This window comes from Telopea speciosissima, chromosome 1 (assembly GCF_018873765.1).
Source record: "Telopea speciosissima isolate NSW1024214 ecotype Mountain lineage chromosome 1, Tspe_v1, whole genome shotgun sequence".
In the NCBI taxonomy this organism is placed as follows: Eukaryota; Viridiplantae; Streptophyta; class Magnoliopsida; order Proteales; family Proteaceae; genus Telopea; species Telopea speciosissima.
This window is the reverse complement of record NC_057916.1, coordinates 82,872,274-82,925,257: the sequence shown is the minus strand read 5'-3', so window position 1 is coordinate 82,925,257 and position 52,984 is coordinate 82,872,274. Positions and strand designations below refer to the sequence as shown.

Here is a 52,984-nt window from a genome sequence, read left to right as displayed (position 1 = left end):
ATACCTGGTCGCGTGGCTCCTGCACCTAGACACAAAATTGCCCCACCCCCATGGAAAGGTGAAAATCCTACCTAGGTTGATGCTTATGCATGCACTCCCATTGGTCAGCGGTCATGTGCAAGCTCTAGAGTCCCAAGCAGCAATCTCTTGCCCTAACTTTATTTTCTACAATTGAAGTGGAATGCTAGCGCTTTCCAACTGATCAACCAGTTGGTAGCTGCAACTTTCTATTTGTAAACTAGATTAATCAAGTGGGCTAAATCTATTAAGGATGATATCATTTTTCAACCCCTCATTGGTGCATGGTACAGATTCATTCTTACACTGCCCTTGTAGTATTCCCCACCGGCCACCCCCATTTACTAATTTACTCGTCATTAGTATTTCACGCGTTCTTACTATTAGAATATGAGGAGATAGATAGAAGTGATAAATGAAGTAAGGTGAAGTTATTACCTATTGAGAGAACTTTAAAGGAGAGAAGTGTTGGAGATGACTTAGGGAGAGAAGGCCTAAAGTTCAGATTCGACACGAGAGTAGGGGTATTACCGCTATCCAGCTTTCTCTCAATTTGGATCCTTTACTGCCGAGCTGCCCGGCACGAATGTGCTGCTCAGACACGGTGCTGCACGCAATGTCCGCCTTACCCCTGCCCAAATTCCTTGCCCGAGTGGAGGTAAAGTGGTCATTGCGCACAACACCGTGTCTGGGCAGCACGGTCCTGCCGGGCAGCTCGGCAGTAGAAAACCCAATTGTGTAGATGTTTTTTCCAAGCAAAAAAACCGGAGAAGAATCCCCATCAACGTAAGAGGACTGTTATTTATAGATTATAGAAGAAGCGAGTACATTAATGAAGCTACCTTGGTATTTGGAAATGGTACTAATGAGTCTACCATATCGTGCTTGAGTGGTTTACAAGCTATGATTTTTTAGGTTTTTTTATGACCTTTACAAGCTAAGCTATGGGACTTCTTCTGTGTAATGTTGTTTGCGAAGTGGGCAATTGAGGATTCTTATTCTTCTGTTCATCTGAACATCACTGCATGACATAATATTGCTTATCAAATACATTCAAGGGAGCATGGTTTATGTATCGGGAATCGGGATCATATATATTGGTTGTGATCGATACGGTACAGGTGGTGTATGGGAATAGAGGAGGGCCAAAATGGTTCAGAAAATCTGGTATTGTTATTTTGAGGCCTGATACCTAAACTGAAAATTTTAAATTGAAAAGTTAAAATTTTCTTACGTGGCTGAGAGCACTTCAATCGTTGGGTTGGATATGAAAACGATGCTCTTATTATTCATGGAAAATTTTCAATCACTCTCGTATGCTTGGCCCATATTTTCTTGTACGTAAAACTAATTGTAATTTTACCTTTTTTGCTCTTTTAGTGTAATATACAATTCTTTCCAACAAGAGCAAGTGTCATTTCACATATATGAGTCTGTTTAATTGGCACCCTTTTTTTTTTGTCTTGTAATATATTTCAAAACCTAAATGGGCAGCTGATCCACATGGGGTTCGTACGCCTTATGTTCCTCCTCTATTATTAATCTTTATGAATCTATTCCACAATCCCCTCCTGAATCCTTTTACCAATTTGAAAAGATTTGGTTCTTATCGTTTTCAATCATTTTTGTAATGCTAAAATGGATGTAATATATTGACTCTTAAGATGAATATGTATTTTCAGTAAATCGTAGGCTAGCACATACGGTTAGAAGAGATCGGAATTCTTGTATTTTGATTTTGATTTATTTTTTTTGGGGGGCGGGGGGCCCCCGGTGGGGGGGGGGGGAATATATTGTAGAACTTTTTTCTGTAAAGGTTGGTATAATAATGGTATACGATCGTATTACTATGTGTCTATCTCTGTCTTTTCCCTTTGAAGGGTAAGGGAGTATTTTCAAGAGGGAATGTATTGTGGAAGATGATGTTGATACTTCTCTTTTTTTTAATGAATTCTTCTGATTTTTGTAGAAGAAAAAAAAGGTCTCCACATGATCAGATTCTAGACCTTCCTAGACCTCATTCCTTTCTCCCTAGGAATAATTAAACAAAACCGTGAGTGACTCCCCTCTTTTAAGTAAGCTGCGTTTGATTCGTCGTGCTTAACAGTCAAAATCTTGTTTAATAATCAATCCATCAAATAATAAACAATGAAATATAGAGAAGGGGAGGGGGTACACCGTACACTTCTCTACAAAAAAGACCTTTTTTGTTTTTTTTTTTTTTAAACAATGAAGAAGAATAAGATGACGATTAATTAAATCATACTAGGATTCGTGGAAGATTGAAGAATTGTAATAAAAATTACAGAAAAGAAAAGAAAAAAAATAGAAGAAAGAGACAAAGTTAAAACAATTAAGAACCCACCACATGATCCTTCTTCCTGCGGTCCTCTGCCTTCCTCCCCCCACCCCCACCCCCCCCCTCTCGCAGCGTCCTCGTCATCCTGCTTCCTATTTTTCTTTTACACTTTGTTAGGTCTCCTCCTCTGTTTTTTCGTTCCCATTTCATTCTTTTTTTTTTTTTTTTCTCATATTTGACTAATCTCACCAGCCTTACATACACCCACATGAATCGAAACGCTACCACTACCAACACCGCTCTCGGAAGCCAAAATCCTGCAACAGCTCCTTCTCGGAGACTGCCCATCACAACACAAACACACAATCAGACAAGTTTTAGACTTTTAAGTGCTCTACATATCACATCCCCCAATTAATATAAACAATGAATCACCACAGCCAACTCTTTAAAAGTCTTAACAGAGATATACATTCCAATTATAAAATTAAACTTAGGAACAAGACTAGTATGGTCTTGTGGACTTTGGGCAGAAGAACGCTTCCACTACCACCAATGAGGGAGTGGGTGCCCACACACACACACACACACACACACACACACACACATTGTCAAAATAAGAAAGAAACATAACATGGCGATGGTGGGGCACCATTTCAGCGCCCAGTCCACACCGGTCCAGATCCTCACTCCCCCCCCACTACCACCCAAGTGTCAAATGCCCACTTTCCCCCGTCCCAAGTCCCAACCCAAACCCAACCCAGACACTCTCATTGGAGGCACGTCGTACTTGGACCATGATGGGACCCACCCACGACCCAAGATCCACCCCAGAGAGCATAATGACCATTCATTTCAATGCAATCTTTTACAACCTACCTACCCTCTTTTTACTGTTGGGCATTAACCAGTTGAACCGGATAAATCTGTGCGGGCTAGCATTCCACATTTCCACACCCCTTAATCAGTGCAAGGGAAAGAGACAAGATTAAGTGGGCACCAAACCCATGAACCACCCCTTCAAGAACAGTGAACCGCTCACCGTCCAGAGTCCTTAGTCCTTGGTCTTTGCCATCAATGTTCAACCACTATTCTACTTACTACCACTCTTCCAACAATAATGATGAGGAGGCAAAAACCAAAAAGGCAATAATATTTAATTACCTTATCCCAGAGGTGCGGGTCAGGTCTCTTGTAAACCACAATTCTATCGACTTTCGAAGGATTCGGCATCTTCCACTTGCAATCGGGGTGAGGGACCCTGTGCCGCACGTATTCCGTCACCGTCCGCTGCGTGTCGGTATCAAATCTTGAGTTGTTGGAGAGATAGAAAACGAAGGGTTTCTGGCATGGGTTGCGGCTGACGGGTCGGGTGTTGAAGGCGTAAGCAGTGTAGTCCGCCCTGCGGTACCAGTTGAGAAATGTTCTTGACGGCATCTCCATTTCCCTCGGAGAAAAAACTCCCCTGAATATCTGAACGGCGAATCCCCACGACACCGACACTGTCCACGTCTTCTCCTTGTCGTAACAGATAGATTGCTGCATCAGCCCAGCCGAGTCCAGCTTCATGGGCTCCATCAGACGCTGCAACGCCTGCACCCGTGTCACATTCGGGAAAATGGGCTCCACCACATCCAGATGGTGCACCGACACCAATGGCGCCACTGGATGCGCTGCCAACAACCCGAACAGGTTTCCATACACATCGTACTGCCATTATAACATCAATTTCATCAGTCAATAAAAAAAGGAAGAACAGTTTTAACATTTTGACCATACTAAAGAAAATAGTGGGTCCCCCCTACCCCAAGACCCGACACGATTATGGCACGTGTGAGTTAAAATCAATCTCAAGCGATCCGCTTTCGTGACCAGCCAGTAGTCACAGGTAAGTCGGTTTCCTACAGTTGTACCGTGACGACCAGTGTTTGGTTTTTCAGATTTCAAAAAGTAGAGAGTCGGGCAGTGGGGCCAGTACAGAACGTGAACAGCTTTATAATTCATTAAGCACGGACATATACATTGGGGACCAGTGAGGCCCCAACTCATTGGATACGGACATCTTCGGGCCAAATGAGGCCATCCCAGCTACAGACTACAGTCTTGGAGTGTGATAGCTAGCAAAAGAAACCCTCTCGGATAGACCTCAGATATGGTCCATGAGAATTAGGACCATCTATAATCGCCATCGTAGGACAAAGGGCTTATGGGTTAAAAACTGAGAAAGTTTTTTTTTTTTTTTTTGATAAAAGTGAGAAAGTTCTGTGTTCATCGTCAATTTACACAAGAGAGGAACTGATTAATGATAACGATGATGAATTAACTAAAGTTAATGGAAGTTCTTTGAAATTAATGGAAGCGGAAAAGTCGGATTAATTATATTAAATATAATTATGACTAGCCTTAAGCCATATCGCCCGAAACATGGCGACATTTGAGGAGGAGGAGGAGGAGGAACACATCAACAGTGACTGTCCGCCTGCACTGGCGGAGCCGCCGGAGAAGAAACAGCATCCAAACAGACGAACATATCACAGCATCTCAAATTAACCTTAAAAAGGTTAGGGAAAGAGCGAAGAGTAACGGAAAAATCAAGATAAACTTTTTTTTCCCCTTAAAAGAAATTAAAAGAAGCACAAACCTGATGAAATCCGAGCTCCTTGGTCAGGGGAACGCCGAGCTCGGCCATGCAAGCTTGCATCCGATCATCGGAACCGTACAATCCTGGGTATCTTTGAATACATCTGTCTTGCATTCCCTCCAGAGCCTTCGCTAATGGGTAACTAATGGCAAACCCTCCACCGCCGTAAGCCATGCCATATGAGAAGTAGATGTTTTGCAGATGGCTCTCTGACAAGCTCCCAATGTAATAGAATTGATTGTGGTCGTATTTCGATAAAACCCTAACCAGATTCTCTGCGATAAAAACCGTATCATCATCTCCCATCACGAACCACTTCACGTCCTCCATTCCCAATCTCACCGTCTCCGACACGATCCGCGAGATCCTAATCGCCGAGCGGTGACCCTGCCGATTTTTATAAGTGAACCGCGACGTATCGCCTGAGATCTTCAGAGGCGGGAGCGCTTCGTCCTGCTGCGTCTTTACAGGCTTATCCAACCACACAATCCCCCTCATTTCGTTTGGTTTCCACCAGAGCTTGATGTAGTTCTTCCTCTGTTCCCACAGCCTCGCCGAAGCTGCAATGCCAAAGACAATGTCCTGTAGCCCCAATTTTTGGGAGATTTTGGGGTTCTCGGCGTGGCCGACAGATTGAACCGTCCTATTCTGATTCGACTCTGCAGTGGAAGCTCTAAGGTTGGACACTCGAGATGAAGTGGATAGAAGGTGGAGAGGACCCAAAGAATCTTCGTTACAGTTGCATGAACTGGAGACGAGTTTCAATGTGTAAACGACGTAGGTAAGAGAAATGAAAATGATGAGCCAGACCATGAGCTTCGAGAGAGTCCGGGAAGGACCGGAGGAAACGGAAATGGGGTTACCAGAGTTGCTCCTCATCTGATCCCAGAGTAGCTTCTCTGAATCCTTAGGTGTTCCCTTCATGGTCTAGGGTTTGTGGGGTTTTCTGGGTTTCAGTTGCCCCAAAATAAAACCCCGAAAACGATTGAAAGCAACAAAAGGAATAAGTAAAAAAACCAAAAGCTTCACCTACAGAAGAAAATAATTAAGACAGTAGAACAAAATGCTTTGATCAAACGATTCCACTAATCACAGAAAACTCCATACTCAGATCTGTGTCACTCCTCAGTGGAGTTATTTCAAAGAAAATCGGAAAAGAGAATGTGAAAAACCCGGAAGGGTTTCAGAGAAGAGAGACGCCGACATGCACTGCGGACAAGTTTCGCAACCTCTCGGTCTGGGGCCGCCCTTCCCTTTCTGCTTAATGGCTATTGCAGAAACTTGTGAGAATTGAGAACCTTGAAAAGCACAACCCATTCAAGATGCACCGATTTGATAATTTCAAGGAATGTAAAAATTTTGCTATTGACCATTTCGTTTCCCTGAAATTTCCCATTCCTTTTATCTGATGTTATTATTTTCAAATTACGGAAATAGCCAAACCCCAAAGGAGCAGTATAAGAGAAAAATCCAGAAAATCGTCACCACTGATTACGGTTTTTCCTTTTTCTTTTTCATTTTTTTCCTGCCTATGATTACGTGTTTTGGTTGGGTAAGATCATGATTTTGGCTCTCTATTTTTGGAACTTAAATAGTAGAACTAATGTATAACGAGAACAAATTGCAGTCAAAATAGAAACTCCGAACTCCGGTTTCCAGTCTCCACTCTCCACTGGTACTAATTGTGGGTCCCGTAAAATGATGTCGGAGCCTATGCATGCGTGCCACGTTAGCGAACAAACATCTGGTTGTCGTAGCTGTCGGTCACACACTCATACGCTGTGTAAATCAAATTAACGAAACTCCTCTCTTTTCTTTTAGCGAACAAACATCTGGTTGTCGTAGCTGTCGGTCACACACTCATACGCTGTGTAAATCAAATTAACGAAACTCCGCTGATCCTCTCTTTGTCTTTGATTTTTCTGGTAGGCGGAGACGCGGAACTCCTCTCAAATTGAATATGAAAGAATACATTTATATTTTCCAAGCGAAAATTATCCACGTGGCAGTGTGGATGGGTTGGTATTAACATTACCATGTGGCAGAGCGGTGTCAATCTTTGGGTTTGATCTTAAGATGAACCAGTTTTGGTTTTAATTCGATTTGGCTTTTTACTGGTCCATTATTGGGTTGTCACTGTTTTGGTTTTTCTTCTGCATCCGGATTCTATACTGCACGTTGCCCCAACTGTGTTGTGCCTCCACCTAGACAAGGCGCTCGGGCAAGAGTAAAGCGATCATTGTGCATGGTCCTATGTCTACGTAGCAGGGCCGTTGGGAGCAGCCCGTACAGTAGAGGGATCCAATCCTTTTCTTATATGTGAAAGTATATATCATCACTTACATCACCTTGATAACAATGAGTTCATGCTAATCGAGCTAGTTGGTGGGTAATGTAAACAACATGTCTAGGGTTTTTTAAAGATACAAACATCATCAAACTTACATAATGTAATATTTCTATAATAGAATTTTTTCACTTTCATCCAAAAAAAAAAAAAAAAAGTATTTCATGCTCGATAGTAGAAGCTATGTGAATAGAAGAGAGCTAATTAAGGCTCTCTCTATCAGTTCAGCAAAATCATAAGAGGACAGAGAAATCATTTCATGCGAGAGGATAAAGAAAGAAGGAAGGGATTTTGTGAAGAGGAAACATTCTCCCTTCATTTAAATCATTAAAAGTAAGTGGAACATATTTTCTTTATGAGCAAGAGATGAAAGATCTCTATTTGGTCACATGATTTCTACACAAGCATCTAAAACAATGGGGGGAGCACATTTGGGTGTCTACCCAGGCATCATTTCATGGTGCCTTGTGAGAGGGCATAGGAAACACCACCAAATAAAGATCTTTTTCCCTTTTTTTAATAATATATTTCGATTTTATTGGTTTTTTTTTTTTTTTGGTCAATCGATCAATTGAATTGGTCTGGTTCGATTTTTACTAGTTTCACCAAAGTCCAAATCAAAACCAAACTATTAAAGAAAAGGGGTTCGGTTTAATTTGATTTTTAATCGGTTTCAATTGATCCAACTTGTTCGCATTGTAAGTTAACACTCTTACCATGTAGGTCCTATTGACAAAATAATTTTTCCATACCATGATTGATGGAACAAGGTAAGATTTTCTCCAACATTGGTGGCATGTGAAGGCATGGTAATCCCTCTACCATTTTTTTATCACCAAATTAGATTATACTAATAGTGGTCTGTGATTTGAGCTTGAGATCCTTTCCTTACATGAGTTGAGTCCCAATCAACTCAAAGATTAAAAATTGTCCTCAACAACAACAACAACAACTGTATTTCTCTCTGTTCTTATAAATGTCAAATGTAGGAGAAACAATAAGATACTGATTGACCACCACATCTTACTCCTTTCCTTGAGAGTTGTACCGTTAAATTTTGATGAAAAAAGTTCTTTTGGTATTAGGTGGAAACCTTTTTAGTGGGAGGGCCACGCAATGAATTGACCAGCCAATCATCTTGAAATGTGTCACTTGAGGAATGGGGCTATTGTTGGGCCTTCCTGATCTGGAGTGGAGCCAACTAACTCATTTCCCTATTTCCTCTACCATTCTTACCAACTAGACTATATGGAGTTATGGACTAGATCCACTCATTTTTGGCTCAAATTACCAATTCCAATATGGAGGACACAATGGTGGTTTTGGCCTTATGTGGGTAAAGCAGGAAGTAAAGAAGCAAAAGAGATTATGACATCAGCATGTCAAAGTTTTTTTACTTTACATGTTCTATTCTTTCTTCTTCTTTTTGGGGAGGTTGGTGAGCATATATAGTGAAAATAGAAAACTCAATGATTGATCAAGTTACCTCAAGTTATTTTTTTTTATTTTTTTTTTGTATGGAGGGTGGGGGGGGGGGGGTGTGGGGAAGATTGGCCCAATGTTAGTTTAATTTTAAACTTGCATGTAGGTCGGCATCCTCATCAGACTCAGATTGTTGTAGCATCACACCCTGTAACTATACAAGTGCAGAGAATATTTACGTATGTGAACAACTCATAGTCGTTTAGATGGAATCTATTTTGTGGGAATGTTCCATTTGAACGGTTGTGATTGTCGTTCACGTACATGAACATTCACTTCCTTGTAAACTAGTAAATATATCCCCATATTTTTAATATTTTCCCATAATACCTCTCCTCCAAGGCATGAAACTGCACATTGTCCGTGTAGAAAAATGTCTTTCTTTTTTTGTTATTATTATTAAATAATTCAATTTAAAAACTTAAGCTATATTAGGTAGAAATTGGTCTTAACTACAATGAGATTATTCCCAATATTACACTTCGTGCGTTGCTCCTCTATTCTGATCTCAAATAAAGTGTTCAATCTAAAAACTTAAACTATTAGTTACAGAAACCCAATTGGTATATGAAATCATCCAAAATCCCACAATTAGCTGAAATATTATTATTCCCAACACGCCTCCATCACTCTTTGAATCAAGTAGAGACAAGAAATTTTTGAGAGTGCCTTGGAATTTTTATAAGAAAAAATCAAAGCCTTTGGGCTAAAAAATCCTTATAAGAGAAATGGGATCCCTTTTAAATGGACCCCAACTAAGAGATAGATGATCAGCCCAAGACAATTAGATCAGATATAGTTGGTGACTCATGAGTCAATAAATCCATGTCATAATCACTAAAGTTGAATGTGTTACCTTTTAAAAGGTCTATCTCAAAATTCCTTATCAGATATTTACATACATATGGTTAGAATAGCTTACTATGCCCATGCAGGTACTGATTTAATGGAAATCAAAAGCTTCGTAAATAGAGGGTGGGTTTTGGTATTTTAAGGGGAGTTTTATCTCCATTGAAGGGTTTCAAGAACGACCGTGCACCATGTACGATCATACATGAAACTTTTTACCTTTTCTTATTATGAAAATTTATTACAGGTTTACTGTCGTCAGTAATATATATTGAAATCCACATGATGCAAGTCCAAGGGTAAAATACATTTTGCAACTCCATACTTTATTAAATCAGCTTTTAAGTTTTAAGAAGAATACTAAAAAAAAAAAAAAAGGGAAAAAGATATCTACTCGGTGGTGTTTCCTACGCCCTCTCATAGGGTAGCGTGAAATGACATCTCTGCCCCCTGGGTAGATACTCAAGCATGCTCCCCATTGGCCCAAACTCTTGTGTGCAGATCCTGCGACCAAGTAGAGATCTCTTGCCTTGTTACACCCCCCCCCCCCAAAAAAAAAAAAAGAGAAGAAAAAGGAGATCTCTTGCCCCCAAAAAAAAAAAATTTCTTATTCTAATTTTGTAACCTTAATTTTTTGCTACTTATTTTCTTCCCAAAATTATTTGATATAGTATTTAATGTAGGGGTTAAAAAGGGTTTTCAAAAAATTAAAAATCATTTAATGTTGTTCCTATGTGAAATGACATATTTACCTTCATTAAATATATTAAAAAAAATATTATATTAAATGCTTTGAGAATAAAGCAAAAGGCAATTAAACGAAGGTGTCAACTTCCAAAGAACACGGATCGTGTCCTTATACAAGTACCGTCCAAGGCCCTCGAGTGCACGATCCAATCTTAGTTCCAAATACACCAATAGATGTGTCATTAAGACACTCCCAACAAAAAAAACAATTTGGACCCTCTACTGCCGAGCTGCCCGGTAGGACCATGCTGCCTAGCTGCCCGCGCAAGGTCCGCCTTACCCTTGCCCAAATGCCTTGCCTAAGTGGGGGTAAGGTGGTCATTGCACGCAACACTGTGTCTGGACAGCACGGTCCTGCCGGGCAGCTCGGCAGTAGAGGATCTGGATCCACAAAACAAATAAAGAGAAAATCGACTGTTTACTAAGCATAAATGGATCGTGGTTGATCTCCACAAAAAATAAAAATAAAAACTTAAATCTACTAAAATATTTAACCAATTGATATTCATTAGGGTTAAGGAAGTTCAATGAAACTTTTATAAATGTTTCTTTTTAACAACTTCTTAAATTAACAAAATTACAAAAAAAACTATAAAGAATGGGTTACACGTTGAAAATAAGCATAGTTTTAAAATTTAACACGAAAAGGTAAGAGTTGAAGTATCATTATGTCAACAATCCTCATGACAATGGAAACACATTCTAAAGTTTACCTATATAAAAAATGAGAAAAGTTTGGAAGATTTTTTTGTTAAAAACATCAAATCTCCTTAAAGATCATCAAACAAGGTTTGTTTCACTACAAGAGTGATGGAATACCACTATAATTACTGGCTTACTGCAATTGCTTAAGAGCAATTACAATGATTATATCATATTAGATCTTCTCCTAAATCAAAATTAGCACAATTCATTTAAGACCAAACCGATTCTTATATGATTAATTTAAAAACTGTCTGGTGGATTCTTATATGATTTGTTTTTTCTGTCTTGTGGATTCTTTTTATCAGTTTATGATTTTTTTATATGTCCAGTGGATTTGATAAGAGAGTCAAATAAAAATTAACAAGATTTATTCCACGTTTAGGTCTAATGGGAATTCTAACGTTTTTGTCCTTTTTTATAATGAGACTATGAGAGTTGGATACAAATTAAAGTATTAAACATAATAAGGAGTAGCCCCACGTCGTCAACACACATGGGTTTCTTTTGAGCTCAAAAAACCCTAGTCTCACTCATTATAAATTTCAAGTAATCTCAATTCCCCCCCCCCCATTGGTTCTATTAATAAAAGAGAAAATTTGTCATTGATGAAACTAATTCTCATGTCAAGTGGTCGAAAACCATTCTTACCCATTAGGGAAAACGAAAGCTGTTTGGTCACCAAACCCCTGTTTTGGTGTGGGGCCAATGGAAACATGCACACATGCATTCAACAGGGGGTTGGGGTGGTCATTTCACCCTCTTTGTATTTGGCCGCATGAGCCACACAAGCTAACAGCAATCTACCACCCAATTCATTGTTATCCTTATTTTCCAAATAAAGAAGGGTTTCACTAGGATCATGAGACTCTTAGTCTCATGATGGATCATTATAACTCTTAACACCAACTTATTTTGGGACATCATCACTATGGATAAATAGGGAGGCAAAGAAAAATTTTCAGATAGCTAATTGGTAGTTGTAATGGTTATTTTGCTATATTCTCTTAATGTTTGAAGGGAAAACTACTTTAATTTTTTGGTAAACAATTCAAAGGGAAAACTACACTATACTCTCTCTTGTGCCATGTGAAAACCTCTTTTTATTAGAATATTGATAGTTGTGAAACCCTTCTTCATGGATTAGCCATATGTCAAATTTCACCTTTCATCTCTATTTCTGATCCATCAAGACTTTTATTCTTATACGGTTAGGAGTGAGATTCAAAGGAACCATTTTTTGTTTTTGTGTATCCCATCTAATTGTTCAGTGAGACTTTAACTACTACAAGAGATTTTTAAGTATAATTACAAAGGAGGGTGGGAGAGGGGAGAGGGGGGAGGGGGGAGAGAGATGTGAAACAGGAGAGTCGATCCCGTGAACTCCTAAGGACATGCACTCTATTGACCACCAACCAAGTGAACAAGCAGTTGGTAAAGTTCAATTTCCATATAGGTACTTTTCCTTTTTATCTCTCATATCCATTTACTTTTTAGATACTTTTGATACTCTTTTGATTCATATCCCAATTTTCCAATAAATGCCAAACCAAAAGGAAGAGCTCCATTTTGTTGATAAACTCTTTTTAACATGAAAAAACAACAAAAAAAGGAGAATTGATCTTCCATCCAAAAGAGCCCAAGATCAATGGTTTCAGGTAAAAGCCCAAAAGGCTCAAAGTTATTCATTCCACCATTTTTGTCTCCAATTCCTTCTGCTTTCAATTGGTAACTTCTCTATATGCAAGGGGAAGGGTTCTCTGAAACTAAAGTATTTCCTACACCTTTTCACAAGCTGATTAGTCATTTTTTAGGAGAGAGAATAAAACAATTAAAAAATCATGTGAGATGACATAGAAAACACCTTAGACTCAGAGAACCTTTTCCGGTTTTCTCTATATAAACTAGAGGTCTTAAAGCCTAATCTGATTGAAATCCAAATAAATCATCCCGATTGTTTATTGGTCCAGGTTTGGTTTGGGTTATTAAAGAACCAGTTGAAAATCAGACTGGATCAGGCAGACTGAAAAACTACGTTGAACGTGGAAAACTGAACCAAAAATGATATGAAAGCCATAAAAGCAGGGTTTTTCCCATAATTATGTATATATAGTTATATACATGATAAGCTGAACCAATATCAACTTGATAAGAGAAAACCAAAATAAACCAAACCCAAACTTGGACCAAAGTTTGGATTAGGATTCACTTATTCTAACATTGAAACTAATTCAGCTCGATTGAAAAAGGACCAAATCCACAAATTGACACCCTTATACGGAGTCATCATTAAGTATTGGTGCAACAATAAGGTTGCTCCATTGGGACAAAGTGGTCACAGGTTCGATTCTAGAAATAACCTTTTTGTGAAAAGCAAGGGTAAGGTTACGTACATTATGACCCTCCCTAGACCTTGTAGTGGCGGGAGCCTCGTACACTGGGTATGTTCTTTTTTATACACGAGAAAATTTTCTTTATATATAAAAGATGATTGACGAAGTGATATGAATACAATTATTTTGAGACTTTTTTTAACTAGTTTTACTTCACCGATGATCAAATGAGAATCCATTGACGAGGGCCTTGGATGACTTGGAAAGGGTGTATCAAAGAATAGTGGGGGTATTATTGACTTAATATCATAGATGTGAAGTATTACTAACTATTACTTATTAATTTTACCAACAAAATAAAAAAAACTATTACTTAGGGGAAAATAACGCTAATCGGTGTTGTGTGTCAGTGTGTGGGCGTGTACATGCATCTAGAGTCCAGACACAATCCAATGTGAAAAGACCGCTGCACCCCTAGACCTTTCCACCTTTGCAGGGGATGTGGCGGTCTTTTCGTGCTGGGCTGTGTCTGGGCGCAGGTACATACCCACACGCAGCACCCCGTAGTGTTCTTCTAAAAACTATTACTTATTAGTTAGGAGGCATGATTGGCACCCCAATCCCTCTCAAGTCTAGAATCGATTCGTTTATAACTATGAAGCCAAAATTCTTTAAGATGGATCCCGTCATTCAAAGCGTGTTTCTATCTCTGCAAGATTCCATTTAGCTCAGCCTCCAATTTATCCGTTGAACATGAAAATCCTGCAGATTTTAAAACACAAATAGAACCCCATTTCCCCCTTTTTGTATGATGTACTGACTTTCCTTAATCTTTAATCTTTATATATTTTAACTCTCTGATAAAATAAAAAAAAATAACGCTGTTAAACCAGTCTCAAAATATGAGCAGTGTTCGTGGAATCCTCTACAAAATTCGATCATGAGTCATCCTTACTCAAGGGGAAAGGTATGCTCGAACTTGAATAGTTGAACAGTTGAAGCCTTGAAGGGGTCCAAGACTCTAAGGCCTCCTGAGTCCAGAGTTTGGGCTTCAATTCGCTTCTCTCCAACCGGGTACTACTTGTATTTTCTCATGTGGTTTAATGTTTTGGAGTAATTACGCAGAGATTAATGGTTTCCTGTTCCCTCAAGAAGTTGCTTGCGCAGTTTGATTTCACATTTTGAAGTCAATTAATAGTTCTGTTCTTCGTCTACCTTCGAACATGCGATCGTTGCAGTCATACCGGTCCTTGGCGCGATTCACCATAGCCACCCAAGGGACCCTTCGAAGCTCATCATTTGTTAGTGCACAGCGTTGTCCGGGCAATATAGCAGTTGCCCAGTTTAGATCATCGCCATTTCGATCTATTTTGAATAATGGGTCATCCAATTTACACCCTCAGAGAACCCTTTCTCCTGGTTTTCTAGGCAACATCTCAAGCTATCGAGCATATTCATCATTTTTTGGTGGCAAAAGGGATGGTTCACAAAACCCAGAAGTCTCTGCTGCGAGTGATTCGAATGTTGACACGAGTAATGTGGTTGCAAACGACTGGATTGATAATGTTAAGCATGCTCTGCAGTCAGCAACGGAGGTTGCGGCTCAAACGGGGCAAAAGGTTAAAGAGGCATCAGATGAACTTACTCCTCATGTTCAACAATTGCTCGATTCGAATCCATACCTAAGAAATATATTAATTCCGATTGGTGGGACTTTGACTGCTACCATGTTGGCTTGGCTGGTCATGCCGAGGCTGTTGAGGAAATTTCACAAATACTCAATGCAAGGAACTGCTGCATTGCTATCCGGGAACCTATCTGAGGCACATCCCTATGAGAAAAGCTTTTGGGGTGCTTTAGAAGACCCTGTGCGATATCTCTTCACCTTCATGGCATTCTCTCAGTTGTGAGTTGTTTCTTAGTTCGTTAAGCTCTCAGCCTAATTGGGCAAAACTTCATTTCCATGGCCTTTCTGTTTGCAATCCTCCACTATAAACTGGATAAGTTGATATGATCTTCTTGTCATTTCCATGTGCAGAGGTGTGATCGTTGCTCCGACCACAATTGCATCTCACTACATTGCTCAAGCTTGGAGGGGTGCAGTTATAATCTCCTTTGTATGGTTTCTCCATAGGTGGAAAGCAAATGTATTTTCTCGTGCTCTGACTGCCCAGAATGTGGTAGGGATTGATCGAGAAAAGTTGCTAACTCTAGACAGACTCTCATCTGTGGGTCTATTTGTCTTGGGATTGATGGCTTTTGCAGAGGCATGTGGGGTGGCTGTGCAATCTATTGTGACTGTTGGAGGAATAGGAGGTGAGTTTTAGATGTTGTTACTTGTGTTAATTTCTTTTCTGCTCCACATATGATCAGAAGATTCAGAGTAAATATTTAATGGCAAACTTACTTTATCTTGGTTTTGCAAACTTCTTTTGGGAAGTACGCCACAGATTGGTGGGTAATTGGGAACAGTAGACAGTTCTGCAAAAGTAGCTAAGCTGATAATCGTCCCCTCCCCCCCTTTTTGTAAAACATGCTGCAAGTATTTTATTATGTAATTTTGTGTGTATATTGGGCTTGCAACCTGTACTAATCAAGAAAAGTAGCAAGACATAACAATAAGCACAATGATTTCTAACCTTTTGACTTCATACTAGGTGGTTACATTTTGACTTTGAACTGTATGGTATGCTAGCAGATGGGAGGTGTCTCCCACATAACCCTATTGCTTCTAAATTGAATTTTTGTTTATACGTGATATTGGTTCAACGAGTTGTCCCTTCTCATTATTTACAACTCCCTAATCACCCAAACAATGAATGGGATGCCTATTCCTAGATGTACCAGTTGAGGGGAAAGAGATAGGGAAGCTCACCAGCTGGGAAGAATATAAGTTAAAATCCCAATTGCCAATTCCCTGTTTACCAATCTCTTCAACATGCCCAGGGCCACTCTCACTCCAATCAGTTTCAGGAACAGGAACAGCATGCACCCAAACAAGGACAAGGTCTCTACTCAACTTGTGCATTTTGGCGGGAATATGGTCTCGCTGTATGCCTTGTTCCGCCCAAGAACTGAGGGTCCTGCAAAGCCAAAACAATAACAAATAATTCATAAAAAAGAACCATTTCTTGTCTATCTATTTGTCTATCATATATCTGGTATATAATCAGGAAAGGAAGAATTATCTCATATTTGGTGTACCAGGATCTGGCCAACGATGTGGTTTGGCCCAATGGCATGAGAACAAAGTGGCAGGCGATTGTGAGGAAGGAACTGACTGCAAGCTGTACTAGTTAATCAGTGAATAACAAATGTTTTTTCTTTGTTTTTTTAAAGAATCAAGATAGAATACAACAATAATGGTGCAGCTCCCCCAAACACTCAAACGACAACAAGGGCAGTAAAGCCCAAACAAAAGACTTAAATCTCCCCCAACTTCCTTATGAGGAAAATCTTCCTCATTGTTTGCTATGTTATGTAAATAAATGATGTTGCCTTCAACTAATAGAAAAGTTAGTACTTTAATATGTTTTTAGAGGAATGTAAGCAGACTTTAGGCCCTGCACACCATATTTATGTGCCTTCTTTGTTTTTTTTTTGGGGGGGGGGGGGTGAACTTTCAAATGTTAAAATCTACTGGAACAATGTGAAGGACCATGTTAACACACTTTCCTCTTTGTTTAAAATATCTATGATTCCAATCTGTAAGTCCCGATGATCTCTTTAGCAATCCTCAGTATCCTGAATGATGATTTATTTATAAGCTTCTGGTCTCCAAAAAGTGATATTGCTGTATTTTTTTTCTAGTCTTTTATCTATAATATTTTTCCTTGAAGCCCTTCAACTTTGTATGGAGAAGGACCATGTATTTCTATCTTAGAATAACATTCATCCACTTGCTACTGTTTTCTTAAGAATTTGATATTTAATCCACAATCAACAGTGTATTGGCTTCTTAAGACACTTGTACTGCAAGTTTATAGATTTTATGTGTCTGTGTTCTACAAGCAATTTCCCTACTCTCAAAAAGAGTACACTTTTGACAGTTTCCCGACCTCAATCATTCCATCTTGAGTTCTTTCCATAACGATCGACAAAGTGGCACAAAAGGGCATTGCACTTTCACGTGGTGCAGTGTGTGTGTGTGTGTAAGCATAATTGCCTCATCATCCCACCACATGGCGAAACTAATGTGAACTGTGGAGACAAGCTTGCCTATACTGACCGTGTAATGGAAATTTTGCTTATATATTATTTGCACACTAACTAATGCACCTTGCATAGATTCATTACTATGCGACCAGGTCTTTTCTCATCCAATGGGGAAACCATTTCCCTATGTATTAATTATCCCTAAATTCAATCCAAAATGCTAGCCAGAATTCTCAATTATGGACTGAAGCAATATTGTGTTATTATTATTATTGTTGTTGTTATGATCATTTGTTAAAATTATTAGTACTCTTCTATTTGCAAGTAGATCTGATTTTTCTCCATATCATCCATGCAGGAGTTGCCACTGCTTTTGCATCTAGAGACATTCTTGGGAATGTGCTGAGTGGGTTGTCCATGCAGTTTTCAAAGCCTTTTTCCCTGGGAGATACCATAAAAGTAAATTAAACACTTTTCTTTTTTCATCATACCTATTAAAAAGGGCGTACCCAGTGCACGAGGCTAGCGTCATAATGTACACAACCTTACCCCTGCTTTCACAAAGAGATTGTTTCCAGACTCGAACCTGTGACCACTTGGTCACAATGGAGCAACCTTACCGTTGCACCAAGGCCCACCCTCTTTTCATCATACCTATTGACCTTATTAATTATTCAATGTGGTTTTTTCATTATCACAAATTTAATCATGGTTAAGATGTTTCTTCTTTTGCATTAGATATCTGCTGTGAGCCTCACAGGATGCAATTGCTACATAATTTAGTAATAGTGTTTGGTTGCAAGAGTACTTCAGTCTAATTGTATGGCATATAGACTGCTGTCCTTGAGGAAACATTTCAGTTAGTTATTAAAGATTCATTATAATGTTAATGCCTAAATTTTTTACTTAGAATGCATGGCCTTCTGAGGTACCACTAGGATTAGTTTGTCCACTTCGCGAGTGTCTCACTTTGGTGGATTGGTCGAATTACTCAAACCTACTTCAGTACTATGCCCTATGGATTTTTTCAGGCTCAGACGGTGGTAGAACAACTAAATTTTATATCAGAAAATTTCATTTTGGAATTCGGAGACTGTGTTTGGTTGCCACCCAAATGAAATTATTTCATTTTGGAATCCCATGGCATTTGAATGCAAAAGGTTATGCTTTGCCATGGACTCATCTCAATTCTTGACTGGCTTGCCAATTAAATAGAAATAAATTTATCTAACATTTTTCATAAGGTGTTTTGTTATACATTATTGATTCTCATTTTAATGACACTTGAGATGAATCCCTTCTTATGAAGAGCCTACTAACTGAAAAATTAAAATGTAGTAGGTCCATTCCAAGTGGCAACCATATGCAGTGTGAAATCTCTTATTATGGCACACTAGACTTTTATGTTCAAGAATGCAATATGTTGGCTTGGATGGGATTATGTTTAATTTAATCCTATGCCGATCAGAAAATACGAACCTGAACCTCTTGGAAAGGTCCCGCTGGATCTCTAATATGGAACATTTGGTTACAGCTTGCCTCGTCAACTGAAAACCCCAAATAGTGGGATAGAAAGGTGGCTTGAATGGAGTTGGCAGGCCGGTCAAGCTGTACTGCCATTTAACCTCTTATCCATAATTTTGTTGTTGTAATTATTGTTGTTTCCTGGTTTCAAATTTGTTCCTTGGGCTGAAGAAAACAATTACTTCTGCAGGCTGGATCGATAGAAGGTCAAGTGGTAGAAATGGGACTTACAACTACATCCTTACTGAATGCCGAGAAGTTCCCTGTCATAGTTCCAAATTCCCTGTTTTCTAGTCAGGTGTGCTTTTCTTTAATTTTCTATCTTTTAATTAGCATTTAAAATTCACTCACCCCAGAATCCAGATCACTCATGGGATCCTACTGGCGCTCACTTCTGGGTTCATACCTTGCATTTTGCCATTTCCCCCCTAAGTTTTGGTACTCTACGTTTTTCACTTCTGAGTAACTAATCAGGGTAACGAATACACCAAGTAGATCTGTTCTGTAGATGCTTCAAACCTATTTGGATGCGCACATAGATCTGTGAATCTGTGCTCTTTTGTAGAATGAATTTTTATCATTTTGCAGAATGGTATTCGCACAAATTTACTCCTGCTGCGCTGCCCATGCAAATATCTAAATGCACCCAAAGAATATGAACATGTAGCGGGACATGATTCTTTTGATATTTTAGAGGTTGAATTTGATTAAAAATCAGTTCCCAATTTTTTTTTTTTGGTAATTGAGCCAATGTAAGACTTGATCCAAATATTTGGATATAAAAATGAGTGATTTTATGATGAACTGCAAACACATGCAATCATTATAAGATTATGAACTAAATACCTGGATAAAAGATGAGTGAATTTATGACAAACTGCAAACACATGCAATCAGAGCTTTGTTGGTGTGGGGTAGGTAGGATGAACCCTAGATTCAGAATTACACACTCTGTAACAAGATCACAAGCAAAACCCTAAAACAGAATTTAAGTCAACAATTTGGTGGAAGTCTACTTTTTTCTGATGAAGGTCAGATTTTGGCCAAGGTTCACAAACCAATAGAATAATAACCCAACCTCAAAATACTGTGATGTTCCAACGATTAGATTGTAAAGCATAGGGTATGTCCACAATTAGCAAGTAAGGTTCCTAAAATCTAGGAACTCAAATAACAGTGCATCAACAACTCAGATGGATACCAAATTCTGGTGGATTATAGTATCCCAATAATAGAACAAATTCCCAAATGATATTGGCAATCAAACGGTCAGATTGAGATTAATTAACAAAGAACCAAGTCTGGAAAATTAAGTTGGACAGAATAGGAGTTTTATTGGATCTCCAGATCAGAGGTTCTGATCAGCTTCATACCAAAGTCGAGGACCACTCTAGAATAGTACTTGAATGCCCCAACAGCTGGGGATGATCTGCTGGTCAGATCCATACTTGGTTAAAACATCCTGTTATAACAAACACCAACCAAAACACGAAAAGAAACAAAAACAGAGCAAGATGACACAAAGATTTAACGTGGTTCACACACCAGTATGGTGTGCTACATCCATGGGCAAAGACGAAGCTGTTTCACTATGTAAATCGGAGAAAGTTATGATGGAGAATTCTCAAGAACACCCAAAACGGTGTTGTTGCTCTCTCCCTGAAACCCTAAAACGAAAACCCCCAAATCTTACTCTTTACAACAAAGTGGGTAAAGAACATAAATACTCCTCCATCGGATCCGGGTCGATCCATTGGGTCGGGTCGAACCGTACAAATCTCAGAAAAAGTTCCACTTGGGTCGCCACCGCTACCATCATAGATCTTAGACAAAGTTCCATTCGGGTCGCCACAAAAAAATGTCGGAGCGGGTCATTCTTCGAAACGGGTCCAAGAATTCGAGACACACATAACACATCCATACTTAGTTAAAACGTTTTAAACAGGTTCCCGAATTTTTCCTTATAAAATGTGTTTTCCCGAACTGATGTCAAATGAATGCCAAAAAACGGGTTCGTTTGACTTCAGTGTATTAAACGCGTCTTTTTATTCAAAAACCCGGCTTTATGTGAAGCAAACTTTTTTTTACTTCATTAACGAGACCTGAGTTGGTCCCCACCATTCAACACACATGGGTGACGCCGAAAAACCACAAAATGCTGAAGGTAGCTTGGAAGGGAATCTTGGACTCTCTTTTATAGCCTTGCATTTTTGTTCAAGTCCACCAACTAACATTGTGGGATTAAAAATGGTCGCTTGAGAGTTGAGAGCACTAACTGCCTGGCTGCAAATCCTCTACAGATTTGTATCTTGTGGAAACATCCCAAACAACCTCCCAATGGTTGCTATGCCCATCGGCCCTACGCGACATGTGACACTTGACTTAAAGGCACTGGATTCTCATAAAATGGTTGTGATAATTTTTGGAACCTGATTGATAAACGTTAAAACACCGTGATTGTCAACTGTGTGAGACATCTACGATAGATTGAAAAGTTGAGTTAGACTGAAGATCCAATCCAAAGATCTCTATAACATTAACCATTGTCCATTCCATCTTCACTTTTTTTTTTAAACCTATTTTGATCGGTTTTAATCAAAGTCCATGTTCAATGGGGTTGACAATGAGGGTTATCTTATGGTAATATGGTACTCCCTCGTATACTTTATCATTTATTTCCTTAAATCTTATGGTAATATTGTACTCCCTAATCGGGTTGTCAACAGTGAGATAGGCATCAAGGCTCAAGCTATCATGTGGGCTGGGCACGTTGACCTCTTGATTATGAATTTGCTTCTTTTATAGCAATATAGTCTAATAGGCCTTAATATAAAATGTAAGCATAAGAGATTAATTGATAAGTAAAAAGATAATTAATAAAGTTTTTGAATAATTGGATGTTATGATTGTTTTGAACTTTGAATGCAGACATTAATTAGGTAACAATTCCTCAATTTATATGTGTATATTGCTGTTTTATTGGTCTAGTACTTGAAAAATCTAAACGTTTCAAACGTGTACCATCCATTTTTTTTCCATTCTCGAAATGTTTGGCCTTTTTTTACTGCCCCGTTTAATTTCCTAAAACATTTTAAACGCGCCGTCCCAAACAAAGTTTTTTTTGCCATTCCCATTTTAATTTAGTATGGTCAGATCTCCCTTAATAACCAATATCAATATTAACAACAAGAAGCCCAAAAGTCTCCAGCAAACTTGATAAATAACAGATGAAGCAACAGTTACTTGAAGAAGAAAAAACCATAGAATAGAAAGGAAGAATGTGACCTTTGGCTTCCCACTAGTAATCTTGGATCAGAATCAATCTGATCCCAAGAATTTCTCACTATTAACTGAGTCTCACAGCATGCAGACCTTCTCAGCAGCAAAATAAAAGGCTCAAGCCAAAATCTCATTAATCAAAATTCGTGTACAAGGCTAGACCTCCTTACAAATGTATATAGAAGAGTCAAAAACAGACTCACACACTAAAAAGGAAAGAATAAGGTAACATAAACTAATTAGGAAACTAAAATAATGAAGGAAATTGATTCAAAACAGGATTGGACTTATAGAATCCTAATCCAGCCTAGCTAAAGCATTTAATAACAATTAAACTAAATACATAAAGACACTTACTTAACTTATTCCATATGTCTAGCCTCTACCCATATTATAGGCCCATTAAAGTGGCCTATTACCATGAAAACACATGGGATCAAAGGCCCAACACATACATAACCCAACCTTATTTTTCTAATAAAATAAGCTCATGTAGGTGATTTAATTGAATCAATTCTACCTGGTTTGAAGAAACTCAACCTCAAGTTTTGAAAATATAGGAATCAACTTTATATGGTGAACACCTGTCTTCGAACTATAATAAAACTTTGGCAGCTTGTGGATGTTAGGAATGTAGTCTTCGAGGTGTGGAGCTTTCTCTTCAAAGAACCTTGGTGGCATAACAAACTCTATGTGATCAACCTCTGAATCAGTATCAATTGTGAATGTCATATTCGTAGAACCCTCAACTTCGGTAACCTTATCATCGAAGACTCGAGGCACAAGCTCTACCTCTTCAAGAACAACATCATAAATGTTCATGATTTTTTTGTGGGGGTGTTCTCAGCCACCACATCATCTTGCACTGTTTCAGTTTTGTCTACTTTGATCTCTTCAATGTAGATCTCTTTAGTAGAACTAGAATCTTCTACCTGTTGATCTTTTTCTTTGAAGCTTCAAGCATTGTCTCTTCTTTATCATCACAGTTCACTGTATTACTTCGACTTTATCTTCAACTTCAGGCTCCTTTTCTTTAACTGGTGCTCTCTCAATTTCCTTTGACAATGTAACAGTGAATTCAGCCTCAGCCTTTGCCTTAACATTGTTGTGTCAGTTTTCCAACACTCTCCAACTTGCAAATTGAACTTTATATATGGCTGCTTCAAGTTTTCAACTTCTTTAAATTCCTTTTGGTGTTAATATTGTTGAAGGGTTTGGATACGCTTTGGGAGGTACTTGTTCTTCAACTTGCACTTCATCTCTTCCCAAGTCCTAGGTTCACGTCTTCTAAATCTAAGCCCTTCATGGAATCTCCACTAATCTTTAGCAGGACCAATCAATCGTGAACAAACAAATCTAAGCTTCCTCTACTCTGTCAAGTTGTACCAGTCAAAATATTCTTCTAGAGAAGCTAACCAATCAAGGAATATCCGTGTCTTTCCAAAAAAATAAGGAACTTCTGAATCCACCTTCTTTGTAGTAATATCAGTCTTAGGAAGTGCATAATATGTAGGTGTAGGAATTCTCTGTGTCCACCTTCTTTGTCATATTGTTCTCTGTGGCAAATCTAAGCTTCCTCTCCTCTGTCAAGTTGTAAAGGGCGTACCCAGTGCCCAAGGCTCTCCTCTGTCTAGTTGTACCAGTCAAAATATTCTTCTAGAGAAGCTAACCAATCAAGGAATATTTGTGTCTTTCCAACAAAATAAGGAACTTCTGGATCCACCTTCTTTGTAGTAATATCAGTCCTAGGAAGTGCATAATATGTAGGTGTAGGAATTCTTTGTGGCAACCTTCCCTGGTATCGCTTAGTGTTTTGTGATGTAGCTGGTGCCAGATAATGCTCACCTTTATGGTCGGTCGTCTGGAGTGTGCTGATGTAGTGACAGTGTATCAACACGTTGTGACACTATATCCAGACGATGCTCCATGGATACCATTCAATCAGACATATTCTTAATCATATCAGCAAATCGGCGCATAGAAATCTAATCATCTCTTGACTCTTTAGGGTTAAAACTTGGAGTAGCCATAGCTTTGATACCAAATTGGTGGAGGGTAGGTAGGATGAACCCTAGGTTCAGAATTACACACCCCCATAACAAGATCACAAATAAAACCCTAAAACAGAATTTAAGTTAACAGTATGATCAAAGTCAACTTTTTCTGATGAAGGTCAGAGTTTGACTAAGGTTCACAAACTAATAAAATAACCAAACCCCAAAATACTGCGATGTTCCAACGATTAGATTGTAAACCATTAGGTTTGTCCAGAAGTAGAAGTAAAGTTCCTAAAATCTAGGAACTCAAATAACAGCGCATTAACAACTCAGATGGATACCAAATTCTGGTGGACTGTAGCAGTCCAATAATAGAACAGATTCCTAAAAGATATTGACAATCAAACAGTCGAATTGAGATCAATTAACAAAGAAACTAATCTGGAAAATTAAGTTAGACAGAATAGGAGGTTTAATGGATCTCCAGAGCAGAGGCTCTGATTAGGTTCATACCCAGGTTGAGGGCTACTCTAGAACAGTGCTTGAATGCCTCAAAAGATGGGGATGATCTGTGGTCAGATCTCCCTTAACAGACAATATCAATATTACAAAAACAAGCCCAAAAGTCTCCAGCAAGTTTGGTAAGTAACAGATGAAACAGCACTCACTTTTAGAAGAAAAAACAGAGAATACAAAGGAAGAATGTGACCTTTGGCTTCCCACCTGCAATCCTAGATCAGAATTGCACTGATCCCAAGGATTTCCCACTCTTAACTAAGTCTCACAACATGCATACTTTCTTAGCAGCAAAAGAAAAGGCTCAAGCCAAAATCTCTCTAATCAAAATTCGTGTACAAGGCTGGACATCTTTACATACTTATATAGAAGACTCATAAACAGACTCAAACACTAAAAAATAAAGGCTTAACCCAATCCTTAAGTAATAAGGTAACATAAACTGACTAGGAATGGGACCTCCACCTCCCTCTGGCTCGATCCTTGGCATCCCCTAGGAGTCCTTTACAATCTCAATGGTGCCCATTCGGTTTACTCTTTTGGTATCCCTAAATCTATCCCACTCTCTGCAATCATCTCCCATGCACCTAGTCCCCCCTCCCCCTTTCCCCCATGTCTCACCTAGGTCTGGGCCTCTCTTCCCCCCCCCCCCCCCCCCATCCCTCACATTCGGACAAGGTTATTTGGCTCCCCTCCCCTAATGGGATTTTTAGTTCCACCTCTGCTTGGGATTTTGTTAGGCCCATACCCCCCCCCCAGTCCCTTGGCACAAACTAGTTTGGTTCAGAGGCCATATCCCCCGCCATAGCTTCAACATTTGGAGAACCCTTAAACTATGCCTCCTCACCCAATCAATTCTCCTTCATCGCCACTTCATCGTCTCCCCCTCCTATATTCTTTGAATGGTATAAAGGATGTCAATCACCTTTTCTTTTCTCCCACTTAGCCTCCACTATTTGGAAGAAAGCTTTGTACTCCATTTGGCCCCGTAGGAGGAGACCCCTACCCTTCGCTCGGGAGTAGCTTTGGTTGGGTATGACTTTTTCTGGCAGTTCAATCTGTGATGCTGCCAGCAAACTTGTGTTTGGGGCCGCTATCTCTCACTTTTGGATGGAGTAGAATCTTCGAAGATGGACCTCTAACTCTCGTTCCATTGAATTGATTTGGAAAGCCATCTTCTTTGATTTCAGCTCTAGGCTTCATATGTTCCCCCATGGTCGCCTTTCTGATACCCCAAGGAACAGGCATATTGTTGTATCCTGGGGTTTGGATGTATCTCTTTTCCAGTCTCCTGGCCCGCCTTCCTAGGACTTGAGGCTTGTATAGCTCCCCCATTTTTCCCCTGTGTATTCCTCCCCCCCCCCCTCTCCCTCTTTTCCCCTTTGGGGTTTTGGTAATGAAATTTTTATTCACAAAAAAAAAAAAAAAAGACTAGGAAACTGATTCAATACAGGACTGGGCTTATAGAATCCTAATCCAGCCTATCTAAAACATAAATAAGAATTAAAATAAAGAAATGAAGACGCTTACTTTGTTAATCCCATATGCCTAACCTCTGCCCATATTATGGGCCCATTATAGTGGCCTATTACGATGAAAATGCATTGGATCAAAGGCCCAACCATAAATAACCCAACCCAAAGCTTGTTACTAATAAAATAAGCTCATGTAGCCATGTAGGTGATTTAACTGCCTCACTTATCCATTTCTGTGGCTATTGATTCTATATTATCTGTTGCAAAGCCATGAGCCGTTTATTGGTAGTCTTCATGTCTATGTTTAGGAGCATTAGGTTGGATAGAAAGAAGAGCAAATGAGTAAAAGGCAGCTGTGGCTCTAAATAGTGGATTGGTGAAATGCCAAACTGGGGGGGGGGGATTTATGGTTATTTATGTTGTATTTAATCGATACCAACAACAACAATAATAATAACTTAGTGTGGTGGTTCCATTGAATTTTCTGATGGTTGCTTTCTCATGCACAGTTCTGTTTGTTTCTATGCTAAAAATTGGAAATATTTTCTTTGAATTAGTTGTTAGTTACAGCTCGATAGACCATATCACTGGCCTTTTTTGATTTTATTTTATCCGACCATATCACTGGCCTAAAACTATTTCTTTAGTGATAATTACAACTTACATGGCTGTGTTCTTCTGGGAGATATAAGAAATATTTAAATGTATATTGATTTCCATAAATTTAATACATTGAATTACCTTACCTTTTTTTATTTTCGTTGTTGATACATTAAAATAGTGTGTCAAGTGTAATACAATAGAGCTGATTTTGTGGAAGATATTTTAAATATTCCACCCAAAAGGTAAAGAAGCCTTCATTGCAGTTCATCTAGAATGTTCTTTTTTTTTTTTTAATTTCAAAATCCAGGCATTCGGATCTCCATACATTTATGTTCTGTTTTTTTTTCAATAAAATTATTTCCTACTTGCCTAATCAATAGTTGATGAATTGGCCTTCTTCTGTGGATCAAAGTCTTGATTTGCAGTTTTTATACTTCTATGCCTTGTTATGAGATCATCTGCAGTCTTCGTTTCTTATATTGTTTTATTTTTGGCAAGTGGAACTCCTTTTATCCAGGTTGATCAAGGGCATTATGATTGATGACACTTTGAATTTAAACTTTTTAGGTAATAGTGAATAAATCACGTGCCCATTGGCGTGCAATGGTGACCAAGATTCCCTTTCGAATTGATGATCTGGAAAAGATTCCCTCGATTTCAGAGGATGTAAAGTCCATGCTAAGATCTAATCCAAAAGTTTTCTTAGGAAAAGAGGCTCCTTACTGTTTCCTATCTCAAATAGAAAATTCATACGCTGAACTGACTATTGGATGCAACCTTAAACCTATGGTAAGTTTCTTCCACAAATAATTTACTGGTCCATCTTTAATCATTGTTTATTCTGTTAATGCATTTTTTTTTCTTTGATGCATCTGTCCTGATTAGGAAGTAGCGGCTGTCGTCATGATCTTTTACTTTAAACTGGATTGACTATTGACACTGTCAAATTTTCCAGTACAATGTGCAGTTCGTTGAAGGGTTTCTTTCATTTTCTCTAGCAACTACATAATTTCATGCTCTAATGTTTTCTGTTGTTGCTGTAGAGAAAAGATGAATTATACTCTACGGAGCAAGATATTCTGCTGCAGTCAGCCAGGATAATCAAGCTACATGGTGCTGCATTGGGTAGCAATCACACCCTATCTGAGTGGACACATTAGTGATACACTGATTGAGAGGAAACTTCCATTTGTATAAAGGTACCAGTCTCGCCTTTCAACAATTCTGCTATAGTTATTTGATACCTCCAATATGTAGGTTATGCATTTTATTTTTAATTTGTGAGAGGGTTGTTTCTTTTGTGAGCGATCATTCTTCCTTTCATTTGGATAATAGTAGAATTCTTTAATTAATAGAAATTTATCTTACTGTTATGGGACATTTAAGTTGACACTTGTATATATGCTAGTGTTTCATGATAGAACCAAATCACATTGAGATAAATGCAATTTCCTAGAGATGACATGGTTGTGAAGAATGTTGACAGCCATTTTCTCTGAAACAGTGGCCAGTATTTTTGTCAAAGCATTTGGAAGATAATTTTTAGCTTTTAATTCTGGCTCACAGAATTTGTGGTCTACATTTTTGGTCAAGAAGCCAGTAGCTGGCTTAGGAACCAACCATTTTCAAGGCCCCAGCTTATGATAGAGAGGAAGGTTCTTATGCCACCAAGGTCCTGTAGTCCACAAACTCAGTCATCCTCTTTTAAGGCAACAAATGATGGTCAGTAGCAGTACTACTAGTACTAGTGCTCTCCTTGTTTACATCAGTCAAACTTAATTTCTCATCTTTGATAGTAGTCCGGTAGTTTTGGGTTAACTTTGTTATCAGGTTTGTTTGGGCATGGCCTAACCCTGAATCTATTTGCCCATTGGGACAATTTAATTTTAGTTTAGGTTTTTCTGGCATTATTTAGTAGCATCGGGAAGCAACCTCTCGGCAAAGTGGTGGGGGGGGGGGGGGTAAGGCTGCGTACATTATGACCCTCCCCAGACCCCGTAGTGGTGGGAGCCTTGTGCACTGGGTAGTGGGTACACCCCTTTTTTTTTACTGATAATATTTGTTGCTTCTTCTATGAGTCCTTTACTTTGGCTACTTGTGTATACATGCATATATTGAGAATCTGAAGTGTTGATTCTTTCACTACTTGATTTTTCCTTGTTTGAAGTCTTGACTTGGGTATTGCTACAGCCTACACTGTCTCGCGAGGATGCAGTTCATCTTGGCAAGTTGAATACGATGGAAGGGAGACTGAAAAGTGATGCTGACTTAATTTTAACTGAGTGAAGAGGTGTAACTGGTGGTTCATGGATCTTGTGGGCTTCATTTTCTTGCTGTATTTCTGTAAAGCATATGTGCAAAATGTTCCGAGAGCAAAGCCTTCATAACGAAAATATATTTTTTAAGGAGTTCATTTTTATTGGATCCAATTGCCATCATGCACCAGTGGTTTACTTCTCATCCTCCTTCCCTCATTCATTTTATACCAACTCTGCCTTTTGCTTCCCTACTCCAAACTCTGTAACTTCAACTACTCTATCATATCACTCTGTTTGTTAGTCTAATACAATGGCTTTAGAGAGTGTGGGGAAGACCAATACTATGACTACTGGTGACTAGTGCTGGCTTTAAGAGGGGTTGGGTGCTGTGAACTACATCTTGAGTACACAATAAGACTATATGAGGCAATTTGACCCTAACCCGTAGATATTGGATACAGATCAACCAATTCAAATTGGTCGGGATTGGCCAATCTGATACCCATTTTTGAATCCATTCATACAATTGTCATACTCACCATTAGGCCCGATCTTGATCTGAATCAGCCAATTCGGCCGATTTGATTCTGATTTTTTTAATCTATGTATTCAAGTATCATAATCATCACATTATCCTTCCACCTTCACATTGCATATATAAGTATACCCAGGAAGGAATCATGTTTGACCCAACCAAAAATCTTTTGCCATAAAGGTTTAAGATGGTGGTTTTGGTAACAATGGCCCAACTCTCGTACCATAGTGTCATGTGTCACAAAATTGTGACTTACTAAGACTCTGTTCACAACCGAATCGAAATCCTCTACTTCCACCTGATCGATATTGTGGTGCGTCTCAAACACAAGTAAGACAAAAAATACCGCCTTATCCCCGCTCGGATCATGACTCGTTCACAACCTCCACTGTGATATTAACGAGGTTACTGTGATGTTCATGACAGATAGGTTTATAAAGTACCTTTATTAATTGCTGTAAGTAACAATGATGATGGTCATGGATAATGGCTTACCAAAAAAGAAAAAAGTAAAAAGGGTAATGGGCATTATCGTCATCTGATACTAACTTTAACATTCCCTTTTTAAATCTGTCGGCGCTTCGGTTATTAATGATGATACGTGCGTAGCCCGCCCGCGGGCGAGCTCCGCGTGGGTTTTCTTTCTTTTCTCTCCCAGTCAAATTACGGAGTTAGTGCGCAACAGGAATCATAGGATGGTTTTAGACGATGCCATTTTCGTAATATCTATACGAAGCCAAGGGCATTTTCTGAAACGTGTTCCTATAACTTGCAAGACCCGACTTCCACGCCCGTATATCATCCACCCGGTCCAAAGTCCGTAACCAGAATTCTGCAATGTGAAGAATTTAAAAAATCAAATAAATTTGGGAGAAAAAACGCCGCCCCTGCGCCAGACACAGGTAGGAGGATCGTAATGACTACCGCACCCCTCTGGAAAGATAGAAATGATTAGGGGTACGGTAGTCATTTCGATCAGCCCTCTGTCTGGACGCAGGGGCTGCGTACGCTGCGCGACCGGGTGGCGTTCTCCATTGTGTCGAAATGAGAATGTGATTATCACTTATTGGGAGCAATCAAAGCTAAATGAGAACATGAGCAGAGAGAGAGAGAGAGAGAGAGAGAAGGAGGGTAAAGAGGAGTGGGCACGGTGGTGGTAGTGGTGGTGGAGCCGTGGAGGTGGCGCCTTTCCTTTTCCTTACATCGATATTGATGGTGGTGTCGGTGTTCGTTGGAGTTTGAAGTGATTTGTATCGTATAATACAAAAGATGCCATGTATCAAGTAATACAGAGGTGAGGGGACACTTTGAAGCTTTTAGGGTTTCAAGATTAAATCTCAGAGCGAGATAGAGAGAGAAAGGCTCTGAAGATGACGGATGTGATCCTTCATGTTTACGATGTGACCAACAGTGGTTCTGAAAAGACCAACAACACCATAATGCAGATCAACAAGATCTTCAAGGACGGTATAGGTTTGGGAGGCATCTTCCATAGCGCAGTTCAGGTCAGTTCTTTTTTTATTATTTCTAGAATGTGTGCTAGGTTGGATCCTAATCTTGGTCTTTTTTATGGGGAACTTGTTCGGTTCTAGTGTTTATCATGAGTTTACTTACAATTGTTCCAATATTGTTTCCTGTCAACTGATTCTATCTTCTATGATTTGTTGTTTTTGAACAGTTTTTTTTTTTCCCTGACCACTTTGTGAAATCTTCTTTATGATTATAAGATCATGGAAGGATTTGTAGATTCTGGAAGTGGTCGTTTTATGAAAAACCATTGGAGACTCGAATAATTATCTCGAAATTTAGTCCTGAGATTAATGAATAGGCATGCTGTAACGAATATTAAAAAAAAAACAGCCCGTGTGCGTCTGAGATTAATAACTTAAGAAGACTATCCACACTTTCCTCATCTCGTCTGTTAACCAGGGAAACTAGCATTCACTACTTTCTTCCACTCATTAAAGCTACACCTCTTACATGTAACATCAAAATTTCACAGTACTTTCTCATTGTATAATTGGACCTCCCTTTTAGTCCTTTGACTCTTATTTGAACTTATTTCAAAATTTTCAAGATCTAGAAAAGCCAAAGCATCAGGTATTCTTATTGTGGTTATATCTTGCTGCTTGCTTCCTGGCTTTTAAGGATGGGTTTTTCTGAAAGCCGTAGAGAATATTTCACTCTGGTAAATTATCAAATTCAGTTTCCTGAAATTATGTTTCACAAACAATTTATATCTGGACACCCTGCACAATACTTTTTTTTCTCCCAATTCCATCTTCTTCCTCTTGGTGGTCAGCTAAGGCAGACTAAACAGATCTTTGCATCTTGTATAGGCATTATATAGAATCTAAAATTTTGGGTTGCTGAAGCAGGATCATGGGAAAAAGGGTAAATTGTACAGGCCTTGTTGTTGGATAAGGATTTTCTTTTTAGAACAAAAATGAAAATAATGGAAAAAGAGAGGAAAAAAGGCTGGAAAGAAAGAACAATAATCAAACTTGCTTATTAGATTAAGTTCAGATGCACTCTAGGCTTCTCAGCACCCTAACTCTTCAGCAAGTTTGAACCAAGTCTCAAACCAACAGCAACTCAGAAATATTATTCATTAAAGAATGCAAAAATAAGGCTCAAGTAACCTTAATATAGACATTTCATGAGAAATGACTTCAACTTGAACTCCAAAATCGATTAATGCTATCACAGAAGTATCTTGCTAGTATGTTGGCCATAGATGTCCCAAATCTTATTAGTTTTGGAGATTGTTAGTGTCGATTCCTTTAAAATAAAGCCTTAAATTATAGTCATGTGAATTCACAAAGTGAGTTGTGGAAATAAACTTCAGAGAGATTTTTGTTGGCCTATGATCCCATGGGGTCCCATTCTCTGGGATACACCCGTGTGGTCCTCAAATTGAACCCAGCCCCCCACTTTGCAACTTTGGCTCGATTTGTACTTGTCCCTAGCTTTGGGTTTTCATTTTGTTTCCCGATATGGTTGTCTCTGTTTATATTCTTTTGGAACTTTTGTATGAGCATTTCTTCGGAGTTCCTAAGTAGCGGTGATGTGTACAGACTGTCTCCTGACTAGAGAATATTGTAATTGTACTTATTCTTGGTGGTTCTCTTGGCCTGAGGTATGTATTCTGCCACTTGGCAATCACCATTTTTGCTGCAACTTGATATGAGATCAGGGGACCTTGGGGCTACCTGTTCCACAATATTTCAGCCCTATCTGACGTGCCACATGACAGCATTTTTTTGAAGTCTCGAGATATCCTATAGATTGGACAGACCATAGAAAACGTACCCAAAAATTTATGAATTCTTTTTATCCTTCTAATGTAAGACTAGAACCTAAATAGGTCTAATCCTAGGCAGGATCAAATAGAAAACCCTCCAATAAACAAGAAATTATATGAGGAAACCAAGAGAACAATGGGAACTCAAATGGTAAAAAAATTCCAAAGAACAAGAAAGAGAGCAATGGGATCCCAAAGAGTACAATGGGATCTCAAAAGATAACCAAGAGACACAGTGGTTGGAGGAGAATGATGATATCTCAAAAGATAACCAAAAGAAATAATCCCACCAAGTAATAACCTGTTGAAGCAGCAATGATCTTGATGTGGTAATCTTCACGAAATCGATGTGACAATCAGTTGAAAGAAATCCCAAAAGCTTGTAGCACTCTTGAACTCGATTTGAACAAAATTAGGGTTTGGATTCAATAATAGATGGAGGGGAATGGGGGAAGGGAATGGCTATCTCAGCCTGGGCATCTCACCCAACTTATCTCAGGGTTTCACAAAGGCTAAAGCTAATATTTCATTAATCAAATTCGTGTACAATGCTGGCCTCCCTTACAAACTTATATAGAAAACTCAAAAATAAACATAGATGCTAAAAAGGAAAGGTCTATGATGCAGAATTATCACCAAACTGGGCTTCTTTTATTAGGAATAAGTCTAGGGTTGGGATATATATATGTTGGGCCTTTGATCCCAAGGGTTTTCTATGTAATATGCCACTTTAATGAGCCTAAACTAGGGGTATATAGGTTGCATACGGGATTAGCCCAATACTTAGTTTATTTTTATGTTTTTTAAATTGAACCGGTTCAAATTGGTTGCATCCAATTGGTTCAATTTAAGTGATCATGTGACTTGGTTAAGTGTTCATGTGACAACTTAAGTGGTCATGTGATGTAAGTTGGGTTGGATTAGGACTCTATAAGTCCAGCCATGTTTTGAGTCTATTTCTTTTAGTATTCTAGTTTCCTAGTCAGTTTAAGTTACCTAATAGGTTAGGGATAAGGTTAGGCCTTTTCTTTTTAGTGTCTAAGTCTATTTTTGAGTCTTCTATATAAGTTTGTAAGGGAGGCCAGCATTGAACACGAATTTTGATTAATAAAAACTCAGCTTTATGCTTGCTGCCTTTGTTGCTGTTGTTGCTCCTTGAGAGTGTTGCATCCTTGTGGGTTTATCAAGGTGGAAAGGGTGGGTGGACTCTTACGACTCCTTGCATCTACTTATGATCGGGAGGTCCTCTTCAATCAATTCTCAAGCTCCTACTGCTGTTGATCTTCAAAACCAATGAGTTATTTAATTTTCTGCAACTATCTTCTTCTCCTAATTCCTTACAGTCTACCCTAATCATTCTCCAATTGACCTCCATTAATCCTATCTCCATTAAACCCTAATTTCCCAATTCAGATCAATTTTCCCATTAGTTTATCATCAAATTTCAACCACAGTACCCTCACTGCCCTACCTATACTCTATCCAAAACCCTGCCCTAAATTCCCATTTGAAACCCTAAATTCAGCCTATTTCCTAATTCCTAAAACCCGAAACCCTAACCCTAATTCTGCAGATTTTTCAAACTTAACCAAATCCAATTATTTTTATCCCATAATAACCCCCTAGACCTGCATATTAAAGCCATATAAGACCCATTCCCAAATTCCCATCCTAAACCCTAGAATTAACCTAAATCCTAGTGCTGTCCATTCGAACCAGCAACCCCTTTTGTGATTGATCCTGTTGTCTGGCTCCTAGTAGGTCTCCTACCTATCTAGGACTACATTAGCCTAACCCTATCATTAATTAATAAGGTAACCTAAATTGACTAAGAAAGTGAAATAATAAAGAAAACAGACTCAAAATAGGACTCTAACTAAAATAATGAAACAAATCCCGTTCTCCTACTTTACCCCTATTTTAGGCTCATTAAATTGACCAATTACAAAATAAACCCATGGGATCAAAGTCCCAATACATATATGACCCAACCCAAAGCTTGTTTCCTCTAAAATAAGCCCGAAGTGACTTATCTACATCACCTTCAAGTATAGATGGCTGTTGTCGTGCTCTCATATGGGGCTGTAATGCTTTTTCATGATTCATTAATATATATTTTTTCTATTAAAGAAAGCATATTTAGAGTGCATTTTTCCATCTTTGCCATGCTATACTCAATTCTTCTTGCCCTAGTTAAAGCCTTCTGCCTTATTCATTTTCAACATACAAGATGCTTGGTTCATGTTTTCGTTTCATTTACCTAACTCTTATTGATGTGGATCTGGGGTTTCGAAACCCATTTTGGATCCCTTGCTTGTGGACCCACACAGACAATTATAACCCAAGTACAAGAAGTGATGGCAATGTTGTAATTCAATTGAAACTCAAAACCCAATTCAAAAGGAGCAATGACAAATCTGATTTATGGAATTATTAGATTTGAGAAAAAACTTAGCATTAGAAAGTTGAAAATTTCACCTACCGCCAAAAATCCAATTTTTGTTCTTGAATTGAGGGGTTGACTTTTTATCCTTTTGGAATTTATTTTTAACTAACTATTTTTATTGGATTCAAATAGTGGGTATTTGCTTATTTATGAATAATATCTTAAGTAAATGAGATACAAATAAAAAAACATTTGCTTAAATGATATTTGGCATAAATAAGTGCCAGAACCTGGTCCGATACAAATTAAGCCAGTACAAGACACCCTACACTATGGCGGCAGTCGCCTAGGCCCCTACAGATCTGCCTGGATGCCTAGGCGACGCCTTGACAACTATGCAAAAAATGTGTGCTGAAGTACTGTTCATGTGAACAGTGATTTGGCTGATATGTGTATCCATAGTTGTCAAGGCGTTGCCTAGTCGTCACCTAGGCGTCCAGGCACCCGCCTTGGACGCCTTGAACGCCAGATTGTTGTCGCCTTGCCTTTGGACCCTCTCCAACGCCTTAGGTTGCCTAGTCGCCATGACAACTATGTGTGTATCCTCTATTTTCCTAGTCCTAGTTTCTAATTATGTCAAGTCCTAGTTCTATTTTCTTTAGATTCTATTTTTGTAATGTGGAGTCCTAATTTGATTAGGACTGCTTTCTCCTATGTAACCTTCTATTATAAATATAAGCAAGGTGAGGGAGACTGTCATATTCAACAGTTCTCTCCTCTTCATCATCTTCTTCTCTTTCTCTCTTCTTCCTCCATTCTCGGTTCTGGTTTTCTTCATCTATACTCTGTTACAATGTGAACATTGGAAGTTCTTTTTTGGAAGATAAGACAAATAGATCTAAGCTGGAATAAGTTTTTAGACAGAGGGTAAATTTGAAAGATAACTTAAAAGAGGGACCTAATAAAAGCAACTTTTAGAAAGGAGGGGCTGTTCTGTAATTTGAATGAACAGTGCCTTTTTCTAGCTCTCGACAAACAGCAAGGACGGTAGAACTTGCAGTTAATTTGGCACAGCCCACTCCCTCATATGAACACTGATGGATTCAAAATTTTAGAAGGGACCACCTCACAGATCCAGATCTCTGAAAACCACCAGATCACAAACCAGAATAGTGACCAGAAATAAATTAAAAAAATCTCTGAAGTTAGAACTGGCGGTAAACCAGAACCAACAATAGTTTTCAACTCTGTAACTCACAACAGAAGGATCTGTCCGGTATGATATCTTGAGGTTTGAATCGCATATGAAAACCCTACCCTCAACCAAAATCTCATACCAAACTGTTCAGTTATGGTGAAGATCGAACTCGACAGTTGGGACTACAAGTACCGCCCAGAAACAGAGAACAGCGTAGTTTCAAAGAAAACTGAAACTAAAGAAGTGGAAGAAGAAGAAATATAAGAAATAGTATGGAGATCAAACCTGGTAGAAGAACCGGACTGATTCAAGTGAAGGAAAGAGAAGAAGAATTGAAGACAAGAGAGATAGGCGCAGTTCACGGCAACCATTGCTTTCAACCCAAAATAAATTTTCATTCAAAAAACTCTAATCCCAATCATGGGAGTACAGGCTTTTTTATAGAATTAAACAAAAACAAAATCCTGTTCCTATTTTGAAACTGAAATAGAGTTTTGACTCTATCTTGAACTCAAAGTAAAACAAAAAATCTACTCTAACTCTGTCTACGACTCTACCAAAAGATAAATAATAAAAGAAATTTACAAAAAAGACAAGTCCTAATTTCTGCACATAACTGCATCATTTATCTTTTTGATGTTGATCCCATTTTTAAAATTTCAGATGGCACATATATGCATGTACATAGGAATTCTTCTTGCTCATTTGCCTTATTTATTTCCTTCATTGTTTCTGAATAAAACACCATTTCCTTATCATTAATGTATATTCCTTGAAATTTGAATTCGATATTTCTCTGCATGGATACATGACATTTTGTAAAGGTTCTCTATTAAATAATAAACTCCATATGCAGGTTTACGGAGATGAGGAATGGTCATTTGGGTTTTGTGACCATGGCACAGGAGTTTTTAGTTGGCCTCATGGTAAAAATCCAATGTATACATATCGTGAATGCATTGTCCTTGGGAAGACAAACTTTCCCATCTTCAAGGTAAACCAGATTCTGCGGGAACTTAGCAGAGAGTGGCCTGGAAACTCATATGATCTATTATCGAAAAACTGCAATCACTTTTGTGATGAGTTCTGTGAAAGGATTGGTGTGCCAAAACTTCCAGGTAATACTTCTTGTTTTGTTTTGTTTTGTTTGTTTGTTTGTTTGTTTGTTTGTTTTTTTTTTTTTATTTTTTTATTTTTAAAAGTTATCTGTGGGTCTTGCTTGGGAAAACATTAACTGCATATGCAATCAAGGTTATATGGTCAGTTTCTGTCATTTAGGTTTGCTAGTGACCATAGTAAGTTATCCATTGATTGTCTATCTGATTCACATCTTTTTCTGAAGAAAAGATGGTGCGTTTTATCTAAACAGTTGTCACAATAGGGAAAAAAAAAAAGATTGAGAACCAATTACCATAGGTTGAAGCTTATAAGCCATGTTATGGCACTTTAAGTGAATATGCACAGACTAAAAGATGGAAATGATGTTGGCACTGACTTTTATCCTGGGAGAATGACTGCTGTGGTTTTCTTTTCATACTGGTAATAGATGGAAAAGGTTTCAGACAAAAAAAAAATCTCATGATCCTTATGTGACACAAAAAGCAGATTATGGGTTGCTTCTGAGGTCATTTGACTTTGTTAAGGACATATATAATGGAGTGTTAGAAAAATTGGGACAGATACTACAGTAGCAGAATAGGCTTACATGAGGGATCATATTGAGCCATTTTATTTTAATTGGTTATTAATGAGTTGATTGGGCATGTCAAGGAGAGGACCTGTGTTCCTATGGTCTATGGTATATTCAGATGAAATATTTTTGTTGACTAGGATGGGTTGAATGGTTATTGGTAAGTTAAGAAATTGTTGCCAAGGCACTGTAAAGCGACAAGACAGGCTTTGATGCCAAAGCGACCAGTTGCTTTACATTTCTAGGTCCTAGGCCCAGAAGATGAAAGAGACATACTAGGACTATGGAAACATGCCTGGAACATGTCAATTCTACTTGAAATATGGTGCTTGCGGATGCCAGTGCACTACCTTGGACTGATCCAAACCCGTTTGGGAACCCAGACCGAGCACAAGTTCCAATTTGGATCTTTGGTCTAGTATGGTTTTAGGAATTTATTTTATTCAGGAGGATAATATCTTTTATTTAATTTTATTCAGTTTATGTTAGAAAGTGGGATACATTTGCAAGAAATCTTAGGAGGTTGTTTCCTTGTTAAAGTCTTAGTTTTCTTATTTATATGATTGTAACCAACATATTGGGCAGGTTGAAAAAGAATAAATTGAGTTGTTTGGTTGAGGCCTATGTGGCTGTGTGTGTGGTCTTGTTCTCTTCTCCCCCCCCCCCCATTCTTCTTATGTGATTTCCCCTCTCCCTTGCGATTCTGAGATCCCTCAGATTTCCCCTTCTTCCCTAACCAGCCGTCCACCAAGGGAGAGGGGAATTCAGTTAGATTTTAGGTTTAGGAGGTAAGAAGAGAGAAGGAAGAAGATAGCAAGAGAAGAGAGAAGAGAGAAGAGAGAAGAGAATATTTGGTTGTAATCGATATGATGGAGAGACTTCTCCATACACCTTATATTCATTCAATCATAACTAATAGAGAATTACATCCACCTCCCTGGGATGTAAAAGGGAAATAAAGAAGAAAAAACCGAATTACATAATAAGGCAACTAGTAATATAACTAGTTCCTAAACTACCCCTATTAGATGACTTCTAACATGGAATGAGCTCGAGCTCCCCCTCTATGGCCACCACGACCATGCATACCAGGAGGACGACCATGGAGAGACCAACACCTATCCTTGGTGTGTCCAGTGCGTCCACAATGATCACATATAAATCTGTCTCGCCCAATTCCACTGGCACCAACTGTCTCCACAGTACTAGCTTCCTCACGGTTAGGCCCTAGGCCTTTACCACCTCCACGGGTGTCTCGAACAGAACTAGAATTGAGGGCTGACCTCTCAAATGATGTTGGTGGTGGTGCCATAGTAAGTCGCCTGGTCTCTTCACTCTGTAAGTAACTACAGACTTCACTAAGAGAGGGAAGGGGGACCGGCCTAACAGCTGGAGTCTAACTGGCTCATAGTCAGAGTTCAGACCACCAAGCAAAGAGAAGACACGCTCCTTTTCAAGAGTCAGATACACCTTGGCTTCATCCTCTGGGTTGGTCAAATGAAGGTCTCTGTAGTGATCATACTCTTCCACAAGACTAAGGAATGCACTGTAGTACTCAGAAATAGTGCTGTCACCCTGTTTCAATGAGTGGATTCTTTGATGGAGTTGATAGACCTTGGCAGTGTCACTTACTCTGTCAAAGGCCACAGAGACACTATCCCAAATAGCTTTGGCTGTTTCCTTCCTTATAAACCTTCTCCCAATCTCGGGCTTCATGGAGAAGATCAACCATGTCATAACTGTAGAATTTTCAGTCTCCCATTTATCAAAAGTAGGTGAACCAGCTGTGGGAGCCTTGATAGCACCTGTGATATATCCAAGTTTTCCCTTACTCCTAAGAGAAAGTCTCACAGAATGTGACCAATCTAGGTAATTAGTACCATCAAGCTTCACAAAAGAAATTTGTTGGTGGGTACTCTCATAAGCCAACTGAGAGACAACAGTAGGGGACTGTGAATCAGTAGTACCAAGCACAGATGCATCTAAAGCAGCCATTCTTTACCAAAGACAATAAACAAGAACACCAAAGACAAGTGGGGAGTACACACTCAACCCAAACAAGCAAGAAAAATCCAATAAGCAGTCTAGGATAGCACACTGCCGAAGCAGTCCTAGCAGCAAATCTCTAAGAGGACTTAAATCAAGCACTTCTAGTGCATAATAACAGCAGTCCAGCAGGCAGTCCCTAAGAAGAGGCTTCTCAAAGGCTTGCAAGGTGTAGTAATAACTTCAAACAAGTAAAACAGCCTCACAAAGGCTATGCATACAGCCATACACATCCCTCAACCAAGGGAGCATCAAACTGCAGCTTGAAGCAAGAAAAAAGAAGTAAACACTCTCGGGTTTACCTGGGCAGAACTGAGGATCCCACTCATGAACTCTATCTGCTCATATGGCTTCTACAATCAGCAAGGGAGATCATAACAACTCTCATAAGTGTCCTTGGGCGATCCAAATAAGCCAGACCAAGACACAAAAGGAATCCGAGAAGAGTAGCAGCTGCAACCTGAACTTGAACTTGGCGGAACTTGTAGCAGCCTTTGTATGAGATCCAAACTATCAAGAGAGCTTCAAAATAGCTCAGGTATATCCTTCAATCATCAAAAGAGGCTAAAATAAGCCTATTCCATACTCTTTAAGCAAAGCTGTACACAAAAATCTCCTCTTTGGAATCCTTAGACAAAGGATTTCAAAGAGAAGAGAAAGAATGAAAACAGGGACTGAACACGTCTCTCAAACCTTGAGCCTGCTCTGATACTTTTGGGCTGGATCCAGGGTTGTTTTCCTTTGTCCTTCCCCTTGTCTGGTGGAGGCGTGCTTGCCATAACCAGATTCCCTGCTAAGAAAATCAGCAAGAGTATTATTAGTACCTTTGATAAACTCAATTTCAAAAGGAAACTGACAAATATAGTTGTACCAATTTACTCTTCGTGGGTTTTCTTCACGCTTTTTTGCCTTTAAAAAATCTTTTACTGCCTGATTATCTATGCGAATTAAAATTTTTTCAGAGCCTAAATATATTTTAAATCTTTTAAGGTCATTTTTTATGGCTAATAATTCTTTTTCATAAATAATATATTTTATTTCATTTGGCTTAAATTTCCCGGAATTGTATCTGCAGACTTCTTCTTGTTTAGGATTTTTATGAGGTTTACATTTTAAAACTGCTCCCCAATGTTCATTGGAAGCATCAGTTTCCAGAATCGTATAATCTCTGGATTTGGGAAAATATACTGGTGGTAAATCCGTAATGTCGGATTTGATAGTCCTAACTAAACGAGTATCTGATGTAGTCCATATGAACGGTTGATTGTTTTTCAATTTTTTCTGTAAAGGCTTTTCTTTTTTGGAAAGGCTTGATAAAATTTCAGCCATAATTTAAGATTCCTAAGAAACTTTGCAATTGTTTTTTATCTTGAATTTCTTCGGGGAAATCTTTGATTTTTAGGAGAATATGATTTTGTAATTGGATTCCATTCTGGTTTAGAACTAATCCAAGAAATTCGATCAAAGTTTGTTCTACTTCAATCTTTTTTGGACTAAGAATTATTCCATGTTTTTGGAATATATCAACAATTATCAATAAATGATTTTTGTGTTCTTCCATGGTTTTGGAGAAAACTAAAATATCATAACTAGATAGCAAGATAGCAAGAGAAGAGAGAAGAGAAGAAGTTGGAGGAAGAAGATAGCAAGAGAAGAGAGAAGAGAATATTTGGTTGTAATTGATATGATGGAGAGACTTCTCCATACATCCTATATTCATTCAATCATAACTAATAGAGAATTACATCCACCTCCTTAGGGAGGTAAAAGGGAAATAAAGAAGAAAAAACAGAATTACATAGTAAGGCAACTAGTAATATAACTAGTTCCTAAACTACCCCTATTACATGACTTCTAACAAATTCACGTAAGAGGAAGGAGAGGGAGGGGGGAGAAGAGAGAAGACCGCACACGCGCAGCCACATAGGCCTCAACCAAACAACTCAAGTCATTCTTTTTCAATCAGCCCAATATGTTGGTTTCAAGCATATATATAAGGAAAAAAACAACTTTAACAAGGAAACAATCCTCTAAGATTCCTTGCCGATGTATCCCACTTTCTAATATAAAAGATATTATCCTCTTGAATAAAATAAAATCCTACTAGACCCAAATTGGACTCGGTTCTTGGTTTGGGTTCCCAAACAGGTTTGGGTTGGTCCTAGGTAGTGCACCTGCATCAATTCACCCTGTGTAGAACGGAAGAAATAAAAGCTCACGAGCGGGGGCTATTGCTTACTTGTTTGCAACTTGAAGAAATACAAAATATGAAGATTTGGGGTTACATCCATGGCTGGAAAATTGTAGGGAAGATCGAATTCATGGCAGGGAATGACATTCACTTCACTAGCTTCTGTCATTACTTGCTCCTCAATCTTCTTGCCTTCTATTGCCATTATCAGTTGTTCTTGTTGTGTCTGCGTCACTGGTGCTGCCTTTCTCGGCATTGAGCAAACTTCATCAACTAACCCATGAAGAGTGGATGTTTGGCGCATGTGAAAAGGCTGTAGGGTGCACAAGTTTCTGTCACGATCAACGATGCCTTTTTCGTTCTTCTAATCATTCTCAACCCAATTTAATTATGCGCCGAGGAGAATCAAACACTTCACAATATGCGCTGTCACAATACTGAAACGGAAAATTCGACGAATACATAATCTTCAGATTGAATAATGATATGGTCAGTCTTTGATAGCATCTCTACCATAGATCGCGAGCTGAAATTGCCGCTTTGCCTTTCATCAATAAACAAATTAGCAAGCTTTCCATTGGGCAAGTGAACTTTAAACCTAAACACAAAGGAATCCATGGCCATGTATGTATTTGGAATTGCTATGGACCCATACAAATAAGAGGATACTCAACATCAAGGAGTTAGTGGCATAACCCGTAAATAAATTGAAATTTATGATAGCAATGACAGAATCTTAAATAACAAAGAGAAAGCTAATAACAAAAACAAATTCAGCAAGGGGAATGCTACTTATGATGGATATAAACAAAAGCTGCCTAGCGCAGTTGGTGAGCTGTGGTGCGCTTCATGCCCATGCTCATCAGGAGGTCTCGAGTTCAGGTCTCCTGGCTGTTCCCTTAAAAAAATGATGGGAGGGATATACTTGGAAGGACAGGAAAATAATAATTTGAAGGAATAAAATGATGGGGGCAGGGGTACTATGGGAAATAAAAGAAAAAAATTTTGAACTTACAAGCAAAATGAATAGGGAACAGAACAGAAGATGCGAGAAGGGGGGGTTAATTCTGGAAAGTGAAGGATTTTAAAGGGACTTATTGTGATTCAAGGGGGGGGGGGGGGGAGAGTAGGTATTGTGCTCTACTCGGCCAGAGAAACCAGCCGGGGTTACTGTCTTGGCTTGGAGTCTTCTACTTGAAGGACGAAACCAGCTAGAGAAGGGTTGTGAGGAAGGAAGGGTTTGATTCTGACGCTGACCATTGGGAGTTGACTTGCAATGAGAGCTTCCAAACCAGGTTTGTTTTTTTTTTTTTTTATCCTCTCTCTCTCTCTCTCTTCTTCCTTATTTTTTGGTTGCTGCTAGCGGAACCCTGAAGCGGGAGGGGGGAAAGCGATCAAAGTGCTGGAAAAAATAAAGGGAGGGCAGTAGGGTGTTTGTGTGGAATCGAAGGGCGGTTGGGGTTGCTGTGGTAACCGCAGGGGTGAGGGTTTCTGTGGAATTGAAAGGCAGGTGAGCTCAGTGGGAATTGAAGTGGAGCCCTAGAAAGGGGGGGGGGGAATAGTCACAGTGGGGGGAAGGAGGATGGTTGTGGGAATTGATATCGCAGAGAAGGAAGATGAAGGGGTAGGGTGCTGTTGCAACCAACGCTGGGGGAGTTGATATCGCAGAGAGGATGCGGGTATTTTACCGAACTTCGTCTCAGCTGTGTAAGGCTAACACCTATCACTCTAGCAGGGAAGAAGAAAAGAAAACCTTAACGGAGAGCGTAGAGGAAAGAAAAGGAGGAAGTGGACGCTCTTCGGCTCTGATACCAAATTGGTGGAGGGCAGGTTGGGGTAGAAGGAAAAATCTGGGAGGGATCTCAGAATCACAAGGGAGAGGGAAAATCACATAAGAAGAAGGGGGGGGGGGAAGAAGATCGCACATGCACAGCCACACAGGTCTCAACCAAACAACTCAATTCATTCTTTTTCAATCTGCCTAATACGTTGGTTTCAAGCATATAAATAATAAAAGTAAAGACTTTAACAAGGAAACAACCTCTTAAGATTCCTTGAAAACGTATTCCACTTTCTAAAATAAACTGAATAAAATAAAAGATATTATCCTCCTGAATAAAATAAATTCCTAAATTCCTACTAGACCAAAGACCCAAATTAGACCCAGGTCTCGGTCTGGATTTCCAACCGGGTTTGGGCCGGTCATAGGTAGTGCACCTGCATCACTTGCCTTGTTGCCATGACAGCTTTGGTTAAACTTTTAAGGAATGCTCTCGAATCAAAGGGTTTAATTGAGGGACTGTTTAAATGACACCTCTATAGGTGTATTACTGTATTTAGACTTGACACCTTGTAATTGCCCCTTGTCTTATTCCTAAAAGTCCTTTAAGTTAAGGGTATAAAAGGTTTTCAAAAATAATTTGAAAATTACTTGTCATTATATCATTATCAAAAGTTGTCATTGACTTGCACATTTTTTGAGTACACATGTGAAATGACAATATTTACCCTCATGGGAAAAAGTTGTATTATACAAAAAAGGGCAAAAAAGTAAGTTACAAAATATTTGACACCTTAAAGGGTGTCAATAAGAAAATTCCTTTAATTAATTATACATACAGTCATGCACTCGCATATAGACAAAAAACATTAATAAATAGATGAACACAAAGATTCTTTAGTGCAACTTTACTGGAAGTATGAGTACACCTGACATATAGACAAACAAATACACACTAGGTATTAAAAAAAAAAGCTAGAGTACAAGAAACATAGCACATCAATGTTTCTGGTGATCGGTTTATGTTTCATTTTGTAAGTCCTTAGGCTTTATGAGTAAAACCTGGAAACAGGAATGCTTCAGCAGATGCTTGCAGAGGAACATCTACAGAGTTCTTGTACCCAAAAAAAATGAATTCCTCTGACTCATGACCTGTATACGAATTTTGTTTATTTGTTGGTAAATTATGCCCACAAGATTATCCCTTTCAGATTATTTTAGGAATCTGTCAATGATTTCCTAGTCGGAAAGGGATATTCTTCTCATGAATATTTAATTTTATCAACTGCAATTCCTTGAAACCTATCTATCTTTAGGTTTTCCATTTTTATTTTACCTTTTTATGAGTCATTGCAGTCACTCGAAGAATATCAGTTCTGCTACATTCTTTTTTTTGTCAAATCTCTACTTTTTTTACTTGTCCCAAGTGAAACATGGCACTTTTCAGATTTTGTTTAAATCTCTTGTACTCCATGAATAGATGTTCTTATATAATAGATTTTGTCTTTACAGCTTGGGTTAACCGGTTTGCAAATGCTGGTGATACTGCTGTGGAAGTTGCTGGAAACACTGCATTACGAGTGAGATGCTTCCCTCCCTCTATTGGTGGATGAAATTCTCTGTGCATGTGACATTCTTCTTGAGTTCTTTCTGTTCCTTGGATATTTCTTCTGGTCAAGTCTGTTTGTTCTGTCTGCTAGGGGATCCTTGCACTTTGGCTTTGACGCTTGTGGAAGCCACATGATTAAACTATAATCAGAATGAGGGACTTGTATGTTGTCCTTATGCATGTCAGGCCTGTTTGCCACCAAGTGTTGCACTTCCACATATAGCTGTAATATTTTGTGTTATTTTTATCTTAGATTACAACTTCTGAATTTAAAGTTCTTATAATGATGAGACATGTCATGGGATTACAATGGAACTGATTTGAGTTCATAGAAAATTAACATGATCAATAACAATTTGAGGGTATTGTTGATTGATTCAAGTTTGAAAGACTGAATGGGCTGTAAACGTGAATCTTGAGTGGGCTAAATTCAAGTGATGACATGTTAACTCCTTAATGTTGTCATGTAAATCTTTTTTTCCATGTTCCACCTTGTGTCGCGAGTTCTAGAGCTTGACTGATAAACTCTCTGTGATTGTTTTCTGTGTGCTCCAGTTCAGACAAGCAAAGACGGAGATTATATCTGCTAGCAAAGTAGCATACCGATTCCTTGCTGGTGTTGGCTCCAACATGCCTTTCACTCCAGAGTCCCCAAGCAATTCCAATGGAGGCACCCCCAGATTCCAAGCCAGTTGGTTCAGAAACCTTGTTTCTTCTGTGGGCCACAGGCCATCAGATTCTGAACTCGAAAACCAGGCTGAAGACACCCTCCGACGGCAGCAACAACCGACTGAACATCTACGACAGAATTCAAGGGGTGATGTCTGAGAAGTTGCTTTTGTGGCATCATTTGCTGCAATGTACTGTAAAATTTGATTTCTTTTCAACTGAAATCATGTCTGTTGAAACTGAAACATTCAAAATATTGGATACATTAAGGCGGTCATCCATCATACAATGTTATGTTATGTTCTGATGCTTTTTTGTTTCACTCAAATAGGATTGATGATTGGACTGTGAGCAATGAGAAGTGGCTCTAGAGAACAGAGAAATGGACTGCAATGCACTCGCTGCTATCATGTACCTTATCTGTCCTCGCTTTGGTAGAGGCCTTCTGCCATGGAAATCTCCTTCCGAAATGCTGACTTTGTGACTCATTGTGGCTCTATGGTGCTGTCGGAGGAAAAATTGAATCACCTTTTGTCTTGCAAATCTTAGGATCTGAACAATAAGTATGTAACCAAGTTGCTTTGGATCGAGAGATTTATATAGCCATGGTTGTTCATTAAGGGGACTGTAAGGAACTTGAATTGGCTTTTCCAGAATGGGTAGGGGGTTGGGAGGCATGCCAGTAAAGTTATCGACGGCTGATACATAAATATAAGATTTGATTGTTTGAATTCTTAGGAATGTTCGTTTCATGTTCTAAACCTTGGGGTTGGTTCCCTGTAGTATATTAACTCTCTGGCTGTGTCAGTTGTGGTCAAGGTTTCGGAAAGCAGAATCAGGAAGTGAATCAGTCAATGCAGGTTCCAATCTGAATCAGCCGAATCAGTTGGAAATGGAGCAGAATTGATGGGAATCAGCCGGATTGGTCATGGCTGATTTGACCGATCAGATTCTGATTTCTGAACCATGGTTGTGGTTGAATTTGAATGTCCGTTGTGCCTCGAGACGCTGAGCTCATGTGGATCTATAGATTGTATCATTTCCAGAGGCAAATCTGCTGGTTTTATTTGACCAGGAAGTGCACAAAATAGGTAAACAAAAAAGAATGTGCTTAATGGGTCTTTCACCTGAAGGGGGCCTTGTACTGATATTTTAATTAGTGCCTATCCAACCTCGGGGAATGAGGTGATTGCTCATATGTAACAGCGCTGTTAGAAGATCTTTGAAAGACGAAGACTTGAACCTCTCGCTTTGTTTTTATTCATTTAAGAACATTTAAATAGAGTATCTGCTTCTAATTTTCCACCCAAACGCTGGTCACTTAAGAAGCTGTGTTTGAAGTAAAGACTGAGTCTCGATTGAAGCATAGTGAGGCGATCTTGATAACCAAAGGTGGTTAGGATACGAAGAAACCTTTCTTGGTGTGCTGTGAAACAATCTTAGGACACGTTTAACTCTCTACAAAATCCTTAATCTTTCAACACCTTTACAGCTCCAATGCTTGCAGCCATAATCGAAGGACTATTGTCGACTTCATCTCCCCAAGACGATGGGTTATGTAAGCGTGAACTCATAGTTGGACACAGACTTTTGTAACGCTCGCGTAAGACTTTGAGACACATGGAAAGGAGAAAAAAAAAAAAAACATTGATGTGTGTGGAAACTTAGGTCACACAGTCCAGTCCGTCTAAGATTTAACATTTTTACTTTACCGAAAAAAAAAAAAAAAAAAAAGATTTAACATTTTTAAGAATTTTCTTATTGACACCTCAGATGTTGAATAATTTGTCATCTTATTTTTTGTCTTTTTAATATAATATATATTTTCTTCTTATAAATTCTATAATTCTATATATATCACTTGAAAAATGGCAAGACAATATCAAATTAATTTTTAAAATATGTTTTACTTTGACTTAAGAAAGGACCCTTCTCTTGCCCCGCGATAGCATTCACCATGGGATGGGAAAGAATATTGGGAAGGTATTTTGGAACATACAAAATCCTAAGAAGGGTTTGTGAACCCTAAGATGGTGTGTGAACTGTCCTCTATGGGTGGAGGGAAATTTGCTCCTAAAAGAAATTTAGAAATAAGGCTATTTTAAGATCAAAACAAGGTGAACAACTGCCTAACGCATTGATAGTATGTGGAGTGTGGAAGCCCATTGCTACCAAGATACCAAGAGATCTTGGGTTCAAGTCTCCTACTTCACATCTTCCCTCCCCCCTCTAAGAATAGAGTAGGACCTATCAAAAAACCAAAAAAAAAGATCAAAACAAGAATCAAAATTGATTTAACTAATCGGTTCTATACCTTGGACGTTGGAACCAAAAACCTACTACTGAATTATTTGGTCAATTCTAGTTTTTAATCGGTCTGAAGACCAAAACACTAGTCAATAAAACCCAAAGAGAATTTTTTTAACCCATGTATTAGGTTCATACATAATTTATGATAAAATTAAACAATCTATGACATATAAAAACCATGGACTCAATGGCCTAATTTAACATAATTATGCTTGACCCGAGGGAGTGAAAATCCTTCCCACCCACATATAAACTCAGAATTGGATCGATCCAGCTCAAAGACACAAATAACCCTAATGCCTAGGACCAGAACCACCCAACTAATTTGTGGAGCATTATGTCAAATTCGTAGGAGGAAAAAATTGTCGAGTCTGAGTCTGACATTTTAGACCCTAATGGAACCATGCCCTTGGGAGCATTTCGTTGAGAGCCAAAAATCCTTGAAAAAGGAGAATGGGATACTAACTTTACTGCTTGAAACACCAAAGATCCTTAAAACATGGAGAAGTGCTACTTATCATCCATCATACCACTGAAAAACTAAAATATACGGCAATACACAATGTTATCGGACTCATTCTACAAAAAAAAACAAAAAAAGGATGGAGAGTCTGAAACAACAATATGTAATACTCAAAAACCAAACACCAAAACGATGTTCAATATAGAGGAAGTAAGATCTGCGTCGAACAAACAACGATACATTCACCATACTATATACAAGTCATTATTGGAAACCACGATCAAACCCTCTTTATAGAGATAGGACCTAATTACTGATACTCCTTAAACTTACTTTCGAGCATTCCGTTTATGACAATTGCATCTGAGCATGCATCTTCTGCAATTTGAAGCGATGAAACTGCTTGTGCCGCGATTATCCCAGCTGACATTTCAGTTGTTCCTTGCCCCATCTCACCAAAATATGATGCATGAAGATCTCTACTAAAAACTCTGGGTGACAATGACCAGCCACCAATCCCCCACTCACTCCACCTGCAACCAGGCCCATATGCATCAGGCACCCACCCTAATCCTCCAAGACAATGCTTTGAAATGCCCTGATGAGAAAGGCATGTCTTCCGTCCACCCAAGAATAGCCCAATATTGGATGCATGATCCCGACGATTGAATCGTTCATCCTTTTTCAGCCTGATTTTACATGAATCTTCCGAGTCTTCGCCTATAAGGACATGCAGAGCAACTGCCTCAGCTATTGCAGCTCCCTCTTCATCAAGGCGCTGCTGTTCTTCTATCTTTTTCTGTTTCTTCTTCTCTAGCTCAGACCGGATGGCAGCAGAAGTAGCCAGCGCTTTCTCCAAGCGCCTCCTTTTCTTCTCAGCCTGTTTTTGTCGATCCAGTTCATCTTTTCCCTGCTTCTTTTTTTCCTTCCTAACAGTAGGTGGAGCTTGAGCACATGCCATATCTTCCATGAACACTACAAATCTCTGTAACCAATTAATCCTGTCTCCTCTACTTCTCTTCTAAAGAACTCAGCTAGAAGTGTACATTTCCTTATAACAAATTTTCAGACCAAAAAAAAAAACTAATTTATATGTAAGTTTTAAGGTAAGGAGAATACCATGTAAGAACAACAAGCCCAACCTACACCCACTCAGGTCTAAATGAATATCTCATCTTACGGACGATGCACTCCCAGACAGAAACTACAGGAGACAGAAGAAGAGTGAAACGGTAAGCATTCACAGACACGTCCCATGGTACCATCCTCCCCAATTTCCCACAGCCTTGGCATTTACCCATCTTGGAACTGAGAGAACAATCAACAAGATCGAAAATGAAGAATTTACAATCACAAATCTGATCAAGCAGCTCACATGGCCTCTCTTACTGCAATGGAAATTAAGAAACACAAGCGTTAAACTCTTACAAAATATGAAATTAGAAAAATGACACAAGAAGAGCACAGGCAGAGAAACAGATTGTGCACATGGGTGCAATAGCAAACCCAAGCACTAGCCCACTTATAAGGCCTCAACAGCAATTGGCAGGGTCCAAACTAGAATCAGAAACAGAACCAAGTGAATGGAAAGCTCAGTAAAAATAAACAGACAACCAAAGCCCATAAGATATCAGATCAGGGATAAATGTAACATTTGCGCAACAGGGAATCTGAGAGAATGCAAAGATGAACTGCCAGGTTACCCTTATAAGATAGCTCAATCAAAACACGAAAATGGGAAAAATCCGAACCAGAAACTGTAGAGAGAGCACTAGATTCTAAACAACAACGCATAGAAAGAGGGAATTCAATCACCCTAACCCTAATTCGCAAAGTCAATAGGGAAGGAGAAACAAATCTCCTCCCCCGTACGTTGGAGTTCTCCCGTGTGTTGCGATCCGTACAATGAACACTATAATCGAGATAGTTAACATCTAGCCCAAACAAATTCTCTACATCTCGGGGGACCTCTGAATTGTGAAGAATGATCAATGAATGGCTTAAAATATGTGAAACCCTAATCCGATCAACATTTCAACCGCAAATTTTCTGCTACAAAATTAATTCCCAACACAGATCCATCAAGAAATATATAATTGGAGTTCGATTCGATCAGCTAACAAGTAAAAAATAGTATACAGAAACAACAACGATGATGAAGCCAACCCAATTAACAGATCGAATTACACAACAACTACCAAAAAGACTCAAAATCAGAGAAAGAACAGGAATCAATCAATCCATTGACCAAATTACTAAAACAAATCACAGGAGATTGGGAACTCACCTGGCAGCAGTGCCGACACGATGAAGTAATCCCAACCTTCTCTACCTTAATGTTCAACTGATAGATATAGATAGAGAAAGAAAGACAATTTAGGGTTTGTTACGTGACGCATTAGGATCTGCTACTGAACTAGCTTGGCTCGCACTCGCAAAGATGAGGGGAAGATGGAGAGTGAGAGACAGAGAAACAGTGCGGAGACGAGCAGAGAGAGAGAGAGAGAGAGAGAGAGAGAGAACGCCAAGGAAGGAAGAAAGGATATAAAGAAAAGGACCACCACAATCCCATGAAATGAGGGTGAGGGCCTGAGGCAAAAGGGCTGTAGAAGGGTATTTATGTCATTTCGTATCTAGAATAGGACATTTTATCTCCCCGATGGGTTAGGGTCTGGGTCAGGGGTCAGGGGTCAGGGGTCAGGGTCATTTCTTCCTCAAGGAGCGGGTGGTGTCTTGCGGGTCTTGCACCCCATCTGGACTATGGAATGTGGACACCTGGCCCCTCATTGTCAAAGCATGGGCGGGCCATCACCTGGGCCCCACTCCTACTCTCTCTACCAGATAAGATCTCAACCATCCATCCGGTCTTTTCCTTTGGAGATCGAAAACGCAGTATCTAGAATCCGGATCCCGTGCCTTAATCGACAAGGAAAGAGGAACTAGTCAACTACCAGAGAGAAGAGTTGGTAGTTTCGTAACTGCTGACACCCAACAACAACCGGTAGACCGGTACTTGGTTCGGATTCTGTCACCATCGGTTAATCTTACTTGCCCAATGGGCTTTATGGGTTGGGCCCGAACTCTGAACTGAGCTTAAAAACAAGGTAAAGGCAGGTCTTGGTTAACCGCAATAAAGATTAGGTGCTTTCCAAAAGTGACTTCCACTGGAGACAACTATTTACTAGAGATTCAACCCAAAAAAAAAAAACTATTTACTAGAGATTGAATGACCTGGTAAGCATATCATTCAACGACCACACCTTAGTAGAGTAGTGACACTACCACTCATACCTCCACCAAGGCTCTAAATTAACCATGGTTTTAGGAATCGGAATCGGCCATATTAGGCGATGCATATCGGCCGACACTGATGCTATCCATATTGATGGAATGGTACGGACCAGGGGTAAAACAGTCAAAATAACCTGATTTTTATGGAAAACTAGGAGCAAAACCGCCTGATACAAGCTGATTTATGACAATCTATATCGATGTTGTATCAGTTTCCAGGATGGCTGATACCCATCCAATCCAATACCATGCACTAAATCCATGCTCTAAACCATATGACCATGGAT

The 52,984-nt window shown here is 39.0% G+C and overlaps 4 protein-coding genes and 1 long non-coding RNA gene across 6 annotated transcripts; 2 read left to right on the top strand and 3 right to left on the bottom strand.

Moving 5' to 3' along the window:
• Positions 1–2,526: 2,526 nt before the first annotated feature.
• Positions 2,527–6,333, bottom strand: LOC122642701. The gene is made up of 3 exons (XM_043836260.1): positions 4,959–6,333; positions 3,482–4,027; positions 2,527–2,657 (listed from the first exon to the last, which is right to left on the bottom strand). Exons 1-3 carry the CDS (start codon positions 5,880–5,882, stop codon positions 2,547–2,549), a joined length of 1,581 nt encoding a protein of 526 aa, XP_043692195.1. The 5' UTR covers positions 5,883–6,333; the 3' UTR covers positions 2,527–2,546.
• Positions 6,334–14,590: 8,257 nt separating this feature from the next.
• LOC122649114 (mechanosensitive ion channel protein 1, mitochondrial) lies at positions 14,591–29,360 on the top strand. 2 transcript variants are annotated; one of them, XM_043842480.1, is made up of 7 exons: positions 14,591–15,324; positions 15,457–15,734; positions 17,932–18,032; positions 19,288–19,395; positions 27,535–27,756; positions 28,011–28,166; positions 29,183–29,360. In XM_043842480.1, the coding sequence occupies exons 1-6, from the start codon at positions 14,642–14,644 to the stop codon at positions 28,125–28,127; spliced, it is 1,509 nt and encodes a 502-aa protein (XP_043698415.1). In that variant the 5' UTR covers positions 14,591–14,641; the 3' UTR covers positions 28,128–28,166; positions 29,183–29,360. The 2 variants fall into 2 exon arrangements, with proteins under 2 accessions (XP_043698415.1, XP_043698414.1); XM_043842479.1 differs by having other exon boundaries at positions 29,176–29,360.
• Positions 29,361–30,990: 1,630 nt separating this feature from the next.
• LOC122648780 lies at positions 30,991–31,289 on the bottom strand. The gene is made up of 2 exons (XR_006331130.1): positions 31,170–31,289; positions 30,991–31,124 (listed from the first exon to the last, which is right to left on the bottom strand). It is a non-coding gene; the product is annotated as an uncharacterized LOC122648780 (long non-coding RNA).
• Positions 31,092–46,827, top strand: LOC122648779 (deSI-like protein At4g17486). Its single transcript, XM_043842001.1, has 4 exons — positions 31,092–31,265; positions 37,505–37,766; positions 45,868–45,935; positions 46,520–46,827. The coding sequence occupies exons 1-4, from the start codon at positions 31,131–31,133 to the stop codon at positions 46,790–46,792; spliced, it is 738 nt and encodes a 245-aa protein (XP_043697936.1). The 5' UTR covers positions 31,092–31,130; the 3' UTR covers positions 46,793–46,827.
• A 2,616-nt stretch (positions 46,828–49,443) lies between these two features.
• Positions 49,444–51,929, bottom strand: LOC122672700. Its single transcript, XM_043870175.1, has 2 exons — positions 51,694–51,929; positions 49,444–50,794 (listed from the first exon to the last, which is right to left on the bottom strand). The coding sequence occupies exon 2, from the start codon at positions 50,374–50,376 to the stop codon at positions 49,717–49,719; it is 660 nt and encodes a 219-aa protein (XP_043726110.1). The 5' UTR covers positions 50,377–50,794; positions 51,694–51,929; the 3' UTR covers positions 49,444–49,716.
• Positions 51,930–52,984: the final 1,055 nt, after the last annotated feature.

Coding starts and splice junctions, on each gene's coding strand:
- LOC122648779 (XM_043842001.1), top strand. CDS start 31,131: ATGACGGATGTGATCCTTCATGTTTACGATGTGACCAACAGTGGTTCT. Junction 31,266..37,504: donor TCTTCCATAGCGCAGTTCAG/GTCAGTTCTTTT, acceptor CTCCATATGCAG/GTTTACGGAGATGAGGAATG. Junction 45,936..46,519: donor CTGGAAACACTGCATTACGA/GTGAGATGCTTC, acceptor TGTGTGCTCCAG/TTCAGACAAGCAAAGACGGA.
- LOC122672700 (XM_043870175.1), bottom strand. CDS start 50,376: ATGGAAGATATGGCATGTGCTCAAGCTCCACCTACTGTTAGGAAGGAA.
- LOC122649114 (XM_043842480.1), top strand. CDS start 14,642: ATGCGATCGTTGCAGTCATACCGGTCCTTGGCGCGATTCACCATAGCC. Junction 15,735..17,931: donor GACTGTTGGAGGAATAGGAG/GTGAGTTTTAGA, acceptor TCATCCATGCAG/GAGTTGCCACTGCTTTTGCA. Junction 19,396..27,534: donor ATTCCCTGTTTTCTAGTCAG/GTGTGCTTTTCT, acceptor TAAACTTTTTAG/GTAATAGTGAATAAATCACG.
- LOC122642701 (XM_043836260.1), bottom strand. CDS start 5,882: ATGAAGGGAACACCTAAGGATTCAGAGAAGCTACTCTGGGATCAGATG. Junction 4,028..4,958: donor AGGAGCTCGGATTTCATCAG/GTTTGTGCTTCT, acceptor TTATAATGGCAG/TACGATGTGTATGGAAACCT. Junction 2,658..3,481: donor ACCCGCACCTCTGGGATAAG/GTAATTAAATAT, acceptor TGTGATGGGCAG/TCTCCGAGAAGGAGCTGTTG.